Source organism: Beta vulgaris, chromosome 8, assembly GCF_026745355.1.
Source record: "Beta vulgaris subsp. vulgaris cultivar EL10 chromosome 8, EL10.2, whole genome shotgun sequence".
In the NCBI taxonomy this organism is placed as follows: Eukaryota; Viridiplantae; Streptophyta; class Magnoliopsida; order Caryophyllales; family Amaranthaceae; genus Beta; species Beta vulgaris.
In genome coordinates, this window is record NC_079209.1 from 13,738,596 (window position 1) to 13,810,684 (window position 72,089).

The 72,089-nt window shown below is 35.0% G+C and overlaps 2 protein-coding genes across 2 annotated transcripts; one reads left to right on the top strand and one right to left on the bottom strand.

Moving 5' to 3' along the window:
- Positions 1-12,929: 12,929 nt before the first annotated feature.
- On the top strand, positions 12,930-24,772 carry LOC104883026 (nuclear-pore anchor). The gene is made up of 5 exons (XM_010667465.4): positions 12,930-13,494; positions 14,086-14,968; positions 15,872-18,330; positions 18,478-21,240; positions 24,238-24,772. The coding sequence occupies exons 1-4, from the start codon at positions 13,183-13,185 to the stop codon at positions 21,205-21,207; spliced, it is 6,384 nt and encodes a 2,127-aa protein (XP_010665767.2). The 5' UTR covers positions 12,930-13,182; the 3' UTR covers positions 21,208-21,240; positions 24,238-24,772.
- Positions 24,773-30,473: 5,701 nt separating this feature from the next.
- On the bottom strand, positions 30,474-40,899 carry LOC104883027 (WD repeat-containing protein 55). Its single transcript, XM_010667466.4, has 18 exons — positions 40,674-40,899; positions 39,484-39,587; positions 39,076-39,192; positions 36,229-36,377; positions 36,109-36,141; positions 35,952-36,016; positions 35,780-35,867; positions 35,605-35,677; positions 34,632-34,738; positions 33,839-33,881; positions 33,650-33,706; positions 32,800-32,876; positions 32,558-32,606; positions 32,422-32,468; positions 32,216-32,289; positions 31,606-31,661; positions 31,093-31,225; positions 30,474-30,760 (listed from the first exon to the last, which is right to left on the bottom strand). The coding sequence occupies exons 4-18, from the start codon at positions 36,321-36,323 to the stop codon at positions 30,693-30,695; spliced, it is 1,065 nt and encodes a 354-aa protein (XP_010665768.2). The 5' UTR covers positions 36,324-36,377; positions 39,076-39,192; positions 39,484-39,587; positions 40,674-40,899; the 3' UTR covers positions 30,474-30,692.
- Positions 40,900-72,089: the final 31,190 nt, after the last annotated feature.

A 72,089-nucleotide genomic window follows, 5' to 3' on the forward strand; every position in this document is an offset into this window, starting at 1 on the left:
ATTGTAAAATGCATGTTCGCTTAAGCTTAGGCTTAAGGGGGATCCAAGTAATAGTTCGCATAAATATGGAGCTTCCGATGTTATGGATGTACTTATTTAAGAAAGTATTTTGGTGCGGCCTATTACGAGGACAAATAGAAATAGTTAATTGGATGAGATAGACAAGTTCAAATGGAGTCCCTAGGTTTATTGTACATTTTGAATTGACTGTTTTTGGGTACACATAATATGGTAATTGCTTGCAATAATTCACCATCTGGATATGAATTTCACTGGATATTCATTGAAGAATTTAAAGATGTTATTAGTATTGTTATTTTTCTTTTCTTTATATTTCTCTTTCATAATTTTCTGCCTTGACAAATTGCTAAGGGGGATTTGTTGGTGGTAAGTGATTTTTTCGGGGCATGTTATTTCTTGCAAGTTTATTGTAAGTTTAGTGCTGTTTTTTTCTTTAATCATCATAAACGGATTGATATTTCTTTAAATTTTGTTTGTTTTATATTTCAAGTTTAGTGCCGCTCTTTTCACTACAATACTTTTGTTGTTCATTCGTCTTGACAACAATTGGGTAGCATTCCCCTTTGGATACCTTTAACTGGAATTGAGAAAGAGAAAGAAAGTTGAAAGAGAAGAAGAGAGAAAAAAGAGAGGCACATGATATGAGGGGAAAAAAAGAAAAACGAGAAGAAATTAATACTTTGATCAAGATTTCAATATTCAGGCACAATCTTTAACCACATTTATACTACGTGTTGCACCTTTTAAAGGTCGTGTTGCGTACTGCACCAGCTAAAGATTGTGTTGCTCTGTACACTTAGGTCATAGTTCGTGTTTTTCTAGCCATTTAACATTTAGATTTTTGCTTCTTACAATGTCACTAAATTGTAGCATAGAATATGTGAGACAATATTAGTCAATATATAAGGTCTTAGTATTCAAACTTGAGATTTGAGTTTCAGACTTGTAATGACTGTGTTTGTTATTTCTAAGGTATAAAGGAGTTGAGTATGGTGGAAGCTATTGAATGAGGGAGAGAGTCAATTGACAAGTAGAGTTTCATGACAATGCCTATTAATATGTGACTAGTTTTTATGGTCAAGTGATATCTTGAGTTGTTTGATAATATTAGTTTATAGGCCATGATGATGTCTCGGATAATCTAGTAATGCAAGGATGCATTATTTGAGGTTGACATTCTATCTCAAGTAGAAATTCGTAACTTGATTGTTGGACAACGATTTGCACGTTCAGGAGACAAGAGTTTGAGGCATACAATTAACATTATTCTTAATTTTATGAGTAATAAGAGAATCATGATTACCCATAAGACATTTGTTTTTGTAATTGATTATATTATTTTTAAAGTCAAATTTAATGTAGTTAATATCGTAATTGCAAGACAAAAGAGTATATTAATTAGTGTTGGAATATTTCTACAAAATGTAGCTTTGATCTTGTTTGATGGTAAGATTGTGAAATTAAAATCAAGTGGTCAATGGTTCAAAACTTCTAACAACCTTAATTAATAAAGGAGGGCTACGCCTTTTATCATTTTGAGAATATGTTTGTTGCTTAATGATAACACTTAGAACTATTTTATTTGAAAAGAAAAAAGAAAAAAAAATCTTGGTCCCTTTTTTATTTGTGTTCATGCTTTCTTCTTTAACTCTTTTAACGGTTGTATTGAATAGAAAAGTAACGATATCTCTTTTTATGTTAAATATGTAACATGGAAAAGTGAGTAATGCAACACAACTGGCAAGCAGTTAATATATTCTCTCTTAATTTACAAAGTTTTGTGATGGTTACATCACAAATGAAAAAGTGAAACTGGTAACGGTGTTATTTAGCCATGTTATATGGAGGATATGAATATAAAAGAACTATGCTAGATTAATTTCTTCTTCAATTGTTTAAAGAAGTGAAAGTACTCCTTGTGTTTGACATCTTAGCGGAAGTTATTCTACAATGACAATTGACAAATAGTTACAAGTTGTGATAATGAGAAAAATCACTCAAATAGTCTTCATGTCATGCTTCATTAATTTTTCGGTTTTTTCACCAGGTACCCCTGTAGTTTTTCAAAATTCATAGGGTACCCCTGGTTTTAAAAAAATGCACAACGTTCCCTTACTGTTTCAAACAAATGTATGAAATGCCCTTAATGACTAACAGTGTTAAGTTTCCGTTAGTCATATTTACCATTTTGCCATTGTTAACCCCTAACCCTAAATCCTTAACCCTAACCCTAACACCCTAACACCCTACCACCCCCACCACCCCAGTCCCCTCCCCCCCCACCCCCTAACCCCAACCCTAACCCCTCATCTAACACCTCACACCCACCGCAGCCGCTCTGCCCTCCCCTCACCCAGAGCCCCTCTAACCTTCCCCCAACCCGCAACCGCCCTGCCCTCCCCCTCACCGCAAGTCGACCCATGAGTAACTCCTTCTTCTTCATTTCTTTTTCTCTCTCCTTCTTCTTCATTGATTTTTTTTTTCAAAAACTGATTTCGAAAATGGTTTCGAAAATGGTTTTCGAAATTGATTTCAAAATTGGTTTTCGAAAAATGGTTTTCGCAAAAGGTTTTCGAAAATAGTTTCGAAAATGGTTTTCGAAAATGGTTTCGAAAATGGTTTTCGAAAATAGTTTCGAAAATGGTTTTCGAAAATAGTTTCGAAAATGGTTTTCGAAAATGTTTTCGAAAATGATTTTTGAAAATGATTTCGAAATTGATTTTTGAAAATGATTTTCGAAATCAGTTTTAGAGGAGGTGGTGGTGGTTCGGTCTATAGCGCAGGGAGGTGGTGGTGGTTGCTGCTAGGGGAGGGGGGATGCTCCCGGCAGTGGGGGTGGGGGAGGGGAGATGCTGCCGGGGTGGGGGTGGGTGGGGGAGGGGGTATGCTGCCGGGGGTGGGGTGGGGTGGGTTAGGTGGTGGTGGGTTGGGTGGTGGTTGTGGGGTCAGGGTTTCAAGTTATGGGGTTAGGGTTTAGTTAGTTAATTAGGATTTAGTTAGGGTTTAATTAGGGTTAGAAGAGTTAATTAACCCTAATAACTAACAGAAACTTGACACCGTTAGTCATTAAGAGTATTTGGTGCATTTAACTTAAATAATAAGGGTACCTTGTGTATTTTTTTAAAACCAGGGGTACCCCATGAATTTTGAAAAACCATAGGGGTACCTGGTGAAAAAACCCTTAATTTTTGGTACGTGTATGAAAATGATGTAACTAGCTTTGTCGTGAATCATTAGTGTCTTGAGCAATGACTCCTTTCTATAATAAACAACTGAATTCTAGTGGTGCATATATTCATGTTAATATCTCTAGCACGATTGCACACTTTTGTCTAATTTCATTATGAAAAAGGAGTTAAATGCCATAAAAGGGTTCGATATGCATGTAATTGATATGACAAAAACATAATACATTGAATTGGGCCTTTCCAAATAATTGTCACTGCAAATGATATGAACTAACTCATGGGTTAATATAGTAATGGCATGTACAACTTCTATATGTCAAGAATAACTGAGCAACTTCAAAAGAAGACTTTGGAGCTCTTCTACTAGCTCATAAACCATGCATGATTAAGTTCTACACTGTCGTTGTAAGAATAGTGCCTTGAATGATGCCCTGAAGGTGTTTGGTAGAATGCGTGAAAAAGGGATGACATAAGGCTAACTTTGAATACACATATCTCTCAATATATAAATGATTTTGATGTGATTCAAATTTTAGGTGATAGCTTGTTCCAAGAGCTTTCCAACGATAGGTCATATGCCCAATTCCACTGAGAAACGAGAAAGTTATGACTGTTTTACGAAGAACTGACGAAACTGTTTCGTCTCGCGCCCTACTGGGCGGATGTCGCCCGGGTGATTTCAGTCGGGCGCGCAAGCTACTTTGAAAAAGCGAAATCCGGCCCGGTCGGGCGGCTCGACGTTTTGTGCAGAAAACGCATTTTTGACGCGGGAGTATAAATAGGTCATCAACCTAATTGCTTTATATGATGAATTAAGTCTAATTCTCTCTATAATCTGGTTTTCCTCACATAATAAAATATTCTTTCTCTCTTCCCGTGGAAGTAGCCAAATTAGTGAACCATGTAAATCAGCTGTCTGATTTTCATTGTTTTGCATTCATTATTTGTTTCTTTCTCACGTCTATCATAACAAATTGGTATCAAGAGCTTTGTGTTCGATTTGTGTGAGAAAGATGTCTGGGATGAATGTTAAAATTAATAAGTTTACTGGGAGGAATAGTTTTAGTCTATGGCAAATCAAGATGCTGATTTTACTGAAGCAACAGGGGTTGTGGGCGCTGTTGGCAAAGAAGTCAACGGATTCAATCACCGTTGAGATGGAAGTTCTGGAGGAAATTCAACAATTATGTTATGCTTGTCCGACAACATAATTACTGAAGTTGCGGAGCTGGAAACTGTTGCTAGTCTATAGTTGAAGTTAGAGAGTTTATACATCACGAAATCTCTAACCAACAAGTTGCTTTTGAAGCAACGCCTGTTCAGCCTACATATGCAGGAAGGTACGTCTCTAAGGGATCACTTAGATAAACTGAATAATATCTTGCTAGATCTTCGAAAGATTGATGTTAAAGTAGATGATGAGGATGTTGCTTTAATATTGTTAGTATCTTTGCCTATACCATATGAGAATTTTGTGGATTCTTTTATTGTTGGGAAAGATAGTCTGTCGTTAGAAGAAGTAAGATCTGCTCTTCATACTAGAGAGGTCCGGCATTAGGCATCTTGTTCTAGTATAGAGAATCAGGCATCTGGATTAGTAGTTACTGGGGGTAAGGGACAAAAGAAAATTTGGTAAAAAGAAAATGAACTATAAAAATTCAAATTTTAAGGGTTCTAAAACTACTGAGGTCTGTAATTACTGTAAAGAAAAGGGGCATTGGAAAAATGAATGCCCTAAGAAAAAGAAGCAGTACAACAAGAATGAAGGTTCTGCTGCTCTGGCAGAAACTGAAGGTAATTCTGAGGAAGATCTAGCCCCTAGTTGTTAATAACTAGTCACATTGGAGGGATGTGTGGGTTCTTGATTCTGGGGCGTCGTATCATATTAGTCCATGCAGGGAGTGGTTTTCAACTTATGAGCAGATAGATGGGGGCAATGTTTCTATGGCCAACAGTGTTGCCTGCAAAGTAGTTGGAATAGGCTCTATCAGGGTGAGGACTCATGATGGTACATTATGTACCTTGAACGAAGTTAGGCATGTTCCACTGATGACAAAGAATTTGATTTCTTTGAGTCTTCTTGATAGCAAGGGTTTCAGTTTTCAAGGTAAAGGTGGAGTTATGAGTGTCTACAAAGGTTCAAAGGTGGTTATGAAAGGCATTAAAAATGGTACCTTATATATTCTTTAAGGTTCTACCGTGACAGGTTCTGCTGCTGTTGCATCATCTGAGATTCACAAGGAGGAGTTGACCAAGTTGTGGCATATGAGACTTGGGCACATGGGTGAAAGGGGATGCAAATTCTGTCAAAGAGGGATCTTCTATGTGGGCACAAGGTGCATAATCTAGAGTTTTGTGAGCATTGTGTGTTTGGGAAGCTTCATCGCAGCAAGTTCCCAAAGGCAGTTCATACAACAAAAGGGACTCTTGATTATATCCATTCTGACTGTTGGGGACCTTCCCAAGTTGCATCTATTGGAGGTCACAACTATTTTGTGTCGATGATAGATGATTATTTAAGAATGACTTAGGTAATTATGATGAAGCACAAAAGTGAGGCTTTCAAGAACTTCAAGTAGTGGAAGGTTTTAGTGGAAATCAAGTTGAAAGGAAGATCAAAAGGTTGTGTACTGATAATGGTCTGGAATTCTGTTGGTCTGAGTTCGATGAGTTCTGCAAGAATGAAAGGATTGCTCGCCATCATACTGTTAGAAATACGCCACAACAAAATGGAGTTGCAGAACGCATGAATCAGACACTACTGGAGAAAGCAACGTGCATGCTCTCAAATGTTGGGTTAGCTAGGAGATTTTGGGCAGAAGCTGTGAGTACAACTTGTTATTGATCAACCGTGGACCTCACACAGATATTGACTGTAAAAAAACCTTATAAGGTGTGGTCTGGTAAGCCTGCAGATTATTCTCTATTGAGAGTTTTTGGTTTTACTGTTTACTATCATATAAATGAGGGTAAATTAGAACCTAGAGCTAAGAAGGGTGTATTTGTGGGTTTTGGGAGTGGAGTTAAGGGCTATAGAATCTGGTCACCTTATGAGAGTCGTGTTATACTGAGTAGAAGTGTAATATTTGATGAAAATTCTATGCTTAACACTCTAGGGAAGTCTACTGTGGTGTTTGTTGGTAGTGATGTTGATAAACAGGTAGAGCTGCAAGTCATTCATTAGAGAGTGAATCACAACACCAAGGTGGAGAAGATCAACATGGTGCTACTGAAGAGCCTTATGGTCGTCAGTCAACCACATCTAAAGTACATCAACCAAGCATAGCACTTGATAATGCTAGAAGAGTTGGTGTGGGACCTCCAAAGAGGTATGGGTTTGAGGACATGGTTGCCTATGCACTACAGGTTGCTGAGGAGGTGGAGGTGGAAAACCATGAGCCATCCACCTATAAAGAAGTTGTTTCTGGAAGTGAGTCTGCTTAATGGCTTGCTGCAATGGGAGATGAGATGGAGTCTTTGGATAAGAATCAGACTTGGGAGCTAGTCAAACGCCCTAAGGAGAGGAAGATTGTCACATGCAAATGGGTCTTCAAGAAGAAGGGTCTTCACCCTCTTAGGGGGTCAAGTATAAAGCTCGGGTTGTTACAAGAGGGTTCACACAAAGGGAAGGAGTTGATTATCACGAGATTTTCTCACCAGTAGTCAAGCATACTTCCATCAGGGTGCTACTAGCAATAGTTGCACATCAGGATCTTGAACTTGAGCAACTAGATCTGAAAACAGCTTTCCTACATGGGGAGTTGGAAGAGGAGATTTATATGACTCAACCAGATGGGTTCCAAGTTCCTGGAAAAGAAGACTATGTTTGCAGGTTGCAGAAGTCTTTGTATGGACTAGAGCAGTCTCCTAGGCAGTGGTATAAGCGGTTTGACAGCTATATGATTGAGTTAGGCTACAACAGGAGTCTGTATGATCATTGTTGTGTATATCACAACAAGCTGAATGATGAGTCATTTATTTATCTGGTCTTGTATGTAGATGATATGCTCATAGCTGCAAAGACCAAGTCTGATATTCAGAGGTTAAAGGGTTTTCTCAGTGCTGAGTTTGAGATGAAGGACTTGGGTGCCGCAAAAAATATTTTGGGGATGGAGATCTATAGGGAAAGAGGTCAGAAGAAACTTTTCTTGTCATAGAAAGGTTATAGTCAAAAGATTTTTATCAAGGTTTGGCATGACCAGTGGCGGATCTTAACTAACTATTTAACAGGGGCCAAGTTGACAAAAATAAAAGTTTTAATGTAAAATTTTAAATGATGAATAAAAACACTAATACACACCAATATATTAATATACTATTATTAATGGCTACAAAGAGCTTGTAGCTAAAGTAATAAATCAAAATCCCAAAGGTGCAATTTTTAAGAAATTGTTTCGATTTATTTGTTTGACCATTATGAAATGTTCAAGAAAATGATTAATTTTTTAAGAAATTGAAGGTATAGTTCATTAGCAAGTAAATAAATTACCTCAGTTAAAAAAAACTAAATAAATTACCAAATTACTTTTTTAAGTCACAAAAAAAGAGATAAACTTATATTTTATGATAGTTAGGAATGAGTTTGAGGAAATAAGAAGTATTATTATAGTTAAATAAAAAAGAAAGTTTTTTCGAGAAGAAAAATATTAAACGATAGTACAATCAATGGAAGTTCATTTTCTAAATTAGGCAAATTGATATAAGTCAAAGATAAATGGGAAGAAGAAAGAAGTAAAAAAAAGAAAGAAGGAAAAGAAAAAAGAGAAGCATTCAAAATGAAGAAAAATAAAAAAGTCTAAATGTGTTGATGCAAGGTTTGAACTTGCAACCTCTAAGGCTCAAATTTCCTTTTACACCTTGCTTCAAGGCCACTGTGCCACAGTTTGTTTTGTACATATATTACAATTTACTTAATTTATCTTATATATTTATGGGGGGCCAAGCCCCCACCCGCCCCAACCAAAATCCGCCACTGGGCATGACAATAGCTAAGCTTATAAATACACCAAGTGCTTCCAATAATCATTTTTCTGTTGCTTTTGCACCCAAGCCTGCTGAGGAGAAGGAGTAAATGAGTTGAGTTCCTTATGCTAGTGCAGTAGGGAGCTTGTTGTATGCTATGGTTTGCACTAGGCCGGATCTTGCACTTGCAGTTAGTGTTGTTAGTAGGTTCATAGGTGACCCTGGTAAGGAGCACTAGTAGGCATTCAAGAGGATTTTTTGTTACCTTAGAGGTACATTTGATATTGGTCTTATTTATGGGAATGATACTCAGTGTTTAGTCACTGGTTATTCTGATTCTGATTATGCTGGAGATGTTGACAGTAGGAGGTCAATGAATGGTTATGTATTTACTATTGGTGGTTCCGTCGTTAGTTGGAAGGTAACTTTACAGGCTATAGTTACTTTGTCTACTACTGAAGCAGAGTACATGGCGTTGACAACAGCTACTAAAGAGGGTATATGGCTGAAAGTACTAGTTAGTGATCTTGGTTTACATCACGATCAGTCTATTATGTATTGTGACAGTCTGAGTGCAATATGCTTAGCCAAGGATCAAGTCCATCATGAGAGAACTAAGCATATTGATGTGAGATATCATTTCTTGAGGAGTGAGACTAGAATTAAGGTGAAGAAGGTAGGAATTGCTGATAATCCTGCTGATATGTTGACCAAGTCGGTTCCGCAGAGTAAGTTTCAACTTTGTTTAGTCTTACTCAATGTTCGTGATTGTTAGTTGCCCTCTTGGGGCAATTCTAGGGTCCTTAGGGACTAATATGGTCTGATTGTCTTTTGGGACAAGTCTGTTGTAAGGAGATTCTGGCCATTGTGATCAATGCATCTGTTTTCTGGCTTATTGTGAGAGGATTCAAGTCAAGGTGGAGATTTTTAAGAATAGTGCCTTGAATGGTGCCTTGAAGGTGTTTGGTAAAATGCGTGAAAAAGGGATCACATAGGCTTAATTTGAATGCACATATCTCTCGTTATATAATTGGTTTTGATGTGATTCAAATCGGAGGTGATAGCTTGTTCCAAGAGCTTTCCAACGATAGGTCAAATGCCCGATTCTGCTGAGAAACGAGAAAGTTATGACTATTTTACGGATTTCGCCCGACCAGGTCGGGCCGATGTCTCCCGGGTGATTTCAGTCGGGAGCGCAAGCTACTTTGGAAAAGCGAAATCCCGCCCGGTCGGACGGATTTTGCCCGGGCAGGTCGGGTGGTTCGACGTTTTGTCCAGAAAACGCGTTTTTGACGCGGGAGTATAAATAGGTCATCAACCTAATTGTTTTATACGATAAATTAAGCCTAATTCTCTCTATAATATGGTTTTCCTCACATAATAAAATATTCTTTCTCTTTGCCCGTGGACGTAGCCAAATTGGTGAACCATATAAATCTGTTGTCTGATTTTCATTGTTTTGCATTCATTATTTGTTTCTTTCTCACGTTTGTCATAACAGTTGTCTTCTTCAACAAGCCAAAAAAGCATCAAGAACCAAGATAAAGATATAATGGGCATAAGAGGACACCTTGTCAAAGTACGCATGAAGAAATAACAACTCGACAGGCTTCCTAAACATCATATCGAGTATAAAAGAGAATGTCTTATAAATATAAAGCAACGTCCGGGGAAAAATCAATCTTCAAAAGTTAAATATTTCTTTTGGAAGGAGATTTTAAGACAGGGTGTGTCTTGGGATGGAATTGGTGTTTATGAATTTGTGTGAAGGTAAACAAAAAGGCGATTTATGTTATTGTGAGCAATAATGTGTAGAAAAAAATTCAAGGGTGAAAGAAGATTATTGTCAAGCTAGAATGGATCAAGAGCAGTTGTTCCATTTTCTCATACAAGTAATTCTCACTAACCTGATGATTGCGTATAGATTTCTAATAGGTATTATTGAAAATCTTCAATCGATAATGACACTTTTTAGTGAGGGTTGTGTTATTTGTGACTTGAAATCTTGTATGACTCTGAATGCACATATCTCTCAATCTATAAATGGTTTTGATGTCATTCAAATCGGAGGTGATAGGTTGTTCTAATAGATTTCCAACGACAGGTCATATGCCTAATTCCGCTGAGAAACGAGAAAGTTATGGTTATTTTACGAATAATAGACGAAACTAAAATTTCGTCCCATGCCCAACCAGGCAGCAACCAGGCGATGTGTTTTTACAGGTTTATATATTGTTATTGACCCTAAATTTTTATGCGGTCATGAGAGTTTTACTAGGAGATTTTTCTAGGATTTTATTAGGGTTTTCTTATATTATAAAAGAATCCTCTTGGTGTTCATTATTGATACATAACTTTTAACCTCTAGTATTCTTAGGACTCCTTGTATTATTCTCTTTGTTTTTCACTATCATAGTGAAAAAACTTGAATCCCCTGTATTTTGACCGAACCACGTAAATTCTTGTGTTCTCTTATTTGAGAATCTTTATAGTAAACCTGAATATACCATGCTCATGGTACACCCAAGGTTATTTTCGCTAAATGAGCAAAATGGGCAAATGAGCAAATAAGCAAATTAAGCAAATGATCAAATGAGCAAATGAGTAAAATGAGCAGATGAGCAAGTATTTCTACTCATTTAAGAAAATGAGCAAACTTGGTGCAAATGAGCAGTTAGGAAAACGAACTAATTACAGGTGAGCAAAAAAGAAAATGAAGAAAGAGATGAAATGAATAGAAAAAAAAACTAGAGCAAGTTTAAGAGTTGACTAAGCAGCAATAATCATCCAACACAAATTATGTAGATGAGCACATAATCTTCAATCATTCTAAATAAGCATAGATGCTTGACTCACTTGAACATTAGAATTCAAAATTATTGCAAAATACATTTGCTCATTCCTACAATGATAACTCAAAATCAGCACCCATAATTTTGTTCATGTTCTAATCATATTAAACAACCAAAAACATCTGGTTTATGCAATACAAATAATTGAGGGAAAATGAGAAAAACAACAACAACAAAACAAATGAGCAAAAACATAATCAGATCTGGGTCGTGGGTCTTCATCATCGTCGTGGATGGGTTGTGGGTCTCTTCAGTCGCCTCATCATCATCATCTCGAGTCCGCGTCATCATCATCATCTCGAGTCCGCGTCATCATCATCTCATCATTCATCTCGCGAATTTCAGATCTCCATTGTTGTGTTTGGAAGGAGGAGAGAGAGAAGAATTGAAAATCAGATTTTTCTGGTGAGCAAAAATTGAGAAAAATGAGCAAAAAAGAAGAATTGGATTCAGATTTTTGCTTTTTGTCATTTATTGCCCCGAAATTACTAGCGTACAATTAATTACAAAAATGCCCCCGGGTGTACCATGAGCATGGTACACCCGGGTATACCATGAGTGGACTCCTCTTATTTATCTTCTTTATTGCTTTTTTCGTTTATACTATTTAATTGATTTGTTCCGCATTAATCAAATACTACAACACCCTTTCCTAATGGGTTGAATGATTAAGCTACGTAAAATTTAGTGGAAGAGGTGTGATATGATTTTCGTGGCTGTTTTTCGAACTTTTTGTGGTTTTGTTAATGTTGAACGAATTAGCTATGAAACTGGGGGATATTAATCTTATGTCACAGTTAAGAGTATGGTCAAACAAGTCTCGATTGTTTGATTTAGGTTTACTACTCGGAAACCTAGAGTCAGCTTGCGCTCAACTTATGCAAATCATGCACTTTCTTTTTCTCAACATAAACTCTACCTCTTTAGGAGGCTAGGCACCCTTTATTTATAATAGAAGAAACAAGAAAACCTTGCTCTCCAAGACTACTACAAACCACGGTCAAGCGATAGCAATTTTAGGAAAGTTTCCTTTTAATCCAAGCTTAGAATCTAGCTATAACTTTAAGGAAACACTAGCTTAGGCAAAAATGTGCAAATCTTTCCTTAAATATAATAACCCACACGACAGCAAGGACACACCCTCGCACGCTTCACACATCTCATGCTTTAAGGGTACTTTCCTAAATACAACTTTTGACAACTAAGACTCACAAGAACCGAAACAAGCTAGGAATTTCGGACCTTATTGCAACTAGCATACTAAAACAACTCAACTACTTTAACTAACATAACAATTAAGACATCTTTTTGGTTACACGTAAAACCTTCACTTTAAGAGTAAAGTAAAACCATGCAACAACCTAAGAAAGCCAATTAAACATAGAAATGATGCTTGATCTCACATCAAGGTGGGGTTACCTTTATAAAATCAAATGTTTTCGATTTATGAGTTTCTGAAATACTATAGTGTTGAATGAAGCAACCCTCAAGAAGCAAGTTTGACACATTAATCATAAGACTCTTCCTCTTAAATTTATCATTGCATGAGAAATACTCTCATATAGTTGTAACTTGGACACATTTTTAGAGTTTCTCTTTCTAGACACTCTTGACAAACATCTAGAGGTTGAAGACTCTTGTCCTAGATGTATCACATGTAGAGTTGGTGATAAAACAATTATCATATAGGAGGACTCAAAATTATAGTGAGAGGATTGTAATTTCATATTTAGTGAAAAACGTGAAATCAATAACTTAAATATAATTCTCGTACTATAGCTTTATAATTAACTCTATCACAAAAATTACGACTAAATTTACCATATATAAGTACACACATGATCGTATACTTAACCCAACTCGACCTGAGTAGACCGGATCACCACACCACCATATTTGCTTAGGAGAGTAAAGATCTTCCAAGCACTGCGCTCTCTTAAAATAACACAAATAAAATCATCTTTCAAAAATCTCCCCTTCCCAAACCCTCTCACTTATTCCCCCCGCTCTCTCTCTCCCCTCCATTTCCCACAAAACAAACGCCCTGCAAATGTTTGATCCTGGAGAAAACCCTGAACGCAATCTCTAACCGTCTTACCCTCAAACAACAACCTTCTCAAACCCTAATTTTCACATCACGCCCAAATTCCACAGCAATCATGCCGTTATTTCTCTCCGACGACGAATTCGAGCGCATCAAAATCTCCGGCGACGCTTCTGCGGTGGTGGAGAAGGCAGATTCCTACATTCGAGACCTTTTCTCCAATCTCGAAACCGTTAAAGCTGAAGCTGATGCCGCCGCCATTACTGCCGAGCAAACTTGCTCTCTTCTCGAACATAAGTACCTTTCTCTCTCCTCTGAGTTCGCCGCCCTTGAGTCTCGTTGCACTCAGCTTGATTCTAATCTTCAGCAACGAGTTTCGGAACTTGCGCAAGTTCAGTCTGATAAACACCAGCTTCATCTCAAATTCGTAAGTTAAATCATTCATTTCTTTTTGTAATTCTGATTGTTTATGTTTGAATGTTTGTGAGATTTGGTTTGTATTTGTTATTGAATCTAGTTGTTTTCTTTTGCGAAGTTGCTAAGCGTCTTTCATTAGGGTTTGGCAAATGGTTGTAGTTATAGCAAGTTTGAGAAATAGTAGTAGTAAACAGTATTTTAGTGGATATTGAAGCCATAATTTAGGGTTCTATAGTTCAAGAGCGCAGTGGATTTATATTCGAGTGCATATGTTGCTAATGCAGGGCGTGAATTGCAGACATCTTATGAGCAATTGATCTTTTTTTTTATTTTCTGGCAGCGCAAATATGATTATGTTCTGTTAAGTTATCAATGGCTAGGATTTGGATTTTACTTGTACTGAGGATATTTTTATGTTTTCCCGCTTGGATGTATCTCGAAATGGTAACTAGCTACTGAAGGATTCATTTGTAGTTGTACTTTTTGTTTCTTAATATTTTTGTACAGAGAAGGGTTGCTTTGGATTTTATTATGTTATGAGCAGTTGCCATTGGTTGAGGACATTTTCTCATTTTGCTTGATTTTTGCATAATTGATTTAGATTGAAAAAGATGGGGAGATTGAAAGACTGTCAATGGAAGTGAAGGAGCTGAAAAATTCCAAAAGGCAAGTGGTGGAGTTGGTAGGGTTGAAGGATGCTGAGATCAGTGAGAAGAATGCTACAATCAAGAGCTACATTGACAAGATCACCGGATCGGCAGATCGTGTTGCTCAGAGGGAAGCTAGGCTGAGTGAGCTTGAGGCAGAGTTGGTGCGATGTAGGGCTAATTCTGACAAACTGTTGCAGGAGAAAGAGCTTATTCAGAAGCATAACATTTGGCTCAATGATGAATTAACCGCGAAAGTTGAAAGTCTGCTGCAGCAGCGTGGGAGAAGTGCAGAAATGGAGGCTGAATTTTCGATGAAATTGGCTGATATGGAGAAGCAGTACAACGAATGTTCTACTTCCTTGAGTAGGCACAAGGAAAGGGTGAGAGAGCTAGAATCGAAGTTGGAATCTTTGCATCGGGAGTTATGTTCAGCCAGAGATGACGCTTCTGCTTCTGAACAACGATATTCAGCAGAAGTCTCAACAGTTTCTAGACTTGCTGATCTGTACAAGGAGAGTTCTGAGGAGTGGTCCAAAAAGGCCGGGGATTTGGAGGGCGTGATCAAGGCTTTAGAAACTCATTTAAGTCAAGTGGAAAGTGATTACAAAGACAAGCTTGAGAAGGAAAATGTTGCTAGGAAGGAGGCAGAAAAGGTGTCTGCAGAGTTGAAGGAGAAACTTGAAAAATGTGAGGCTGAACTGGAGTCAAGTAGGAGAGCCAATGAGATGGATATTCTTCCATTGAGCAGTTTTACCACCGAATCCTTTATGTATAATGCTAACACAAACGATAATGCTGGAGATAATCTTGCAATTGTACCTCATGTCCCAGCAGGTATCACTCCGTCATTTTCTTATGTTTCATATTGAGATAAATTTGTCTACTAGTCTATCTGCAATTTACTCATTTGATCCAATTCTGGGTCCCTAGTGTGCTGAAAGATTTTGGAAAAGTAAGTACTTAACTTATTTTGTTGCAAAAGTGACCTGGAGCCTATGTTGAAGATATTGCATATAGCTGTTGATTCATGAAGATTTGGGTGTACAACTGTGGGAGTATAAGACCATGACACTATGCCGGTGATTTTGGAAGGAGCAACCTTATCTTAAATTTTTAGAGAAGACGAATTTTGTTTTCACACAGTTCATCTAAGTTGCACTCGTTTCAGTTTATGTGTATACGATCTATTATTAATACTATCATGTAATATGGTATCTGCTTTGAGCCAGAAAGGACTCCACTTTTCTTTATTCCGTGCCCACCCTATCATATTTTGTTCCACATATGAGAACTGTGTTCATCTTAGTTTTTTAAAAGCGCTAGGCGAGTATAGGCGCATTGCAGAACACAGCTGACAAGGGAGGCGAAAGAGAGTTGTCGCAAGGCGCACACTTCCTGCAGCCTTATGAGAGGCGCAAGGCGCATGGCCTGGCCACTCATGGTAAAGACACACAAGATTGATAGATCTGCATACAGTTTGGTTTTTGGTTATTGTCTCCAGTAGCTTCTTAGATAATCTTTTCTGAAGTGATGTGTAGTGAGGACGCTGACATATTATCCAAATTTGAAGTGCTATGACAGTTGTCATTCTTGATTTATTGTTTTTGCATCGGCGATTCTATCTGATTATGTTAATTGTGCATTTCTTGGTGAAGAATTGTCATTCCTCATACTCAGTCTGTTTCATTATGTTGTAGAGTATCCTACATACTGACTGGAATGTTGTTTGCTTAACAGGTATCTCAGGAACAGCACTTGCAGCATCTCTGCTCCGAGAAGGCTGGAGTTTAGCCAAAATGTATGCCAGGTATCAGGAAGCTGCAGATGCATTGCGGCATGAGCAGCTGGGAAGAAAGCAAACACAAGCAATTCTGGAGAGAGTTCTTCTTGAAATAGAGGAAAAGGCTTCTGTTATCTTGGATGAACGAGAAGAACATGAAAGGATGGCTGAAGCTTATGCTTTCATGAATCAGAAGTTGCAACAATCTCTCTCTGAGCAAGCTAATATAGAGAAACTTATCCGCGAACTGAAGGCAGACTTGAAGAAGCGTGAACGTGAGAATAATTATGCCCAAAAGGAGATCAAGGATCTTCAGACTCAGGTTGCCCTCCTTTTAAAAGAATGCCGTGATGTTCAATTGCGTTGTGGACTTAAAAGCCATGATTATATGGGGGAAGATATTGCTGTACCTTTGTCTGAAAGTGATGATGAATCTGGCACTCAGAAGGTTATTTCCGAGAACCTGCTCTCTATCAAGGATATAAAAGGATTGGTTGAGCAAAATGCTAAGCTTCGCAGTTTAGTACGAAGCTTTTCTGATGATATTGAGAATAAGGAACATCAGCTAAAGGAACAATATGAGGAGGAGCTCCAGAAGCACAAGGAGGAGGCTGCCTCAAGAGTTTATGCAGTCCTACAAAGAGCTGAAGAGCAAGGACAAATGATTGAGTCATTGCACTCATCTGTGGCTATGTACAGGAGATTGTACGAGGAGGAACATAGAATGCGCTCTTCCCAATCTCAGTCGACTGAGGCGCTTCCAACAGATGGTAGGAAAGACTTCATGCTGCTTCTAGAAGGCTCCCAGGAAGCCACTAAGAAGGTTCAAGAGCAGACCAGCGAACGTGTGAGATGCCTTGAAGATGAGTTAGCTAGCCGCAAAGCTGAGATCATATCCTTACGTTCTGAGAGAGATAAGTTTGCCTTGGAAGCCAATTTTGCCCAAGAGAAACTTGAGAGGTTTATGAAAGAATATGATCATCAAAGGGAGGAAATGAATGGAGTCTTAGCACGGAATATTGAGTTCTCTCAGCTCATAGTTGACTACCAGAAGAAGCTGCGGGCAAACGCTGAATCTGTGAACGCAGCCGAGGAACTCTCACGAAAGTTGAACATGGAGAGCTCTATTCTGAAACGTGAAAAGGATTTGCTTGTGAATTCTGAGAAAAGAGCTCATGCTGAAGTTCAAGATTTGTCTCAGAGGGTGTATCGGCTCCAAGCTACTTTGGATACCATACAAAGCACAGAGCAAGCTCGGGAGGAAACCAGAGCTGAAGAGAGGAAGAAGCAGGAAGAGTACATAAAGCAGATTGAAAGAGAATGGGCTGAGGCCAAGGAGGAGCTTCAGGAAGAAAGGAACAACGTCCGAACTCTTTCACTTGACCGTGAGCACACTATAAAAGATGCCATGAGACAAGTTGAAAATATGGGTAAAGAATTAGCAGCAGCATTGCAGGCGGTTACAGCTGCTGAGGCCAGGGCTGCTGTGTCTGAGGCAAGATATGCTGATCTTGAAAGGACCATGAAATCTCCGGAAGGTAAGGCTGCTGAGCAGGATGGTGGGGTTAAACCATCTTCAGCAGGCGACATTTTAGGGGATGCAAAGGAAGAGATCGAACGCTTGAAAGCAGAAGCTCAAGCCAGTAAAGATCACATGCTTCAGTATAAGAGCATTGCAGAAGTGAATGAAGCTGCTTTAAAGCAGATGGAGAGTGCTCATGACAATTTTAAGAATGAAGCCGAACAGATGAAGAAGACCCTTGAAGCAGAGATCCAGTCGCTCAGAGACCGGGTTCATGAACTTGATAAGGAATCTAGTTTGAAGATCGAAGAAGCTGCTTCTGCAGCTGCCCAGAAAGATGAAGCTCTTGCATCCGCTTTCACAGAGATTAACAGGTTGAAGGAAGAAACCTCAAATAAAATATCTCAGCTTGGGGCTTTGGAGGTTCAGGTTACTGTTTTGAAAGATGATTTGGAGAGGGAGCACCAACGAGCAGTTGCATCTCAAGGCAATTATGAAAGACAGGTTATTTTGCAATCTGAAACTATCCAGGAGCTTACAAAGACATCACAAGCTTTGGCTTCACTTCAGGAGGAAGCATCTGAACTACGAAAAACAGTTGCTGCTTACCAATCTGAAAATTGTGAGCTCAAGGCTAAGTGGGATGTGGAGAAGTTGGAGATGGAGAAGTCACAGTCTGAAGTTGCGAAGAAGTATGATGAAGTTAATGAACAAAATAAAATTCTGCATTGTCAACTTGAAGCAATGCACATGAAATTGGCTGGAAAAGATGGTGATGTATCTTTTCCAGGTACAAGTGCCGACTCTCAAAGTGATGCTGGCTTGCAGAGTGTGGTTAGCTATCTCCGGCGCTCTAAGGAAATTGCAGAAACTGAGATCTCATTGTTGAAACAGGTTTGCCTGTGACAAATTCTCATCAACCTCTTGTTCAGTTGTTAAAATTCTTGATTGATTTTTTTTGCATCATCAACTCTTGTTTTAAGCATATAGTGGCTAGTCATTTTCATTTCTGAACAATTTATGATTTTCTGGTGGAAATAGGAGAAACTTCGTCTGCAGTCCCAGCTTGAGAGAGCTCTGAAGTCATCTGAGGAAGCAGATGCATCACTTAGTGCAGAGCGTGCAAATTCAAGAAACAAGATGTTCACAGACGATGAGTTTAAGGCCTTGAAACTTCAGGTGAGTGAAATGAACTTGCTGCGGGAGAGCAATATGCAACTTAGAGAGGAGAACAAGTATAACTTTGAGGAGTGCCAGAAAATGCGTGAAGTTGTGCAAAATGCTAAAGTTGAGGCTGAGAATATGCAGAACCTTCTTAGAGAGAGAGAGCTTGAATCTGAAGCCCTCAGGAAAGAGATTGAACTGCAGAGGAATGAGAAGGAGTGTTTGGAGAGGAGAGTTTCCGATTTGGTTGAAAGATCCAAAAACATTGATCTAGAGGACTATAATCGGTTAAGAAGTGAGGTGGAGCAGCTACAGGTCAGTCTTAGGGAAAAGAATGTTGTGATTGAGGAAATGAGAAAGCATGTTTCTCAGAAGGAAGAAGCAGCAGCAAAATTAGAGCAAGATCTTTCACGGAGCAAATTGGAATTGACTGAAAGGGAAAACCGCCTTTCTCAAGTCGAGGCTAGTTTGAAATCAGATACTGATAGGCAAAAGAAGATTGTTGCTCCATTTAAGAGAAAGATTGATATGCTTCTAAGGGAGAAGGAAGCACTTTCCAAAGAGAAAGAATCATTGTTGAAAGAGAAAGACTTGCTGCTGAAAGAGAAGGAGTCTCTAATAAAAGAAAGGGAATCATTGGCAAAAGAAAAGGATTCCCTTACAAAAGAGAAGGAATTGCTATTCAAGGAGAAGGAAGAACTTAGTAAAGAGAAGCAAGCTGTCTTCAAACAGTTGGAAGATCTCCGTCAGGATAAAAAATCCACAGGGGATACCCCTGTTGACCCAGCAATGAGGGAAAAGGAGAAGGAAAAAGATGCCAGGATACAGATCTTGGAGAATACTGTGGGAAGACTGAGAGAAGATAACAAGAAAGAAAAAGATAAGAGGGTGAACATTGAGAAAATCATTGCTGCAAAAGTTAAGAGTGTTGATCAGGAAAGAAAGAAGTTTGAAAATGAACATGTGAAGCATAAGGAGGCCTTGAGGAAGATTTCAGATGAGCTTGAGAAGCTTAAACATGCAAAGGACAGCCTTCCGGAGGGTACGTCTGCTGTTCAGCTTCTGTCTGGAGCTACCTTGGATGATCTGGCCTCAGCTTATGTGTTGGCTATTGAAAATTTTGAAAGAAAAGCCCATTCAGTCTTTAATGATGTCGGGAGCCAGGCTTCTGTGACGAACGCTTTAGCCACAGATGCAACTCCATCTGTGGTTGGTAGCTTGCAGGCATTGCCAGCTGAAGTTCCTAGTATGATATCCTCCATGGCTCCTGCAACTGTTCCACCCACAAAAGTCACTGAACAAACGGAGAAGAGAGTTCTTATGCCTAAATCATCTGTTGAAACACGAAAAACGGGGAGAAAGTTGGTTCGACGAATTTTTAAATCAGAAGAACCTCAACGTGATGTTGAAATGTCAGAGTCAGATGGCAAGAATGTAGGGAAGCTTAGCTTGGCTCAGGAAGTGGCAACACAGTCCACTGTCCCTGTGTCCAATGAACCTCCCATTCGGAAACGCCCTGCTTCTCCATCTCCATCTGAGCTGCAAGAGGAATCCGTTTTGCCTGGAGATTCTAATTCTGATTTGCCTGAACCTGCTCTTAAAAGGTCCAAAGGCTTAGATACGGTTCAAGAGGACGTTCAAGCATCATTTGCTGCTATGGAGAATGTTGAAACTGTTCCAACAGTTGAAGATTTACTGGATGCAGCTGCTGACTTGCCTCAAGGTTTGATTGAGGAAGCTTCTGATTTTGGAAAGGATGATTTTGAAACTTTTCAAGCACTGGGAAAGGAGTCTGGCGAGTCTTATAACACAGATGATGAAAAGCCAGCAGATAAACAGAGAGATAGTGACATGGTTGATGAAGAAAATGTTGGGAAGCCAATTGATGCCGATACAACGTTGGATGAAGTATCTAATTTGCAGGCTGAGCAAGATGCTCAGCAGCAAATGGCAGATGATACTGAAAGAGAAGAAGGGGAAATGCTCCCAGAAGGTTCAGATCTTGATGGTGGAGATGACACAGCTATCATGGAAAGTCAAGATGCATCTGAAGTTCATCTGGAGCATTCAACTGTGGCTTCAATTTCATCACCAGCTCCGAATGATGACGATCCTCTAGCTGCTGTCAATGTAGAGGTCAATGAAACAAATTCTCCTGAAATTCTAACTACTAATGAACAGAGTGAAGAAGGGGAACTTGCTGAAGATGTTGCTGAAGAATCAGATAAATCTACTGATGGCAATGATCAAGTTGTCGGAGATGCTGATCACACTAGTGAAGCTACCTCTGGTGTGGCTGAAGGAAATATGATTTCCATGGAATCTTCAGTTACCAGAGAAGATGGTTCCAATATGATGTCTGGTCAGGCAGCAACACAGCCTTCACATGTCAGAGCAAGCTCAACAACAATAAATTTATTGGAGAGAGCCAAGGAGCGTGCAGCAGCTAGGCTTGGTCGTTCCCCTGCTCCAGCTTCTACTTCCGGTTCTGCTTCTGCTCCTTCTACTGCTGGGAGAAGAGGGCGGGGAGTTGGGCCTACGACACGCAGTCGGGGTGCCCGAGGTACGCGTGGTGGGCGTAGGCAAATGTCTGGTGATCAGAGCTAAAGCTAAAGCAGATTAGTCTACTGTTGGCTGCTTGTAAGTTTTCTCATCCTTTCAGAGTTGATTTGTGTTTTAATTTAGGTTCTTTAGTACTGGATTTCAGATCTTGTTGACAGCTATTAGTTAGGTAGACTAATAGATTTCATGGAGGACGCATGAAACAGCCATGAAGCAACATTTATACAGGGTTGATTTAATTTCGAACAGCTAGTTTATTAGCTTAAAGTTTTCTATGTGTGAAGCACGGGCTTTACTTCCTCTTGTGCGTGGTTGATGCCTCTGGCATGCAAGAGCTACTTTAACTACTTTAGCTGTGGCTGCCAATATATGGTCTGTAAAGGGATATAAATATCGTGCTTGAGTGATGTTAATTGGTTTTATTTGGTCAAGTTCTATCATTTTCTCCCTGCATTATCCTGTTGCTGATATTTTGACTGCTTAGATTTTCGTGCTTTTCTTCTAATGTGCTGTCTGAAATGGAATAATCTGTAGTTTATTTATTTAATTTTTGTGGACTTCCCCTAATTAATACCTACTCAATAGAGATCTTTTTGTGACTTGCAACTTTCAAAAAAAAAAAAGATGTCGTAAATTACTACTCCCTCCATTTCCTTTAGTTCTTCCTACAGGGAATGTGGGGAGAAAACCAGTGCTACTCCGATACCTTCATTTACCTCAAAAACGGGGTATCGTGTCCGACACGGCACTTTACTTGGATACTTCATAAGCTAAAAACTTGACTTTTGCTAAAAAATAGCCGAGTCGGACACGTGGACAGCCGTATCCTAGTAGACACTCAATCCGTGTCTGCTTAACATAGAACTCCACTTTAAGCAATCTCTTTCTTACTTTTTGTAACTTCTCTCTGACTTTCTAGTATTACTCTCTTACTTTTTGGTACATCTCTCTTATTCTATGTTGTCCAAGTAGGGTAATAATCTGTCTTGGTGAGTAAAGGTCTTCATAACGAGCTTATCTGAATAAGCGGCTCTTTTTTCTTTCTCGAACGCACGACACTGTAAAAATATCCCCAGCCCTCCCCTGCCCGAAAGAGCGAGGGTGTCCTGCCTTGCAGTTCACCACCTGCATCTCTTAACCAAGAATTAAAAAAATTGGGGCCCTCTTCTAAAGAAGATGAAAATCATCCCAGGCTTAGAAAGAGTTGACCTTCTAAATTCTAAGAAAATGCCATTTCATATGGCTGACAAAATAGATGGGTAGTTGGGTGTTGATGCGCTCAACGAACAGAACTGCTGCTACCATTTTGGGTGATGCTGAAATGTATAGACAGAGTGGCCCTGAGTGACAACTGCTTGCCCGCGAAGGGATGAGGAATGAAAGGGAGAAGAAGATCGTCAACACAGTTTAGGGAAAGGGCTTTGATCAAGAGCCTTTCTTCAAGAACATTTTGCTTTATTGGTACCTCTTTCCCTATCTTGGAGGAGTGTGCTTTTTTCTGTAAAGAAGAATCCATTGGAAAGAGGTAGCAATGAGAATTGTAATTTCTCTATAGTACAATGGATTTTTTTTCCAAAAAGTCATCAGTTCACTTTTTTCTTTTTTTTAGAAAAAAGAACGTAAGAATGTAATGTTAGCATCACCTCCTATCCCAGGAGGGTGAAGGGGGGGCTTCCGGATGAAAACCATGAAATCTAAGGGTATCCCCATTGGGATAAGCCTCACGGAAAAGGCATCTATAGTAATAATGTGACAGTAATAGTATCAAGTATTGTGTTGTGTAATATTGTAATGCTATAGTAGTAGTAATTGTATTTAGTGAAAACTGACAATGATAGCGGTGATAGTATTATTGTTAAGAGAGTATAGTGGTGAGAGAGTAATATGACATTAACCTGTTTTTTTTCTCACAAATTCGGCATGCTATATATTTTCAATTTTTAGGTTAATGATGGAGGGAGTATTACATGTTGTCGTAATTCATTTTGTAAGGCATGATATGCAATGAGCCACACGAATATTTACGGCCCGTTTGGTAGTTGGTTATAAATGGTGGTAATGGGAATGAATTTGTGTGTAAATTTGTGAGAAATATCATTGTTCATTCCCATGGTAATGCTAATTTATCCTAAAGTGTCCACTTTCATTCTTGAATTTTCATTCCCATCCAATACCACCTTGTAGGTGGTAATAAGTGGTAATGACAATTGCTTCCCCTTGGAGACAAAAACACAAGTTTATAGGTGAGATTGCTTGCCCATGGAGAAAAAATACATCCCCATGGAGATTTTAGGCGTGCTTCCCTAATAAAATTACACTTAAAATTCATTCCCATTACCGCAATTTATTAACGACTACCAAATGGGCCGTTAGTGTCATTGTATCATGCATATAATAATTTTGTCTGTTATACAAGTTGTCCTAGTTAAAAATAAGAATATTTCTAGTATTGTCCTTCTCTTTCCGCTTGTCACCACTTAATTTCAATGTCTATGAAGAGAGTATGGTGTCGATTTGCCTTCTCTTTTCTGCATTTGAATGTGTGCACTATAACCTAAATGCCTTATATTATGAGATGTGGAAGAAGTTTTGATTTGATCTGAGAAATTCGTAAAACATTAGCTATATTGGCTGGTTGTGTGTTTTGCAATATAGTGTATCTGGCAGGTGTGTTCTATGTAGCTCCCAGTTTGTTATGGCAATTATAGAACAATGACGACCTAGATGAGTAGACCCTTAGAAAGTTTGTGCTTAACAGAATGTTCTGGGCTTGAATAAGTAACAATGATACAATGCATGCGCCCCTATGCAAGACTAGCCACATCCCACTCCTGTTTCTTCCTCCTCTGTACTCTGTAATACGTGTGCCTCTAATCATGTTTGTGAACCTCCTTTAGTGTATAGATGATTTTTTGAGTGGAGAAGTTGAGGGTCATGGAGATAGTGGTTTTAATTATATTTTCATGCCTTGTAAATTATGCTGAATGTTTGAAATAGCCACCTTGAAATTAGAGAGTTCATGTTTAGATATCTTGTTATTTTCTGTTTTCCTGAAAAATGTTTTTTTCTTGACAGATGCAAGCTAAAGGAGTTAATGTTATGAAAGAGTGCTGGAGAGGGAAAACTGTAAAGACGAATTTTACATTCCTGAAAGTAGCAAGCTCTATTGCCTCTCAGGACCCGTGATAGGAAGCTGTAGCCTGTACAGGGGTATTCAACGAAGATCCATGCGCGTTTGAACTTGATTCGTGGATCTCATTTTGTGTAGATGTAGTAAGTAGGTAACGAGGATCAGCTACAACTTACAGGAACATCATGAGCCTTTGTGTCCCAATTTCTCCCTGATCCAGCTATGCTTTAACAATATTGTTCACTTTAAGAATTGCTTTTGAGTGGCGAACCAAGCTTAGCATAAGTTTTGTTGCATGATACTGTTGAGTCTTACGAGAAACTTTGGAGAGGGACATAATTTGTGCTATGTTGATTAATTTTAAGGTAAAAGGTTTGGCTAATCAAATAGATTTTGAGGTTAGTAAATTTCAGTGTAAACAATGTTGGTTTATTATTTATTACATGGCTGGTATACAACTTCAATCCAAGATTACTGTTAGTATTGAAATTAGAAAGTGTAGTGAATCTGGATTTTTCTAAAAAATTTAGCACTTAGTTTCGGTTGATTTATTAGCTTTACGTTTTCATATATTTTGTCCCTTGTGCTAAATCAATTGTTTCACTTGCCCTATTATTTTCCTTTTGGATCAATGGGTTGCCCTCATACAAACTACTCTTAGAAATTATCCCTCTCCGTGATTGGAAAACTAAGTCTTGTGTCAGGATTATTTAAAAGAACTATTCTGGTTGGCCGAACGGTATATCTAACTTATTTTACGTAACTTTTGTTTATTATTTTATAATTATGTATCTTAGATTGTATTCTAATCAACTTATTGGAAAATTTGTCGGAAATTGCCTTTTACACGCACTTTTTTTTAAAAAAAACCGAACATGTAACCAATTTTTTGGTTCTGTTTTTGGTGGGAAGCCACTACTTGTTAGAATTTGGTAGTTAACCCAACTTTCTAGGCATTGAATCTTTGAACCTCTTTTTTTTTTTCCTTTCTACTTTCGCTCCTCCTTTCTTCTGTTAGCATTCTCTCCCTTAGATCTCTCGCTTTCCCTATCTATTGGCAGACCTTACCGACACTTTCTTCTAATGGTCGGAGCCTCATCCTCATCACCGCTTGCTAGCGTTGCTGTTGGTCTTGTTTCCGCAATTCGTTGTTCGTGTCATATGAATTTTCTTAATCCTCAATTCACAATCATAATTTTATACTTAAATCTATTTATCAAACAATATCAACAAGGCTTAGCTCACAACTACTCTTTTGCTCGTCCCTTCTCTCTCCTCTACTTTGTCTGTGTTGGAATTTTTTGAAGAGTTCCTGCATTTTTCAATTGTGATTTTTATAGGAAGATGGAAGAAGAAATGGGGTGAAATCTGGAAAATATGGTGCAAGTGATGATCAAAGCTGGATAACTGAAGTCAACTATCGAATTCTGGCAAGTGGTGGCTTCCGACAAAATAATAACCAAAATACGGTGGTTGCAAACTTTTTAGATTTTTTTTCTACTTTCTGTACTATCTACTTAACTATATTTTTTGTACTACCTACTTAACTAAATTGAATGTCCGACTATCAAACCCGCTCTTTGAAGACTTTGCTAACCAAATTAACTTTTAATTTGAAATGGAGGAACTAGGGAGGCAATTATTGGCCAGAGCTTGGATGAAACCCATGTTGAATAGCGGAAGTGCTACCTTTAACAGGATAAGTTTTACTTGGGTTCTAGCATATACCATTGTACCCTTGAGAATTCCGATCCTCTTGGAGGTTTCCAGTACTACTTGAAAGAGTTTTTGAGTATCAATATCAATAGATCCAGTGTTAGTGGAATCGCTCTTAATGGATTATACTTTTAGCTTTTTCTTGATTTCTCTTAGATTTTCTTCACTTGTAAAGGCCTCATTTTTTTTAGTTGGTAAAATAAAACCAACTGAACTAACACCTTGCACAAGTATAACCAGTCAGGTTTGCAAGTCAAATAAATAAAGAAAACGGCCAGATACTACTATAAGACCAATCTCCTAGAGACCATGAAAGCAGAATACAACACCATTCTCATCAACCTGAACTACAAAAGCTTCAACTAGAGGCTTCTTTTATAGGATACCATAACGGCTAACTTGATTTACCATAAGCTTTAAGAAAAAGTAAAACATAAATGGAATGAAATAAAAACATGAGATAATGTGCTTTCTTCCGTATTCTATTAATCTGAATTGATCAGGTGATACCATCTTTTTCTGGCTAAGCAGAAGCAGGAATTAGGAAACATAACAACCTAATGATAAACTCTCATGGATAAGCTAGGGGTAAATTCGAGATCAACAACCGATGACAATAATAGTATCAATATCAATAGATCCAGTGTTAGTGGAATCGCTCCTAATGGATTATACTTTTAGCTTTTTCTTGATTTCTCTTAGATTTTCTTCACTTGTAAAGGCCTCATTTTTTTTAGTTGGTAAAATAAAACAAACTGAACTAACACCTTGCACAAGTATAACCAGTCAGGTTTGCAAGTCAAATAAATAAAGAAAACGGCCAGATACTACTATAAGACCAATCTCCTAGAGACCATGAAAGCAGAATACAACACCATTCTCATCAACCTGAACTACAAAAGCTTCAACTAGAGGCTTCTTTTATAGGACACCATAACGGCTAACTTGATTTACCATAAGCTTTAAGAAAAAGTAAAACATAAATGGAATGAAATAAAAACATGAGATAATGTGCTTTCTTCTGTATTCTATTAATCTGAATTCATCAGGTGATACCATCTTTTTCTGGCTAAGCAGAAGCAGGAATTAGGAAACATAACAACCTAATGATAAACTCTCATGGATAAGCTAGGGGTAAATTCGAGATCAACAACCGATGACAGTAATATATACTCCCTCCGTCCCGAAATACTCTTTAAATTTTCTTTTTTTATGTGTTCCATAATCCTCTTACACTTCTATTTTGAGATATGATCCACTATTATTTTAATCATTTTACTTTTTAACTATTAACCCACATTCTTTCTCCTCCAAATAAAATAATACCACTTATTACTTACTAACTCTAACTATGGCCTACTGTAATACTTCGTATTTTTTAGAGTTATTTTTTATAAATAAGAAAATATAAAGAATATAATCGAAAAAATATTTTCATATTATTTACAAAAAACAATACAGTGTGAGTAAATCTACAATTTTAACTTAATTATGCAACCTACTTAGTATAGCTAATTATTTTATGGTTTGGTTTTATTTGATTTTCGAAATAAATAAAATAAGAAACAAGAAGTTGATTTGGGAACAAGTCCTATTAAACTTAGGTTTACCACCCTATAAAAAAATCAGCAAAAGAAACCCTAACCTTTCTACAGTCGTTTTCCCTCACTCCTCCCTTAAAAGAATTTTCTCTGTCATCCCTTCTTCTCCCTTGACCCCCTTCTCCTCCCTTTTATCGGAGCTTCGTCCGCATAATCGAGTGTTGTATGTGTGTGCAGTGTGCGAGAAGGGGCTTTGCGACGTGAAGTCGAGGGCGAAGTCGTGCGAAGTCGCGCGAAGCGAGTACGGTGTGTCGAGGGAGAGCGTCGAGTGTGTGAGGTGGTGTGTGTGCGAGTGTCGACTGTGCGACTCTGTGTTTGCGTGACGAGCGACGAATCGTCGCTGCTGCTGTGCGAACGCTCGAAGGTGAGCGTCGTGCTTGGTGTGCGCGTGTGTTATGGTCGCGCAAGGTAGGCGACAATGTGGTGCTCGAGGGGGGTGTGTGAAGCGAGGGTGTGTGAGACTCGAGGCGAGGCGACGAGTCGTGTTTGCGATCGTGTGTGTGGCTTGCGAATTGTCGCGCGCGAGGCTCGAGCGGTTGTGCGTCGCTGGTGATTGACGCCGGCGAGATTGTTCGGTATAAAAAAAATAATATAATAATATAAACTTCTCTTTTATTACTTTATATTGTATAATCTGATTTTTTAATTTTAATGTAATTTGATTTAGTTGTAATTTGAATGAATTTGTAAAGACTAGCAACTTATAAATTAAGTAAAGAAAATCAAATTTATAATCATATTGGTAGTTCTTATGGTAATTTTATTATTCAAATTCGATTTTATAAGACTTGGGCATAGTGGGTTAAGTTTTTGTTATTATGAATAAACATATTATAAGCTAACTAAAATCAGATTTGGACATTGTTATTAGTTTTTAAAAGAGGTTAGTTTCAATAGAATTATGAAAAAAAAAGAAGTCAACAAGATTGGTTATTTTTATATTTCGAAACACTAAGTTTTATATAGTTAGTCACGTTGTTTTATGTTAATAATATCAAGGACGTAGCACTAAAATATTTCATAATTCGATAAGGTTTCAATTTCATAAGCGAATAGTTTAAATAGTCAATGAAGATTCTTCATTACAAGGTAAGTACACGAATTAGTTCAGTTGCATATGTTAGTATCATGTTAGGTTATGAATTCTTTCATCGGAACCTAGAATCATGATAGGGAACAATTGTATGATTGAGATTGATGAGATTGTTTGGTAGCATGAAATGGATTGGAAATCTGTATGTATATCCTGATTGTATGACTTGTGAATTGGATTGCATTGTTTTATAAATGCGTAATTTTATCGTATCACAAGCATGAAAAGTATTGGATTGATATCTTTTGATTTATGGTGTAGCAAGGATGTTACAAGATTTTAAAGAATTGAGCAAAATATATCTAAGAAAGAACATTAAATGATTACATATTTAATGTTGTGTGAATGGACAATACAAAGAAATGAATTTGGCAATAAACTTGTAGTTGCACTCCCTACAAGTAATGAACAATGGGGGAGTCCGAGACTTGTTCTACAATCCTACAAAGGCCTACTGTGACGACAATAATGTCCTTATGCATTTTGCTAACTCAAATAGGCGGAAGGTTCTATACGATCTTGGGGCTATGCATACTAAGGTGATAGACTTGGGACGAAACAAAACCGTATTTACATCTCATCTACTAGACCAAGTTGTCTATTAAAGATTAAGTAGCCCGTATGATTCTAGTAAGATGACGGTGCCCATTCGTTGCCAACTAAATTATAAAAATAATAAATGTAATACTATCGTACTATTATATCTAGGAACGATTCTTATTGTTCTGATTATGTTTTGTATATTATCTCAATGTTTTAGTACGTACTCAGCATAGCTAACTGTTTGTTATTTGTATTTGTTTGTTGACCTGTGATGACCTGTGATGAACCATTAATGCTACAATGAGGAGTAGATTAGGTGTACTAGTATTACTACATGAAATTAAGCATACAGAGAATATATTCTAGTCTCTAAACTTTTACACGTCTTGGTTAAACATTATAGAACTATTATGATTTACTTAGTTTGTAATTTGAATGAAAAGGAGTCAATGGTGCTTCCCAAATTGTAGTTAACATTTTATTTCTGCTACAGTTTTCATAATAATGATTTAAGATTAATGTTTCATTTCAATAAGCTTTTGTTTTACCACGACAGTAACACTCCCAGAGAAAATGCTAGTTTAAACGTGTATGGATTTTAAACATGTAAGGATTTTGGAGGTGTTACACCCATATACTACTTTTATTTGAATTTTTTCCTTGGATAATGCAAAATTGGGTTTTAATTCCCAAAATATGCCCAAAAAAACTAAAATTCCCTGCGTACCATCCACGTAGGACGGCACGCGAGATTTTTTTTTTTTAGTAAAACCGCTACTTGCAGTAGCGGTTTACAAGTGCGGAGAAATTTTTTTTTTTTCAACTTAGGTAAAACCGCTACTCGGAGTAGCGGTTTACAAAAAAAAATTTTTTTTTTTTTTTTTTTTTTTTTTTTTTTTTTTTTGTAAACCGCTACTCCGAGTAGCGGTTTATTATGAAAACTGATATATGCTTACCATATTTTGCGCAGGTAAACCGCTACTCAGAGTAGCGGTTTATATTTATAAACCACTACTCAGAGTAGCGATTTATATTTATAAACCGCTACTCCGAGTAGCGATTTATATTTATAACAAAAAGAAAAATAATTTTCTCGCGTGCCGTCCTACGTGGACGGTACGCAGGGAATTTTAATTTTTTTGGGCATATTTTGGGAATTAAAACCCACTTTTGCATTATTTAAGGAAAAAATTCACTTTTATTTACTAGTAACTTCTATCACATCTACTTTTCAATAAAATAACAATTAATAACCAAACAACTTATCGTCTAAAACTACGTGCCTTGATAAGTGTCAAGAGTATGATGGAACGGAGGTAGTAGTAATTAACAAGTGAATATTAAAAAAGCCTAAATAAAATTGCCATTTCATAAATATCCACATGATGGGGACTGATGCGCACCAAAAAATTGCACCCTGCTTGCATTACAGACATTCAGCAACATGTTACAACTCTGCGAAGAAACTGCCAAAAGAGCTGCTAGAAGCTTTCCCATTGTTCTTCGTTTTCGTACCTGGTAGGAAGTTAAAACCGAAAGGACCCACTCTGAGCCATCGCCAATCTAGGTTGCATAAAAAAGTAGATATGGACAAGAACAAAGGAAAACAACATCCAGAAATTGAAGATTACGGTATGCTATGATACATTTACGGTATTTGTAGATAAAGAGCGTAATTTTGTTACTTTAGTTGAGAAATCACTAATTAGACGATTAGCTATCTAACTTTTTTTCTAAGAAAGTGTAAAAAAGAAACATCAGGTCTAGTTTATCAGCAAAGTTGGTTTAGTCCATTGTTTGTTTGTATAACATAATAACATGTTCGTCTTAGTTACATCTACACATACCTCTGGAAGTATTTGAAAGATCAGAATCGACATCCATGCCATCACCATCACTACCACTATCACTGCCAGATGCAGCTGTCTCGTTTCTTGTAACTGTGCTAGAGCCTTGTAATAGCTCATCCATATCCCACAACTATACAAAGTAAAGAACTGAATGATTCAAGAGAAATGGCAGAAAACAGACAAACTGACAATACAAAAACACATAGCAACTGTGTCATGGTTACTGGATATGACGAAACAAAGATTGAACTTTGAAACAAAGCCATGCGGTGTGCAGATGCAATTGGAGTCGATTAAATTAATATTTGACGGACTAATTTTGAAGAACTGCAGTAATTTTTTTCTAAAATGCTAAGCTCTGAATAATAAATTAATAATGCATATGTTCCATCTCATAAACCCTATCAACCCTAACAATTGAAGTCACAAACTTAAACTTCTACCACAGAAAATATTAGATAACATAGCTATGCATGCAAGGCGGACAAGGGAAGAGTTCAAACTTCAAACCTTCAACACGTTATCATGAGATATACTTCCAAGAAGCTTCTTATCATGTGAAAAAGCTACAAGATCAAACAAAAATCACATTGTAATTAAGCTAAAGTTGATTGCTATCGGATGAAGTAACGAAGTCTGGGAAGCAAGGTGTTCATGAGACGGCAAAAAAGAAGCGTAAACTAAAATTAGTCCTAGATCAAGAGTATGTCCTACTTTCAACAGACATTAAAAAATACTACTTCCGTTTCTTAATAAGTGTAACACTTTCCTTATTTGGAATAGTCACAATAAGTACAACCAAGCTCAAAATGGTATAAAAAGTTCAATATTATTACAAATATGCCACCAAAAAAGCAAGAGGGGACCATAACTTTATTGTTTTATCACTTGAGTTACTCTACTTTATTATGTTCCCAACTTTCTCTCTCTACATACCTTGGTATTCCCCACTTTCTCTATGTTCCACTTATTAAGAAACGGAGGAAGTATATAAAAATTCTTCATGGAAAGCGTTCCATGCGGTGAAGTGTTGGGTCAACATAGTCAAGGTTAAAGAAGAAATGGTCTAACAAAAGATAATTGTAAAAGGAATTAGCTTTTGTTAATCTCCGAGGTATACCAAGACGTTCAACTGGATAATCTGAGTGCTCAGCGATTGGTTGAATGATTCTGTTGGGCAATATGCCCACCAAACTGAAATAAAATAGAAGACAATATTAAGGTTTGATGACGTAGTGCAGTAAATTGCAGAAGAGAAAATTCTCATGTCATGTACATAGGTAATAACCTCCGCTCAAGGAGGTCCTAAAAAATCCTGTCATATACCTGATGAGCCCATTACAAGATCCAGTGATCACTCTATCTTCATCATACTAAAGCGAAAAGGACAAGAGGTTAGCATAACGGCAGCTAAATTAGAAGAAAAGTAATAAAAGGGTAGCTTGCATTGTAAAGGACTCACCTTCAAGAGAGCATCAACAGGGTTTGGGCTCAAATCAACAAACCGATCACTGTAAACACATGCACACACAATAAAGAAAGGTAATTTTACCATCTTTTATCGTAAGAGCATATAGAGGTATGCTTGAAGATGAGATACTACAGCAATAACAACCAAAGCCAGGTATAGCTTTTTAAAGGTAGCCATAAGCCCATAACTATGATAATAATTATATCCACACCATCAAGCATGAGAAAGCACACCTGCAATCTTTGAAGAATCCCCATGAGTATAGCAACAAAGTCCCAGTTTGTGTCCCACAGACAACTTTCCTGCCATTCTGAGAGGGAAAGCTCATAGTTGGTTAGCCAAAAAGAAATCAGCAATTGAATGATGCCACATCAAATCGATGTCCTAGTGGCTATGCACAAAGGCAGAAGAATCCACGTGTGCCTTAGTGGTCTAACAATGGCTTTCTCTTAGGTGTGTAGAGGTCTAAGGAAGGTGTTCGAAAAAATAACGCAACATCTATACTTGTAGTTACCACTATTAATTATCTTTACTTATTATTTCAGCAATCATTACTGTGTAAAACTACCTCCAAAAGTCTCTCCCCTAGTCAGCTATATAGTAAGCCACGAAAGTCTTACATTCCAGGTTAGAGTTCACCACACTAAGAGTTGTTTTATGCAAACCCGCACATGGTTAACAGTTAGTACTTTTATTAACTATAGTTCTATATGATATATAAGCTCATGCTAATCAATATAATTAAGCTCAATAAGGTTTCAAGATACAACCACCAAAAAGCTTACAGAAGCAGGAAACTATTAAGCAAATAAGAATCCACCAAAAGAGAGGAAGGAATGACCGAAAGGGAAAAAAAATACTCCTTGGCAATGATCTAATTCATATAGAATTATAGTTAATAAAAGTTTTTAAATATATAAATTCTTAACTTTGTTCAAAGGCAATGATCTAATTCATATGACAATGTCTAAAATCTAATCTAAGTAACAGACGAGTAGATGGTGAATGGTGCAACAAAAGAAGCAATCCGCAAAAGTTTGTCCGGAGAAGTAAGGAACAGGAATCTAGGTTTAATACATATACCTTCATAATAACTACAGAAAGTGGTTCATCCTCACAAAATTCAGATTGTGCTTGGACCTTCAATTTATCAACAGTCAGAGTCAGAGAGGGAATCAAACTCAAGTAAATTCATTTAACAGCGCAGTATAAGTATAAATATCTCAATATAAACATCAATACTTAAACAAGTAAATGAGTCAGCTTAAATACCTTATTACTTCGGACACTGCATACAGACAGAGTCCCATCTCCACTGGAAAACCAAATAAAATTGTCAGAAAATGTATGTATAACCATCTTAGTATTTATACTCACTTAATTAATCCAAAATCTATCAGTAGAATATTGAAGTATGCGATTTTCACCAACTTAGTGTTTATACTCACTTGATTACTGATGCTTTTAACTATTAGATCCCCCACCTGCTTTTTTTAGACAAGTCTTTTGTCATGCAAACTATGTCATACAATAGATCATAATATAAATCACTTTGAACCATCAAGTTAGCTGATTCTTCATAGTGTCACTAGAATGATTGATCCTTCACCCCACGTAGCCAGCAAGGTCTACCCAAGGAACAGAGGTTGGGGAACTTTTATTGCAGTTTGCTACTTTGGGGAGTAGCATCAGGAAAATAGGTATCATAAACAAATGAGAGTAATAAAAAGACAATAAACATCTGATTGCAAGAACTAGTTTACAAGATGACGTAAAGGCAATAGAAGAGGTTGTTGAGGAGCTTTTTGTATGCAAATGCCACATACATGTAAATTTAAGGTGTAATTCTTCAATCTTTTCTACTAGCTCTTCTCAATCATTGCATGCCTTATTTTCCACCAAATTAACTAATTAGCATAGCACGAAAGTACTTATGCAAACTATTCGGTCACAATTAATAAACCCTATTCAATAGCACATCTGCATAATGATACAAGTATCTAAACATTAAACAACAAAACCTCATGCGTCCAACGATGTTAAAGTTGGGGATAAAGTTGATTACCTGGTAGCTAAAAGTCTCATTGAATCTGATGCAAAAGTCAAATCTGATATGTACTCTTCATGAACCTCAAAAGTATTGCAACAGGATTGCTGTCTGGTATCCCATATCTATGCATGAAATAATGATGAAAATAATTATCAATGGGAATATAGGATTAAGCCAAACCAAACTTTTTACTCAAAGATGGTACTTCCAACAACAGTTCCATTCACTGAATCAACAGCAACAAACCATCTCTAAGGAGCAACAAAGAGGTATAGGCTAGTATAAGATTTTGACTCCAAACACCCCCCCCCCGCCCAACCAAGACGCACCCAGTGAGGGAAAAAAGGAGATGTAATCAGAGCTTGGGACTTTACGCTACATATTGAACATTTCCCCTGGCACTTTATCAGAGTCTGGCTTCCCTTAACCTCATTCAATTTCCACAGCCTAAGTTACATAAGTTGGTTATCTAGAATTGGCAACTTCCAAGAGATATAAGACGTTCAGACTTCACACAGGTAATAAGCTACGATTAAAAACATGTCAACATGCTTGAAAAGTATTGAGCGGGAATAGCGGCACGGTTTTAAAAAATGTTCATATTGAATATTTCCCCTCGCAGACACATAATATGTTACACCTTTATGTCTGGTAAATATCTCGCTATTCTGAATAAAAAAAACTTAACCATTTAGAGGATAAAATTTCCCCTTGGCAAAAACCTACACCTCAAGTTAAAGAGAAAACAAGGAAGCAACATATTCTTTTCAAAATAGTAGTTATCCCCTTCAGAAAAAAACAAAAAAAAAAGCTCCCTAAATGCGACATAATAGGCGACAACCTTAATTTTCTTCCTCAATCCCACAAACTTATGTAACGATATCCACCAAATTGCTAACTTAAATCAAATTTGCATTGCAAAAACAATAGACACTAAAAATTGAGAATATACTAAAATAAAAGACAATACAGGAAACTGAGTCTGCACCTTAACACATCCTGCATCATCGCCTGAAGCAATGGTTGCTTCTGTCAAGTTAATTATTCTATTGATTGGAGCTCTGCATTAAGTTCAATTTTCACAATAACAAATTTCAGCAACTTCATTTTCGAGGCAATAGATATAAACTTTAGATTATGATATAAACTCTCACGACACTCACGCGTGAGCATTTTGAAGATGAGCAATTTTAGCTCCAGTTTCAACATCAGTACCAAGAATTGAGCAATCTGGGGACCCTGTCACAATTGCTAGAACACCACAAACAACAAATTAATTCAAGGAACACACATTGCACAATAATCACCATTAAAAGCAGGGAAAGCATTAGTTACCACACCCCTCGTGAATAAACTGCGTAGCTCTACAAGACTCCTTGTGTGCACGAACTTTCACCAAGCTGCATTAGCACCAATTAGAAGCATTCTAATTAACCATTTACAGTGTTCTAAAATCAAATTATACCAACAAGAGTGAAAACATTTTTTTTACCGTTGTGGTTCTGTTTCAGCAGCATAACGATAGCTGCAACATAATTAACCCAGAAAATCAAAAATTAAAGGAACTCTTAAGTACAAATACCACAATAAATAAATGGGAAAAGTTACTTACAGTAGAAGATAACCATTGATTAAACCAGTTGCAACAAGAGAGTCAGATGGGTGGAAATCTATGTCGAACGGGAGGCTCCCTAAATTTATCTCCATTACAACTGAGCAGTATGCAGTAGAGAAAGGGAGCCAAAGAAATCACCTCTAAATCTGCAAAATTTTGGAATTGGGTTTGGTGATTTGTTTAGATGAAAAGCAGCAATTGGGAATTGATGAATGATGAATTAAGAAAGTTGAAAGTTGCAATTGTTTTTTTTTGTGGGGTGGGGTGGGGTGGGGTGGGGTAGGGTGGGGGGGTTAGAGTCTTAGAGACAACTAGGGTTTATAAAGTTCATCTTACTTTCTTTATTATCATACCTAGGCCCTAGGGTGTGTTTTGTTATTTGTGAAAAAAAAATGAGGGTGTGTTTTGTTCAAAACAAATAAATATGTATAACTTTGTTTAATAACAAGTTCACTTAACTTCAAATATGTTCCTAAAAAAAAAAATTCAAATATCTTTTAACACCTTATAAAATACATTTAAATACCTATATTATATAAGTGAAGGGGGGAAAAATAGTGTCCCCTTTACAAAAAGTCCGATATTATCCTTAATGAATTTAAATTGTCATATACTCCCACCGGTCTTTATTAGTTTATCCGTTTCTTTTGCACAAATTATTAAGAGAAACAATATTGTGGGACATAAAAGTAAAGAGAAACTACACCTTATAAAATACATTTAAATACCTATATTATATAAGTGAAGGGGGGAAAAACAGTGTCCCCTTTACAAAAGTCCGATATTATCCTTAATGAATTTAAATTGTCATATACTCCCACCGGTCTTTATTAGTTAATCCGTTTCTTTTGCACAAATTATTAAGAGAAACAATATTGTGGGACATAAAATTAAAGAGAAACTATTATTTTATGTTATGATTGAATATATGTGTGATGGAAAGTCAGTGGTCCAAATCCAAAATACAAAAGAAATGGGTAAACTAATAAGAGACATCCCAAAAAGAAATACGCGAAAACTAATAAAGACTAGAGTTAATATATTAAATAATTTATTCTTCTTTCTACTTGCCATATATATCGAACAAGTTAACAATGAAATTGAATTTAAAGTTTCAATTTCAACTAAATATTAAGTTGAGGAGAATGATATCTTCTTCTTCTTACATTTGTATGAAAAACTCTAATCAAATATTAAATTTACAATATAACTTGATTGACACAATCACAAGAAAAAAAAAATTGAATTTCATATTAATAATTATATTAATAATATTTTAAAACCTAAATGTTGAATATTATCCAGCAATCTCTATTATATAAATTAAACTCTTCCACTTAATTTATATTAAATTACTGAACCTCATACACAAATTCTTACACTTTATTTGAGAAGCTTTGTTGTGTTGTATATTTCCTTTTCTCAATACTATATATTTAATAATGATAAACAAATAACTAAAAAAAAACCAACGAAACATTGATTTAAGAAAAACAATATAAAAAAAATTTAAAACAATTATAAATTTCAGTTCAAATCTAATTTTTTTGTAACATTAATGAATAACTAATTGAGAAAAAAACGTTAATATGCCACACATGCATAGAGTCTTAGAGATTGGTAATCCCTATATTTTATTTTAATTAGTATATAATTGATTATTACCTTTTTGTATAGAATAGCCATAATTATTTCTAGATTTGTAGCTATAAGGCTCTATTCTATTTAGCTTATTTTAACATTAGTTCTAAAAAAATATGATCTTATAAGATAAGATAAGATAAGATACGATAAAATAAAATAAGATGTTAGACACACACAATAAACTATCTTATAATTGTGATAAGATAAGATAAATAAGATTATTAAATAAAAATTTATAAAATAAGACAAAATAAGTTGAATTGTTGTATTCTTTATCTTTCTCTTTCCCCTTAGTCTTTCTTTTGAATGTTGTTTTTCACTCCAAATAAGTGCCTTTTAAGGCTATGCACAATTAGAATTTAAAATTGAAAAATATACTGTAAATATTTAACATATAGTGTGTTGATATTTCAATTGATAAATGTATGAAATAAGGATTTTGAGCTAAGTGGTATGATAAACATAAATATGGAAGGGCAGGAATATAGTACTTGATAAGACACATCACAGGAATATCTTCAGGAACATCTCCCCCCATTCAAAGTGAAGTAATTGGAACACTTTTCATTAGTACAGACCGTCAAGGCTGTAGAACCACTAGACAACAGAAGTAAACTTCTTTACCTAGTTGATGGGTAGGTGGCAATTGGGATACTATGTAATTTCTCATTATATTTTCTAGAGCACAAAATCTATATACAACAATTAACTGATGTCACACAAAATATTATGATGAGTCTTAAATGGTTAAACCAGACATATATGCTTCATTATCCTGTTTGGTTGTCCCATGCAAAATATATCTTTTACTCTCCCATCACATCCATATAGAACTCTTCACTTCCATACACTGCCCTTCCATGGAAGCGTTTCAGAAAGTTAATTTTTTTGAAAATTTCTTCACCAAAAAAGGTGCATGCAATATAAGCGAAAAATGATGGCAATCTTTTTCAAAAAGACACAAAAAAATGGCTCTCAAGAAGTAATTGTAAAGTGGGGTTAGATATTTTAGGAAATTAAAACAGGGTAGTAGCCAACCACCCTACATGTTACTTTGGGGTTTCACAAACTGCGCATCTGCACAGCTAATATAATAGCATGAAAGTAGGGTAAGAAACCAGAAAACATACAGGAGACGAACATCAAGTGTGATAAAAATTTAAAACTGCAATCAATCTTTCGACTCAACTCATGCATTACCTCTTCCTTGAGCTGAAATGATTGCAATTTCGATCTTAAAGCTGCTTTGATGTTAGGTGGCAGTCCCTGATATAGAGCATCCCTTGTGTTTGGTGGTACAGAGTTTGAGCGAGAGACCTGATCATGAAGATATGGTAAGCAAATTATAATATGATTTATGAGCTAGAAAATTTTCTGAAGATCTCAATTGAAGAATTTTTCTTAATGTATGCATATCAAGGATCTGGTAGCTTAGACATATCATCAATAAGGATCAACGATCAATGATGAGGCAAGAATCCAGCAAACTGGTAGGAAGTGTATTCCATGTCTATCGGCAAATGCCTCTGATGCTCATACTTTTGCATATTAACGTGGACCACACACACACCCTTAAGAAAGCAACCAGGAGAAAAGCAGGGAACTCACAAGAGTATCTATTTGAGTGATGATGTTTGCGTAATGCAAGGCCAAGCCTGCTGACCCCAATTTTGGATGATTGTTTGAAGATGTTCTTATTGGCTTATCTCCATCTGCAAGATCCCATCAAATCTCACCATTACTGATAGCCACATGTACAAGTTTTTGACATATACAAATGAATCTAGTGAAAAGCTAGGTCTTTTTTGACACACATTCAAATCTCACTCAAAATAACAAGATCTAGCTTAATTGCTTAGAGTAACACCATGAGGTCCGAACCTAGACAAGGCAAGAAACAAAACCCTAAACAAGGGACACTGCAAATAACTGATCCTCTACAAGTTTGATTAATAGTAACTCACAGTTAATGAAATATAATTTCAAGCAACAACCTGGTCACCCATAGAAATGTAGAATAAGAGACTAATAATAAAGACATAAATAATCACTAGTAAGCCTAGTGCTAGTTACATCCAGAGAGATGTCAATTACGCCTTGGAAATTTGAAGTGACAATTGCCACTCCAAAAAATTTCCAAAAGGTTGGGTTTTCAAAGCAATAAAAGAACTGAATAAGTTCATCTTACTTTCTTTATTATTACACCTAGGCCGTAGACAGTGGCGTATCCAGGATTCCAACCCTATGGGTTCGGAACCGGTAAAAAAAAATTCTAAACCCTTCATAGTCACAATACAATCTACACAATAAAACAAGCAAGAAATTTGAACTCCATGAGTCTAGACAATACAAAGTTCAATCCACAATCCACAATCCACAATCCACAATCCACAATCCACAACCCACAACCCACAACCCACAACCCACAATCCACAATCCACATTCATTCATTGAACATTATTCAACATTCACATATCACAATCCAAAGTCCACAATCCACATTCATTCATTCAACATTTAAATCTAAAATTCATAAAGCAACAAATTCATTTTATGAGTAATTGAATATTGAGTAAGTGAGTCTAAGTAATACTAACAAGTAACAACTCCACATAACCACATTCCACAATCCACAATTCCACATTCATTCATTCAAGTATTCAACAATCAATATTAAAATGATTAACAAAATTACATAACTACAATTAGTCAATTACATATTTTAATCATCTAATGTCTAAAAGACTCAAATCTGAAATAGTAAAATTCATATTTAAAATTGAAGAATTGGGCTTTACCTTTCAAACGGTTGGATAGATGGTTAGATGCGCAGAGCCTCGCCGAAAATCTTGCTGGTTCGCCGTCGTGGTCGCCGGTGGGGAAGTAGACGGTGGCCGACTGGCCGTGGGCCGTCGCTGGTCAGACCGTTGCTAGGGAGTTACGAGTTAGGGTTTTGGCTTTGGGGGAAAAATATTGGCTGGGTTCGTTTAGTTGTTGGGGGAGAAATGAGAATGGGAGGCTTAAAATTTAGATTAAAAAAAAGAGAAGGTTTAAAAAAAGAGCTTCAAGTACCGCGGCCCGCGTGCACTTCTCTAGAACTGAACTTCTAATCCTCGTCCCATAATTACTTAAAATCGCCCAAAAAATATTAAAATTACATTTGTAACCTTTCCTTTTTTTCACTGAATCTTCACCACCATTCCCTTACTACAAAGCTACTGCCACCACCATCCCCCCACAGCAGCCCCCTCTCCCACCTCAAATTTCAGATCCAACCTTTTTCTCACCTCTCACCTTCCCCGGCCTTTCTCTCAACTTCGCCGGCCTTTTTCTCACCCTCACCTCTCACTTCGTCGGCCTTTCTCTCACCCTCACCTCTCACTTCGCCGGCCTTTCTCTCACCTCCCGCCGTTCTTTCCATCGCCAACCATGGCCAGAACTATCACCTCCTAGCCTCTCTCACCTCCTGCCCCCTTTCTCTCATCTCGTGCGCGCCTTTCTGTGACCTCCTGCCGGCGCCTTTCTCTCACCACCATAGCCATATTTTCGAAGCACACCATGGCCAGATAAAACTGACGAAAATCTCGAAAAAAATTTGACCATGGGGGTGAACGTCTCGCCTGGACGATCGCCCCATGGCCCAAACGTCGGGCCGGGACGTTCGGGCCATGGATGGGACGTCCAGGCTGGACGTTCGCCCCATGACCCGAACGTCCACGCCCGACGTTTGGGCCATGGGGCGATCGTCCAGGCGAGATGTTTGCCCCCATGGTCAATTTTTTTCGATATTTATCACTAGGTTGGTGTTGATGCAGGTGGCGGGTGGTGGGAGGTAGGGGTGTTCATAAAAAACCAAAACCGAAATACCGTACCGAAATACCGAAAAAACGGTCTAAATGGGTGGTTACCGTACCGACAAAAAAAAGTTTGAACGGTACGGTTACCGAACCGGAAAAATTAGCGGTTAAACGGTACGGTTACGGTTATGATTTTCGAGTAAACGGTTAACCGAAATACCGAAATCTTTTTTTTTTTCTCTATTTAATTGTTGTGAAACATTTTCAAACAATTACATTAATTCTAAAATTTGTTGCTAAGTTACAAAAATTAGAGGAAGTATGTAATTATTTAGAAACTCTAGTACTAATATAAACACTGTAATTAGGAAATGAAGTGAATTCTTAGTGTTTATGTTTCAATTGTTTATATTGTATTATCCACTTTATAATACATTTTATATTAGAGTATATATAATATTAAAATATATGCATAAAAAATTGAAAATATATATGTACATTAAGTAAAACATAATAGTATAACTTAAACAACGGTTAATGGTTAACCGAAAAACCGTACCGAAAAAACGGTTACCGTTTAGGCGGTAACCGGTTTAAACGGTTACGGTTCGCAAAAAGAGTGTACCGAAACTTTCGGTTACCGAACCGAAATATTGTTTCGGGGCGGTTAACCACCCATGAACACAGTGGGAGGTGGTGGTGGGGTGGGAGGTGGCGGGAGGTGGTAAGGGGTGGTGGTGGGTGTGAAAAAAGGAGAGGGTAAAACAGTCTAATAAAATAATCTCGGGGCGCTTTTAAGTGATTTCGGGGCGATGTTTAACAATCCTCCTGTAGAAATACAAAATCACTGGGACACAAGCTCCTTTGATGTTTTACTTTGCACGCATATAGTATATATCTAATATATAAAATATTTTTAATTTAAAAAAAAAAACTGGGCAAATTTTTCCAAAAATCACTGGGTTCACCTGAACCCAGTAAACCCATAGTAAATCCGCCCCTGCCGTAGAGTGTGTTTTGTTGTTTATGAAAAAAAAATGAGGGTGTGTTTTGTTCAAACAAATAAATACGTATAACTTTGTTTACCAATAAGTTCACTTAACTTCAAATATGTTCCTAAAAAAAAAACACTTCAAATATGTTATAACACCTTGTAAAATAAATTTAAATACCTATATTATACTTTAAGTGAATGAGAGAGGAAGATGGTGTCCCCTTTACAAAAAGTCTGATATTACCCTTAATGAATTTAAATTATCATATATACTCCCTCTATTTTTTTTTATCTTTCTCACTTTCCTGTGCACATCTCCAATACATATCTTTCAACTTAAATGTCTTTTATTATATATTAGTAAAAATTATAACAATTGAATATTAATAACGTACTAATTGAGACGAATTAAACAAGACCCTACATGCTTATATTTTTTCGTATAAATTCAAAAAAATTGAGAAGATTCTCTCTAAGTATGAACAGTATCAAGATTCTAAATGAGAACGATAAAAAGAAATAAGAGAAAGTATTATATAATTTTTTCTTCTTCCTACTTGTCATATATATCGAACAAGTTAACAATGGAATTGAATTTCAAGTTTCAACTAAATACTAGTATTAGGACCCGTGCATGATGCACGGGAGTATTAATTGCTTGATAGCATAACTAATGATCAATAAAAATAATCAAAATAACGTAACATATTTAACTAATCATATATGAAGGCATCAAATCGTTATTTACAGAAATGATTTTGTAACGCAATCTATATGTTTGAAAACACTTCCTTGTAAACTACGTTTGTTGTACTTGTACGCACTCCGTGTTCTTTGTCAAAAGGAAGTATCTCCAGACCTTTTTTGCTCGTAACTCTGGAAACAACAACATAAAATTGGCCGTGGCTAAAAACATGTCTCGGGAGATACAGGCCTACATGAGACAAAGATTGTCCTTGACTTTTATTTATAGTCATAGCAAAACAAAACCATTAAAGGAAATTGACGTCTCTGAAATCTGATAGGAAACTTGGTGGAGTCCGACGGCGTCAATGTCATTCTTGGGAAAAACTTTTGCACCCACATTACTTCCGGAAATAACAGTAGCTTCAATAACACGATTACCTAAATGATTGACGACTAACCTCGTGCCATTACATAATCCAGATGTTTGATCAATATTACGTAGAAGCATAACGGGCGCACCAACCTTTAATCGTATGCTATGATTTGGGAGACCAGAGCATTTAATTGTATTGAGAAAATTCAGTGGAGTATATTTCGTGGACTCCAAAGTTTCCTTCCTCTTTGCTTATAGCATCCGAACTCAAATAGACTCTCTCTTCTCCTGGAATAGTAGATAGAACATTATCATTTACTATCTCCACTATCTCATTTGTTGGGGCCAAAATAGTTCTTTCTTGGAAATATTTAGGCTTCCCAAATAATGCTCCTGTAGGTCTGGATACGTGCTTTCAACAATTGCTGAAATCGGATCGACCCCGGGATCTATAAGGATATCTTTTGCAATCTCGATGACGGCTTCACCATCATTAGGACCGCCAGCATTTCTATCTCCTACGCTTAGTATCCACTCTGAGAATTCTCGCAATTCATCAACAGAAGATTTCGAGGAATCTGATTGTAATCTCATATTGCGAGTAAGTCTTAGGACCTTACACGAATCCCATAATTAAGACGAATTAACGGTGGCGAACACGATATCCTGCCTACTTCCCTTTGGTACAACTGGTAATATCTGCCTGAGATCACCACCTACTACTATCACTTTACCTCCAAATGGTCGATGCAAGTTATCCCTATCAACAGACCTCATTATGTTCCCTCAAACTTCTATCAAGTGCTTCAAAATAATACTTATGCATCATTGGAGCTTCATCCCAAATGATAAGTTTTGTCTTAATGAGAAGAGCAGTTAATTCTGACCCAGGGTGAATTCCGCGCAAGTAGAATTTTCATTTACATTCAAAGGGATACCAAATCTAGAATGAGCTGTTCTTCCACGTGGAAGGAGGAGAGAAACAATTCCACTCGAAGCTACTGGCAATACAATTTCGCCCTTCTTTCTTATTGCAGCACATAATGTTTTCCAAACATATGTTTTACCCGTCCCTCCATAGCCGTAAACGAAAAATACACCTCCTTCTTCACTCGAGACGGCATCCAATACTTCTCGATAAATCATCGACTGCTCATCAGTTAAACCTTTATACAATTTGTCGTGTTCCAAGGTCATTTCCTCAATGTCATATGAAAGCTCATCTGCTATAAGCTTGTTTTGTCCTTCAAAAATGATTAGTTCATCTGGAAACGGCATTTCACTGAATCTACGCAAGCTGCTACCATTACTTTGGAGCATGGTTTCAATCTCAGCCAATGCAAAAGATTCGATTTGATCATCGGTTAAATGCAGGTCTGTGAAACATATAAAAAAACAGTAACCTATATTAAGAATGCAAATTGCTAAAAAGTATGGTTTTTGACTCAAAAATCTTTTCGTAGTTATTTACCTTTATTTTTTTGAAGACAATGCTGCTTGTAAAGTATGTCATCAGATAATAACTGCCATGTCTTATGCCAAACTTCCTCCGGCTTCGACATGCTACCAGATAATAGTAACATAGAGAACAAATGTCTTAGATAATACCCTGATTCTCTAAAACTTGCTTCTGTTATTGCATCGACATATTCCTTATCATCAAGTAAACCCCTTGCGTAGCAAGCTTCCTTGAATGTAGGATACACTAAACCATCAACCGTTCTAATGTCTTCGTAGCATGTCGCGCCTTTTACACAATTCAATAAAGTTCTAAGATAGAACTTCTCTCCAGATCCTGGTGAGACATGGTAGATTCGTCTTATTGTGAAACCTTTAACTTTTGGTGTCCACTCTCTCTGTGCCTGTTTCCAAACAAATTTTGTAGGGAACTCCACATAAGTAAGTTCCCTAGCTTGTTCATATTTTTGGTTACATTGCATCCAAGATAGGAATTTCGTATTGTCAATATGAGGTCTGTCTAGTACAGATTCCACATCCGCATGGTCATTAAACAAAACGGTTTGTTCTCCTAGTAGATGAAAACTTAATCTTTCAACAGCAGGGGTTCGATAATGTATGCTGAATCCAAAAATCCTCTAAATTGCTTCACACGCCAAAATATATCGGCAATCATAATACATCTTTATCTCATCTATTTCTTTAGCTTCACCTTCTTTCTGTTTATCTTGATAAGCCGCAGCTGTAACCCTATCATATCCCTTGTTTACATATTTTGAACAAATATTTAATTGATCTAGATTGGTTACACCATTCAACGTTTATGTGTCCTTGATATTTACGAAGCAATTCAGCATTATACGGAACAACATACCGATTATCAAGGTGAACCCCACTCTTCTCAACTATAGATCCATTATCTCTTCGTCTGTACACTGGATATCCTTCATCATCTACCCTAGTTGCATCATTGAACCTCTTGGGAAAATGCTTACTGCATTGCTTGTCAATCATACACGGAGCATTTGTATTTGCTGACCCACATGGACCGTGCATCATGTACTCGCTTACTGCTTGATATGTTCTGGATCTTCACATTTATCGGGCAACTCAGCACAAATAATCTTATCAATATCTGAAGCAACAGGGTATTTGTCTCCCTGATGCATGAACAACAAAATATGAGCGTGCGGCAAATCACGCTTTTGGAATTGAACTGTATAAACCACTGAAAATAAGCAGACAACAAAATAAGTTTTGATATTCAAATTAAATACAATTATAACGATAACAATCCAATTTAAAATAACATTTAATAATAATAATAATAATAATAATAATAATATAATAATAATAATAATAATATAATAATAATAATAAATAAATAATAATAATAATAATAATAATAATAATAATAATAATAATAATAATAATAATAATAATAATAATAATAATAATAATAATAATAATAATAATAATAATAATAATAATAATAATAATAAGGACGATGTCTAACATACCAGCCCTAACCCTGCCAAATATTTTGCGATCTTTCAGATCCTTCACCAGCTGGTCTAGTTTCATCTTAAAAACTCGACATATGATTTGGCCTATTCTCTGGCCTTAGGCCTCTTTTTTTTACAAATCTAGTAATCTTTGGCCACTTAGGATTACACGTAAATGTTATGAATAAATCTGGATAACCATACCATCTACAAATAGCCATCGCATCTTGATAGTTTTCTCTCATATAACTATGTCCTCCTGTGAAGGAAGCTGGCAATACTATACGACTTCCAGTTGAAGATCCCTCTGTTTCACCTCTTTCGACAGCACCTCTTAAATTCTTGACATTCGCGGCTCTCAAGCTCGTTGGTTGTGTCTAAGAAAAGACAACCTTTCAGCTTCAATCATTGTGTAAGCATCTACTGAGAATTGTTGTAACAACCTCCGAGATAATAGTATTATTGCCGCCTCCAGAGCTCGGTCTTGTATTCTGTATGCAAAAAACTCACGCATTGTGAGTTTAAACCTCTTTCCTGTTGAACCGTCTGATTGAGTCTTATCTCTATGCATAATATCTGTTCTGAATCCATCTTCTCCGTATGGAAATAATAGTGGATATTGCATAGCGAGGTAAGAAGGATGAAGTTCGGAAATTTGTTGTAGCTTTCCACCCTTCGTTCGGCACTATCAATATCTCCTACGATAAGTGCAGCTACTTCTGATGTTGTTGGCAAATTGTAAGTTCTTCCATCAGACTCTCTTTCGCCGATAAGTTTTAATTTCAAATTCTCACACGTGTTAGATGCAAACCTATCCCTAGCCATTCTAAAATTATGAGCTAAAGGGTTATTATGATCTAATATATCTTGTAATTGTGCGACTAAGCGATCTTCAAACTTGTCTGGGTTTGACGTACTGGTAAGACATAATGAATAATAAGTTAGGATTTGAAAAGGAATATGTAAATTAAACAATTAAGTTACAATGATACTTGATGATTTACTATGGTGTACCTTGCAGTTGTTTTCCTGTTCTTTATTTCATCCTCAGTATCATATATGTAAAGTTGAGAAAACTTTGGTCGTGCACCATCAGCAGGCAATAAAGTACCTATTAAGTGATGATTTTGACCACCAATTTTGTAATTGTATGGACCTCGACCTTTAGTTGTAGGTGCAATAATCCTTCCACCCATTGATGTAAACGAATACATCATATTATATCCTCTTATATTCTCAAGAAAGTGGTTGCTTCTATTATGTTTCTTCTTCAATAGATCATAAATAATTTGAGGTGGATGTTTTAGCAGAGGTAACTGAACCTTCCCTTGCATGCAACACAACGAAAACTTTGGCTTGATGTTTTTGGTTTTCTTGTTGACTCTCTCATCAAACCACATTTCCGCACCACAAAACTCACAGACATATGTTGGATCTCCTAAATCTGAGTAGCTCTCTCTGAAAAAACAAAATCAATAATAAATATGCGATATAAACATAAATAAGAAGAAAACACAATAAATTATAATAATAAGTACGATGTTTCGCATGATTTGCAATAGTTATTAAAAATTATATGCCAACCTGTAACGATATCCATATAATTGACGTCGTTGTCACTATCGTCTTCCGTACCACACTCATCTTGAACGATAGTATTTGATTGGTCATGAGAACTTGATTCAATATTTTCATCTTTATATAACAATCATAAAAAATAATACATTTTAGATATGATGTGAAAAAGTACTTCAAATATTACATACTTATATTAAATAAGTAAATAATAAATTAACATCATTTATAATTCTCTGCGTAACTGATTTAAGGATATTTGAACTTCGAACCACATGTCTCTTAGATCTAATATTACTATGAGATTATGCCAATTCCAACATGTCTCCAGATCCCAAAGAGCTACCTATTAATTATTGCGTTTTAGTTAATATAAATGAATAAATCGATGTAATTATCGAATACAACCACTTCATTGAAAAGTACAGATGATACATATTGATTAAGATAACAAGAGCATTCGAACAAGTAAACAAGAACAAAGAAAGAGAACATAAAATGTTTGTATCAAACCGGTTCAATTAGATTGAACAACCACCACTTTCACTAACCCAATTACCACCAATCAAAGACTAAGCTATAACAATAAGCTTCTAGCTTGAGTCTACTTTGTGATTCAATCACTAAATCAACGTTTAAGTGAAAGAACTAAGCAAAGATTTGAGAATGGTCTAAACTGACCGGATAGAGCACTTAGCACACAGCTTAGTGTTTTTAGCATAAAAGCTTCAATTTTCATTCAAATGACTTAATTCCAAAAGAGTACAAAGCTAACATATTTGTTTACATTGTGTCCAAAAATCAGCTGATTTGGACAACAATAGCTACGCCAACTAAGCTAATAAATTACAAGAAACAAATATTACAACCATTCCAGCACACCTCCTACAAACTAGCTTAGCCACCCTATTGGAAGTTGTAAAACAGAAAAACTACCAATGGAATATTAAAGTAAACATATTAACTATAACTCCCCAAAAGCTTGAGCCATTTGCAGTAGAAATCATTGCTGCCCAAAAGCTTCAAAAAGAAGCCTGCTGGGACGCTGGAGCTGGGCAGGATGCATTCCTTGCCTTGAAGTCTTCTTCTCTCATTGGATATGGCTTCCCTTGCCCATGTGATCTTAATATGGGTTTCTGCTCTTCCCTAAGTCTTCAATTCAGCTGGATGTGGCATCAAAAGGCAGCAAAAACTCCTTCCTAAGCTTGCTTAGAACCGGATTACAATGAAGCTAAACTAGCTTAACTCTTAAACATGATTAACTTAGCTTAAGCATGTAATTAGGGTACTTAATCACTCACTTACTAAACTTGATTACCAATACATAATGATGATTAAGATGTCATTAGTATTAGTTAATCTTGCTTAAGTAGAGATTAACAAATGATTAACCTAATTAAGGTGCTTAAGGAATTTTAGGACAAACCGAGCTAGTTAGGCTTAGAAATTGAACTTCCTTCACCATGTTCTTCTTATGATCATGTAGAAGAAGACCTTGGTTGCTTAAGCTAGATGCTGCTGCATCATTCTCCTCAGGTTCGAAAAGGTCTTCTTGTAACTCAGATTCATCTGCAAGATATGGAGCTAAATCACCAACATTGAATGTAGTTGAGATGTTTCCCATTTCATCTGGCAATTCTATCTTGTATGCATTGTTGTTTGATCTTCTCTAGCACTTTGAAAGGACCATCACTTCGTGGCATTAGCTTGTTCTTCCTCCTTGTAGGAAATCTCTCTTTCCTTAGATGTAACCACACTAGATCACCTGGCTTGTAAAGAACTTCCTTCCTATGCTTATTTGCTCGAACTTTGTATGCTTCATTCACCTTCTCTATTCTGGTTCGAATTTGTTGATGGAGTTGCTTCATTTTCTTTGCTTTCACTTCAGCTTCTTTGCTACTATGTGCTTCAATAGGAAATGGAAGTAAATCAATAGGACTTAAAGGATTAATCCCATAATTTACCTCAAATGGTGAGTGTTTAGTAGCATAAGTTGGTGATCTATTGTAAGCAAACTCAGCATGAGCTAGCTTTAGATCCCAATCCTTTTGAGACTTGTTCACAAGTGTCCTTAGCAGCATAGTTAAGTCCTGTTGGTCACTTCAGTCTGGCCATCAGTTTGAGGATGAGCAGTAGTAAAACAGCAACTTAGTACCTAAAAGCTTCCACAAGTTCTTCCAGAAATAGCTAAGAAACTTTACATCTTTATCAGAAACAATAGACTTAGGACTCCATGAAGTCTAATTATTTCTTTAAAGAACAAATCAGCAACATGAATAGCATCATCAGTTTTATTACAAGGAATGAAATGAGCCATTTTAGAGAATCTATCTACCACCACCATGATTGCATCTTTTTGCCTTTGAGTTCTAGGTAGAGCAACAATGAAATCCATGCTCACATCTTCCCAAGGTTGAACTGGAACATGTAAAGGCATGTAAAGTCCTTGGTGAAAGGAACTTTTAGCCTTTTGACATATAGAACATCGAGCTAGAATAACATGAACATCTCCTGCAAGTTTCGGCCAATAGAAATGTTCCTGCAATACATCAACAGTTTTGTTAATGCCAAAGTGTCCTGCTAGTCCTCCTCCATGAACCTCCTTGATTAGCAAATCCCTTAATAAACATTTAGGGATGCATAGCTTGTTGTTTCGAAAAAGAAAGCCATCTTGCAATGAATAAGCTCCATGAGATCCTTCTTTGCATGCTTCTAACAATAAAGAGAAATCTGGATCATCATAATACAATTCTTTAAGATGACTAAAGCCAAGTACACGAGCCTCCATGAGAGAAAGCATAGAATGCCTCCTTGATAAAGCATCTGCAACAATGTTAGAAACTCCAGTTTTATATTTTGAAACAAAATCAAAGGACTGAAGGAATTCCACCCATTTTGCATGTCTTGGACTGAGCTTATGTTGTCCATTTATGTACTTCAAGGCTTGATGGTCTGAGTGTAGTAAAAATTGATCGGGTCTGAGATAATGAGTCCAATGAGTCAAGGCACGAACAATATCATAGAACTCCTTATCATAAGTGCTGTAGTTGAGTCTAGATTGATTGAGCTTCTCACTGAAATAGGCTATGGGACGCCCTCCTTGTTGCAAAACAGCTCCAATGCCTACGCCACTAGCATCACACTCTACTTCAAACACCTTCTTGAAATCAGGTAAGGCTAGAACAGGAGCCTTACTAAGCATACTCTTCAACTGCTCAAATGCTTCTTGTGCTGCAGGAGTCCAAATAAAGGACCCTTTCTTGATGCATTCAGTCAATGGCGCTAATATGGTGCTAAAGTTCTTGATAAATCTCCTGTAAAATGAAGCTAAACCATGGAAACTTTGAACCTCAGTGATAGATTTAGGAACTGGCCATGACTTGATTGCTTCCACCTTAGATTCATCCATAGAAATGCCATTAGATGACACTATGAATCCAAGAAATGTCACACTTGAAGTAAAGAACTCACACTTCTCCACCTTTGCATACATCTTCTTTGGCATGAAGAACTCTTCTTAAAACAAGGCTTAAATGATCACCTTGAGTCACCTCTCCAACCTCCAAAGCTTCCTCACTTTCGGCCTCCTCTTCGAACTCCTCTTCTTTGTTTTCTTCAAGTTCAAGTGATTCTTCAATGTTTTTTATGTCAAGTAGAGTCATTACCCTCTTGTTTGGGCATTGAGCTTGATAATGACCATAACCATGACACTTAAAGCACTTCACATCAGATTTTTTTGAGGTTTCATCCACTACTTTCTTCCCTTTATCTAACACCTTCGAACCATCACCTTTAGGAGTGTAAGGAGATGTGTATGGTGTTTTAACATTAGAACCACCCTTAGGATAGGTAGTTCCTCTCACAAAAGGTTTCTTCTTCTTCTCCTTGATGTGTTTTTCAACTTTTAAAGCAAACTTAAAGAGTTCATCTAAGGTAGAATAAGGTTGTAACTCCACCTTCCTCCTAATCTCCTTTTCTAATCCTCCTAGAAAACGTGCCATAGTTTCATCATCAATTTCTCAAACTCATGTATGTAATGTTCTACTACTTTATGATCTTGAGACAATTCAGCAAGTTTATTATACAAATCAAGAGTATAAGTGGAAGGTAAGAACTTCTCTTTCATTTTTTTCTTAAGTTTACTCCAACTCTTAATCTTAGGCTTTTGTTTTCTACTCCTAGCTAAAACAACATTCTCCCACCAAAGGGATGCATACCCCTTTAGCTTAGCTACAACAACCTTGAAAGCCTTTGAATCATCATACTCCTTAAGCTCAAAGATCCTATCACACCTTGAAACCCACTCCAAGTAAACATCTGGACTAAGGTTTCCATCAAACTCAGGAACTTCTAACTTTATGTCTCTAAAATCATTTGTTTTTCGTGGCTTTCTCCTAGTCCTTGAAGACTCAGAGACAACCTCTTCATCACTCTCATAAGCTACCCCTTCATCCTCCACATTTTCTCTCCTTAAAGGTCCTCTAAACCCCTCTCTAACAACAGTCATCAAATTAGCCATTTGTTCACTCAAAGTGGCTATTTGATTCTCCACTCCTACTAACCTTGCTTCATTGAAGTTCATGCCCCTTCTCAACTGATTTTCTTCACCTCCACTCATGATTGATTCAACCTCAATGAAAGTTAGGCTAGAAAGAAGAAAAGAAGTGTGTTTGGCTTAGAATTAGGTTCGATTTTGGGGGGATTGTGTTTGGGTTTTGTATGTGTGTTTAATGTGTTTAAGGGATGAATTAGAATGCTCTTAACCAACCTACATCTCTGATACCAAATGATACATATTGATTAAGATAACAAGAGCATTCGAACAAGTAAACAAGAGCAAAGAAAGAGAACATAAAATGTTTGTATCAAACCGGTTCAATTAGATTGAACAACCACCACTTTCACTAACCCAATTACCACCAATCAAAGACTAAGCTATAACAATAAGCTTCTAGCTTGAGTCTACTTTGTGATTCAATCACTAAATCAACGTTTAAGTGAAAGAACTAAGCAAAGATTTGAGAATGGTCTAAACTGATCGGATAGAGCACTTAGCACACAGCTTAGTGTTTTTAGCATAAAAGCTTCAATTTTCATTCAAATGACTTAATTCCAAAAAGAGTACAAAGCTAACATATTTGTTTACATTGTGTCCAAAAATCAGCTGATTTGGACAACAATAGCTACGCCAACTAAGCTAATAAATTACAAGAAACAAATATTACAACCATTCCAGTACACCTCCTACAAACTAGCTTAGCCACCCTATTGGAAGTTGTAAAACAGAAAAACTACCAATGGAATATTAAAGTAAACATATTAAACTATAACTCCCCAAAAGCTTGAGCCATTTGCAGTAGAAATCATTGCTGCCCAAAAGCTTCAAAAAGAAGCCTGCTGGGACGCTGGAGCTGGGCAGGATGCATTCCTTGCCTTGAAGCTTCTTCTCTCATTGGATATGGCTTCCCTTGCCCATGTGATCTTAATATGGGTTTCTACTCTTCCCTAAGTCTTCAATTCAGCTGGATGTGGCATCAAAAGGCAGCAAAAACTCCTTCCTAAGCTTGCTTAGAACCGGATTACAATGAAGCTAAACTAGCTTAACTCTTAAACATGATTAACTTAGCTTAAGCATGTAATTAGGCTACTTAATCACTCACTTACTAAACTTGATTACCAATACATAATGATGATTAAGGTGTCATTAGTATTAGTTAATCTTGCTTAAGTAGAGATTAACAAATGATTAACCTAATTAAGGTGCTTAAGGAAGGTTTTAGGACAAACCGAGCTAGTTAGGCTTAGAAATTGAACTTCCTTCACCATGTTCTTCTTATGATCATGTAGAAGAAGACCTTGGTTGCTTAAGCTAGATGCTCCTGCATCAACAGAATGCATACCTTGAGCTCTTTTTTCTAACATAATAAGCTTTCTGTTACATCTGGCAATATCAGAAGGAGATTGTGTGGCTAAAGTAAATGTCAAATAAATATCATCATGAGATTTTGCATATTAATTTTATTTAATCGTTTAATATAAATAATAATAATTAAATATCGGAATGTATGTAAAGCGTATAACGTTATTAACAATGCTGGTAGGATTATTGTTAGTAATAGCTGTGTTTAGCGGTGCCTCAAAAGACGACTTAGAAGATGATGATTGCAAATCTATAAAAATAAAAATTTGTATATTAATTATCTTAATATCAACATTAAAATTTAATTACCATATAAAGGGAATTTATCATATATTTACCTATACGCCCCAATGGAGTAGTACAAATAATACTTGAATCATTAAATATTGTGCTTATTGACGGTAAATTAACAACGGATCCATCTGAATATAATACGAAAAGATAAAATAAGTTTATATTTAACGTACGATAATATTTCGTAGAATAATAGCCTCTATAGTACACATCTATACCGTTCAATGAACGACAAAAAACATTGGAATAAAATACGGATTGCTGCGTCGCTATATTGGCCGAAACTTTTTCACATCTTTGTAATAATATTAGCTTTCTTTTTTGCCTTGCACATCGTTGTTCAATTTGTTTTGATACAACTTGATTTAGAGATCTTGAGGATACTGCAAACAAACAAAAACAATACAATACAAAAAGTGAAGTTATATAACGACAATATAATTGCCAAATGAAAACCAAAACAAACGATAATGTGTGATTATACTAATTAATTAAATTTAGATAATAATATTTTATTATGACTATATCTTAAGTACTAATAGTATCACAAATAAATTAATATTGAGAGGGTTAAAGATAATATGTTTACATATAAAGTCTTCTTAAAATTCATGTTTTTTGACATTAAAATAGACTGCTTTCATGAAATTAACCTATATATTATTTGTTTTCTATTAAAAACATATAATAACATTAGTAACATACCATTTGACTATGTACAAAATATCAAATTATAAGCCAACATGTAGTGATTCTATTTCGGTCAAGACAACATTTATAAGCAACCTTTGTTATTATATTTGTGATGATTCACATGCATTCCTCATTTACTTCATTTCATTTCTCAAACTCATGACACAACTTCTTTTATTCTCTATCTCTCTAACTTCTCTCTAGAATTCTTCACAAATCTCTTCATCTACTCCTCCAAAAATTTCCAAAAAAAATTATTCATTTCTCACGATTTTGTCCTACAAAATTTTCATTCTCAAAATCAAATACACAAATTCAACATCAAACATGAGAACACAAAAAAAAAATCAGATTTATTTGGTTCGAAATATCTCGGTAGAAAATAATATGGAAATGCTACATATTTCCATTTTTTCAAAGTTTTAATTCGGGAATTTCTCAAATGTTGATTAGTTATGGATGAATTACTTGCAAAATATAGTTGCATGTCTCATCTCAAACATATTCAAGATGGAAAGTAAAGATTTTTGGTAAGTTTTAACATTCTTTTTTTCGTTTTTGTTTATATGGTATATGTTATGTGGATATGTAGTTTTATATTTTTTTGCTTTTGCTTATAAAAATATGAATAAATACAATAATGAATATTCGAAATTTGATTTGCATGTAAAATTATGATGAATAATGGGTGAATTTAAGCTAAATAAGTTTAATAGTAAGTGACAAAAACATATTTCGTTATTAAATTTTTTTCTTCCGATAATAGTATAATGATGAATCTATAATTAAATTTTTTTAATTATAATTATTCATATTACTGGTTATTAATACAAATATGATTGAGTAGTTAGATTGCATGTTAATGTTTTTGAAAATTAAATTTTTACCTTCATTATAATGAAAGTAAGAAACAAATATTTTTGGTAATTTTAACATGTTTTTTTTTCGTTTATGTAGATATAGTTTGTATGATATTTATATGCAGTTTTTGATTTTATTGAGAGATCTTAAAAAGATATGAATAACTACAAAAAATATTGTTAATTGATTTGCATGTAAAAATTTGGTGAATTATGGGTCAATTTAAGATACATAAGTTTAATAGAAAGTGAACAAAGACTTTGCATATACAATTTTTTTTCGTACGAACATATAATTATACATGATGAATTTATAATTACATAATTTTTTCATTATAATTATTAATATTATTGGTTATTATTATAAATGTGATTGAGTATTTAGATTGCATGTTAATATTTCTTTAAAATTAAAATGTTATCTTCAACATAATGAAAATAAGAAATAAAGTCCTAATATTTTTTTTAATTATAATTTAAATTTAAAACAGTGTACTATTGAATAATAATATGATTTTATTGGTTTTAAAATTATAGATCTTGGTGGAATATCAACAATAAGTTGGTATATTTTATATTCGGTTCACTTGAATTGAATTTTAGGTAAAATTTTATATTTAATATTTTTTATTTCTGTCCATAAAATATATTATTTAACCAAGGTTGATTATAATATTTATTTATACGAATTTTGCAATTATGTAGTTAAAATTAAAAACTGGGTTGCATGTCAGTATGTTGCAAAGGAGATTTAGTAGACTTCAAGAAAATACATTGTAAGGTATTAATTTCTTTATTTTTGTATTTTTGTGACAATATGTATACTTTCTTTAGTAAATAAAAATTGGAAAAATTAAATATGCACAATATAATCTTACATAAACATATTGTTTGAAGAAACAAATATTAGTGCAATACAAATAAAATCTAGATTTTTATTAATCAAATTTATGTGTGTGTTTTGTAATTAGATTAACTTTAATTTTCAAATGCAAGCTTAAATTATTTGAATCAATTGTTAAGGATATGTATTAAAATGTGATTCCATACGACTAAACGAATATATGAAGAAAAATTAATTTTTTTATTTACAGTAAATTGATAAAAATGTTGTTTCTATTAGTTTTCAAACTAACGATAAATAAAACAAAATAAATATGACATCTATTATTACTATAACATATTGTATGTCATCTATAATTACAAATAGAGTAGTATAAAAAAATAACATAATTCATGAGTTTTTAACTATTTTAATAATAATGATATATGCAATAGAAATACCATTAGATATGTCGCATAAAGGAGTTCTTCGAGTAATACAACTTATGTGACTTCTTTGAGAATGAAAATGTAGTTCTTGTTCTTGACTAACATTATCTGCAAAAAATCAAAAAAATGTTATATTTCACATAACCACAAATATTAAATGATATATTGAACAAATATGTATAGACAAATACAATGAACAATACATACCATGTAACATGTTATGATTTTTGTTACGCTTTTCATGTAATATATATTTCCTGTTTTCCCTTGCTAATTTGTACTTCTCTCTTTGCGTATTGCCCCTTACATATGATTGGTGAATATGGATTTTCATTTGATTGCACTTGTGTTTCAAAGCTTGTCACAACTATTATTTTAACATTATCAAATATGTCACAACTATACACATTCGAAAATGATGAAATTTAAGTTATAAAATAATGATAATATATTACCATTTGAAATATCGCTTAAATGAGAGCGTTGACTTGTAAAATCCTCTTCTATTCTTGGCGACAAAGTATGGGATTGGATTTCGAGTAAGTCTGCTAATCAAACTATAATTTAGTAGAAGGAATACTTGTATAAATAATAAAGTACATATTGCCATGGAATAAAATACATATACATTGATAGTGTTTGCTATTTCTGAAAGTTAACAACTTCATCAATTGTAATTAATAGTCTTAAATATAATGTTTTATTAAATAATAATATTATTTTTTGTTTTGTTATTTTCATGTGGATATGCATTCGAATAACATGAGTATAATCAAACACTTTATAACACATCGCACAAGATATATGAAGAATTTAGGTGAGAATCCTAATACTTATATATTAGACTATTTATATATTATTTTTCTTTGCTTTAAAAAATGATTACTAAACCGTTTATAATTAGTTTTTATAAGAAATATTTGATATTCCATCAATATCGTGAAATGTTAAATGTAATAATTAGTTACTATAATTTGTTTATAGTTTAATGTAATTTAATAATTAGTTATATTGTATTTATTGGGAAGAAGATGGAATATCATATATTCATATATAAAACCTAACTATAAACGGTTAGATGAATACATACATGTATGATATGCATGTCGTTTTGAACCCCTTCCCTTCTTAACATGACGATATTGTTTTGATGCACTTGGATCATCATTTTCATTATTCATTTTGAATTGGTGGATGAATTGAAATATTAAAAATGAATAATCATACTCTATCTTAACATATTATTTGAATGAATATTATAAACTATGAGAATTCATAGACATACATAATATATATTATGTAATAGGAATACATATCTATGTATAGTTGGCAAATATTTCAATCCTGATTTTAGCCTTAATTTTAGTTATCAAATATTACAACTAGCTACAATTAGGTTAAATTATTATGTAATATAATAGAAGGTTTACAACCTTAATATATTTTTTTTATTTGTCAACATTAGAATCATAATGGATATTATAAGATAATATTACCTTAATTAATTTGACATTATTCCTCTTAATACACACCATTTACAATTTATTAAATAGATAATACTACTAACGTATATATATATATTAAGGTTGAAATAAATGAAATTAGTCCTCAATATATTATATTAGTCGACTTTAAACATTATTTTATGATTAGTTCAAAGTTATATTGAAATAAGGGGTGAGAGGATATAACGTAAACTATGTAAAAACGTTTAAAATAACAAACATACTTCCGGTATAATAAATTTTGGAGACACAAATTATTAATGTATTAAATCATTATATTAGAATTACAAACATATAATTATACTTAATACATAAATGATAAAAAGAACATAAGTTCTCGATTACAATCGCAAGAATCACATACTATTCTATGATCATCTGAAACTTCGTAGTAGCATTCATGATCTTCAAAAAGATTTCTATCCAGCTTACATGCTTGTTCTCTATCACATAAATAAAATCCTGATTCAATAGACATCTTATTTTCTATTCATACTCCCGAAAAATTAGAACGAATTTTCTCCTACATTCTACAATCTTTTTCAAATCCATTTTCATTAACGTACTTGGTATCATTTTGAAACCAAGTTCCTTGTAACTCGCTTCTTGACTACAAAGATATATAATTCCCAACAAATAAGTTGCCACTAAATATCCTTCATTTGATGCTTTCTCGAAAAATGCAATACCATCTTCTATCATCGATTCAGTAAAAAAGTATGCCTATAAAAAAAACATATAGATATATGAATAAACCAATATAAAATATACTTTCCAAAAAAAATCAAATAACATATATTTTATAATGTGAATGTGAAGGCCTATCAATTTATAAATATTTTGAAGAAATTATTGTAAAAAAATTACCATTCCAACTCGAACAATAGCCTCAACGTTGTTGCACTCTAAACATCGTGTAAATAAGAAATCAATCTTATCAATGTAATCCCCAGATACGCTTAGCAAGCTTTCTATTGATAACTTTTGTAGAACTTTGTCATCTTCACAAATAATATTGAGTGTCTGGCAACTATATCAAAAGAATGATTATCTATAGACATTATTTATAAATAATTTAAAAGCATATGAATAATTAGTTGAACATGGTTCGTACCTTACTTTGCACCTAAATAAATCTCTGAAAGAATTAGCTCCAACACGTGAAATAATATCAACAACAATTTCTGTGGGAAGGCGTTCTATTATACATATATTTTCAGACTTCATACTAAGAATTAGTTTATACTATTTGGCTTTATAAAATTTTAAATCATATAAGTTGTATAAATAACTTATTTTTAAGTACAACACATTTAGGAATCGAGAAGACATTATATATATATATATATATATATATATATATATATATATATATATATATATATAATATATATAATATTATATATGTTGCTTTTTACGAAATCTTAATTAAACGTATATTACACGATATTTTATGCAATAAATACATTGTCATAAGATTTGATTTTGTGAATCTTGATTTTTCCTATATAAAATATATCCTAACATATGTGAAATTAAAAAAATGTGCAATTATACTTATGTTAACTAAATATATGACTTATTCGAAATCAATTTGAAAAAGGCAATTTGTAATTGACAGATGTTTTTTACATTTACTTACTTGTTTTGGAAAAGAAAAAATCGGATACTAATCAAATCAAATATTAAACTATTTTAATAATTTTTTACTAACTAATAAATTTAATTGAAAGTTACGTTATTATTGATGAGACAATATGGAGACAATGCGTAAACAATATAATAATAAACTTTATTAAAAAATACATATCTAAATATTATTATGACATAAATGATAGAAAGAAGCAAAGTTCTCGATTACATTTGCAAGCATTACATAGTATGATGAGTTCATATGAAACTTCATAGTTGTAATTATCACCTTCCCAAAGGTTCCTTTTCACCTCACATTTTATATTGTTATAGCATACAAATAAATCCGATTGAATAGTAATTTTATTTTCTATCCATATTGTAGAAAAATGATAGCAAATTTTCTTCCGACATTGGACAATCCCTTCCAATTCCATCTTAATTAGTGTATCTGGTATCATTTTAAAACCAACTTCCTTAGAATTCAGATCTTCACTGCATAGATTTATTAGGCCCAGTAAATAGGTTGCAACTAAATAACCTTCATTAGATGCTTTTTTAAAATTTGCAATACCCTCTTTAATCTTCATTTGAGTAAAATATTGTACCTGGAAGAATTAATAAAATATTAATTATCAACATAATGTATACAAATAATTTAATTGATGTATATAATTAATTTACCAAAAAACAGTTACCATTCGAACTCGTACAATAGCCTCAAGATTGTTACACTCCAAAAATCGTGTAAACAAATCATCAATCTTATCAATGTAATCCCACGATAAGTTTAGCAAGCTTTCAATAGATAGTTTTTGTAAAACTTTTTCATCGTAACAAATATCATTAAGTGTCTTGCAACTACATTTAGAAATAAAGAATAATAATTATATAGATGTTATATATATGTAATTTACGAAAATCTCAATCAATTGCTAAACATATAACGTACCTTATCTTGCACCTAAACAAATCAGCAATAGAAATAGCTGTAAGACGTGAAATTATGTCTATAATAATTTCTTGGGGAAGACATTTTAGTAGACATTTTTTGCTAACTTACGCTTCATAATAATAATGAGTTTATTGTACACCTAAAGTAACTAATGCGTAAGGAGTAATCAGAATAAGAAGTAATATGAAGACCATCGAACTCTTTTAGGACCTGAATTAGATTACATGTCTTATTGCTAACTCATCGCGTAAGGACATGCAAACCCATACAGTGATACTTATGTCTATATTATGAGTAATCAGAATTAGATTGGTTAACTTATATAGAGTTTATTGTACACATGACTATATTACGCATATAGATGTTAATCATGTAGGGCTACTAAAGAGTATGGGTTCGCTCAGTCTTATTGCTAACTTACGCTTCATTATAGATTAAGTATCATTGTAACTTTAATTGTTTAATATAGTGCAAAAAAAGTAAATTAAAGTGCAAGGTCAGATTTACAATTTATTTTCTTTGACCATAAAATTGGGAAAAACATTTGGATTAATTTTTCAGTTATGATCATAAGCTTTCTTTTTTCACTATGAGGTTGAATTTGGATTTCTTCGTTGCTTTTCAATTATTTTTTTCCTGATTTCGTATCTGTAAAAACAACTTATTAATAAGAAAACGAAATATTAAAATTGCCTCATACACAGGGGCGGACCCATGAAGGGTCCTGGGTGGCACAGAAACCCCCCCCCCAAAAAAAAAAAAAATTTAAGAAAATTATTTTCTGCTGTGAAACGTAAAGATCATATTAAAAGCAAATTCGCTGCCTTTAGTTTTCATTAGAGAGTACTTGCTCTACTGATACTTAGTGTTCGATTCTTCTTCAAAACATATGTAGCTTTCATTTTTCTTCTTTTGGTTTTCTATCTACTATTTCCAACGTTTTTTCTTTTTATTTGTTCTTCTATCTGTTTTCTCAAATGTCCAAGCTCACTATTTCACATGCTAACAAACCCAATTCTAACAATCTTCTAGAAGATGAAACAAATTAATTAACCACATCATTATATACAACATCAAATATATCTTTTCTTCTTTCCTTTTTTCTCATGTTTGCTTTTCTACCCATTTCTTTTACATACTTAAAGTCTAAAAATTTATTTGTTCTTATGTCCAACTCCAAGTCTCTAACTGTCTAACAATTGAATTTTCAATACAACAATTGTTTCATTCGCTCATAATAAAGCGACAATTTGACGAAGTGGATTTTCATAGACTAAATTTAACCAAGTAAAAAATATCATTATGTAAGAAAATGAGCTTTTTAATCTCTAGAACCCCTTTTATTGCAATAATAAGTGATTAAGGGTCAAACTTGTGTGTTTAGGATCTTTAAGTCAATTTCTCCCATAAAAAAAGTTATAGAACAACATATATTAAAAATATTGATATAGTACAAAAATAGAATATGATGAAAGTATTTTTCAATACCTGACATGAACAAAAGTATAAAGTTTGCGCTATTATCTAATTTGAAACTCTATTCTCATTGTTTGTATGTGCCATGAAATTATTGGTCGATTTCTTTATGATACTCATTATATATTTATAGATAGTTTGATTGGGACCCCCCAACATAAATCAAATCTAGATCCGCCTCTGCTCATACATTGTTTGTAGTTGACGAATTATATAGTATAATATAATTATAATGTGTGCAAATATTGAATGTATGTTAGAATATATTTAGCATATATTCTATACTGTTGTACATATCCTAGTTTAGCTAGTCAATATTTGCTTTCCATGATTCTTGCAAATCAGTAAGCTATTTTAGTTAGTGTTACGTTACCTTTTGTATAGCAATCTGCCAGCTAATTAATAGCCTAGCTTTAAGCTTGTATCCTGCATATTTTGTATGATGATGGAATACAACACTCACGGAATTGACTTCCTTCAATGTATCATGTGTAATTGCGTTGGAACCTTAATAAAAGTGAAGAATTCGAAGTAATATGATTGTTTGAGTCTAGAATAACCTTCAAATTGCATAAAGAACAACCAAAATGTATCAAATCATTAATCGAATTTGAATATAAATATGACAAAAGAATAAAAAGAAATGAATTATTATTATTCAAGAGGGATAAGGATTACATTTGATGAATTAACAAACAATAAAATACATAAAGAAATGATAACAAAATAAAAAACGGAATTTACAGGATGAACTAAAAAATAATTAATTAAAAAAAGTCTATTCCTATTATTCAAATACTAAAATATTATACAAATAGATCGATGATACTTTCATAAAAATACTCAAAACCTCGATTGTGATGTTTTATGATGATGATGATTATGAAACTTTCTTCCATCGCGTTTGGAGAATTCATCCATTATTTTTCGAATTCGGATAAATAAACGCATGTAACAATCTTCATTCATTCGAAATTAGTAAAATCGTTCCAATATTATTGAATGATTTCATTGAATGGAGCCATGTTTTCGTTTTGAGAGAGAAAGATTAAGAATGAGAAAGGCTGGTTTCAACTTTAGCGGGCCATTTTTTTTGATGGATTTTCGGTTTCTATTATGTTTGGAGGAGAACATAATATTGATGTAGAAGTAGGGGAAGAAGTTGACATAAATATGCAAAATGAAAGTCTGAAATTGAGTTGGGATGTTTGAAGAGAAAACGACACTATTTATACTAAAAAATCTTCCGTTTTTTTTTAAAAAATTTACGTTATCTAGGTAATTATCGTTGATTGACAATCAGAATAACTATTGATTGATTGATTGGTAATATAATTTCGGATAGTATCAATTTAAATTAACTGATTGATTGACAATTACCATTAAGCGAGGGAATAATTAAGATTGATTGATAATTTAAATTACTTCCCGTATTTAGTTGATTAGTAAAATATTCGTATAAACCCAATATGGCAATTAAAAATTTTGGATATACACCAATATTAATTTGAATTTTGAATTACGAAATTGTACCCATAATCAACGTCAATCAAATTAATATATGAATGGAATATCCTTGATTTCCGGAAATCTCTTATGAGATCATGATATTAATTGCCTAATTTAAAAAATGAATCAATCAATTTCCGAATTCCTTTGCATTTTTCATTAATTTTTCGGCCAAAAAAAAAAATGCGTTGCCACGTGGACACTCTCATTGAGCATTTAATTGTGAGGAGCTCTAGAATTGCTCGGTTAATGTGAGCTTGACACATCAGCTTTTGTCTTCTGCTTTAGATAATAGTATAGATTAAGTTAAAGAGAATGATTTCCTCTTCTCACGTATGTGTAAAAGACGTTGATCTAATATTAAATTGACAATATAACTTGATTAACACACTAAAGAAGAAAAAAAATAAAAAATTGAATTTCATATTAATAATTGTACTGATAATATTTTAAAACCTAAATGTTGATTATTCTTCGACAATCTCTATTATATAAATCAAACTCTTCCACTTAATTAATATTCAATGATTGAACCTCATACACGAATTCTTACACTTTATTTGAGCACAAGCTTTCTTTGGTTTCATATTTCCTTCTCTCAATACTATATATTAAATAATGATAAACAAATAACTAAAAAAACAAAAGAAACATTGATATAAGAAAATTAATATTGAAAAAATTTAAAATAATTATAAATGTATGTTCGAATCAATTTTTTTGTAACTATGATGAATAACTAATTGAGAAAAATACGTTAATATGACACGCACGCATAAAATCTTAGCGACAACTAGGGTTTATAAAGTTCATGTTACTTTCTTTATTATTACACCTAGGCCCTAGGGTGTGTTTTGTTCAAAACAAATTAATATGTATAACTTTGTTTACTAAGTTCATCACTTAACTTCAAATATGTTCCTAAAAAAAAACTGCAAATATATTTTAGCACCTTATAAAATAAATTTAAATACCTATATTATACTATAAGTGAAGGGAGGAGGAAAATGGTGTCCCCTTTACAAAAAGTCTGATATTACCCTTAATGAATTTAAATTATCATATATATTATAGAATTATGTCTTCTTCCTACTTGTCATATATATCGAACAAGTTAACAATGGAATTGAATTTGAAGTTTCAACTAAATATTAAGTTAAGGAGAATGATTTCCTCTTCTTACATATGTGTGAAAAGCTATGATCAAATATTAAATTGACAATAATATAACTTTATTAACAAAATTAGAAGAAAAAAATTAAAAATTGAATTTCATATTAATAATTATTCTGATAATATTTTAAAACCTAATGTTGATTTTCTTCGACAATCTCTATTATATATACCAAACTCTTCAACTTAATTAATATTCAACGATTGAACCTGATACACAAACTCAAACACTTTATTTGAACACAAGTTTTCTTCTGCTTTATATTTCCCTCTCAATATAATATATTGAATAATGGTGAACAAATAGCTAAAAAGAACCAAAAAACATTGATTTAAGAAAAATAATATTAAAAAAATTAAAAATAATTGTAAATGTCTGTTCAAATCAATTTTTTTGTAATACTAATGAATAACTAATTGAGAAAATAAACATTAGTATGACACGTACGCATAGCGTGCAAAAAATGTTAGTGTTCACATAAGTATAGGATAATTGAGCGCGCTTTTTATTAAACATGATAGGACTTTACAAATCTTAATTTTACCTTATGTTTCCACCTCATTAGACCTGATATCAAACCTTATTAGACAGATTGGACATTGACATGGCGACATATATTGAACATAGTCTCTTTCTACAGTGGGAATTCAACCAATTCCAAACCTCTTCATAGCACAATACAAAACAACCCAAAATCTGACTTTGTTATAAAACTCCATTTATTCTCCTTAAATACGACCTCTATAATTTAGTCCATAATTAGTTAATCTATATCCAATAATCCCCATACTACTAACAATAATCATTACTCCTTTTTCTAGCTTCGTGTGAGTTTATGAGTTAAATCAATTCATCTCTAGTGTCCAGTCAAACAACCTTCCTCATTAACCATGGGTAACTCCAAACAAATTACACCAACCCTTTAAACAACTCCTTAGAGTTATATTCCACAACTTCAAAAAACAATTCTAGTAATAATTAGAACATTAACATATATAAGATTATCAAGTTAACTTATTATTATAAGGCTTTGGGTTCAAAATCACATATATTATTAATCTCGATGAACTAACTCACTAACCAATTACTTAGTGATTGACTATTAGTTATATCTCAACGTCTTTCATTAACAAGAAACTATAAATCATAATAGACCATCAAACTCCATTAAACCAAGTTCATAACTTACAATAAAAATAGCCTTCCAGGTTACAACTAAAACCAACTAAGACAATTTAACATTGAGACTACTCTAACTTGATAACATATAACATATCATCTATTTTAGGACTTCTAATAACTACTTAGTCTTACTCTATCATGTAGGTTTCTAAAACCAATCAATTAACACTTCAAATAATCATCCAACACACCACCATGAATTTGGGATTTCGATACACAACGAACAATAAGTTGAGCAGCATTAACAACATCTCACAACAAGTAACAGCATTCGACGATCCAATCATCAATAATCATCCAAAATTGGAAACCATAAAAATTAGAACAAGGGAAAGAGAAAAGGGGTTAATTACGACACCAGCACAAGAGGAGGGAGAACACCACAGCAGCCGCACACACGGTGGCCGCACCAACAGCACCGCAACAACATAGCTGCCTCACGCAGCAGAGAACAGAGAGAGAAAGCAGAGAGCAGTGCTGCTAGCTTGCGGTGGCAGAAGATGAAGCTCCGGCGAGCTGAAGGGGGGGGCGGGCGAAGCAACAGGCGAACGAGAGAGGGGTTAGGCAGTGGCGGAGCCAGGATTCTCAAAGTGGGGGACAAAATCCGAGCGTCAAGCATTCGGAAAAAAGATTTAGAAAAAAAACAGTACAACACAATTAAACATCATATACTAATTCTTCTCCCTCCTCCTCTAATGGTACATTACTAGTGCAATAAGGAGATTCATTTTGAGGTGTTTCACTATGAGCGAGTGAAGATATTTCTTGGGATTTCATTATTTTAAAGATAACTTGTCGAAGATCAGGTTGTTTTTCCTTTAGCCTTGGACTTGTTAGAATTAGGTGAATGTGAATCACTTTGACATTTCCTATTAAATTGATAAACATTAATCTATTACATATCAAAGTATTCAAACCAAACTATCCAATATTTCAATTATAAATCAACTCATATTTACAATTTCCTAATTTGAAATTCGAAATTGCAAACTGTAAGTGCAAGAGACACTCAAGAGGAGGGGTGAATTGAGTGTTTGTCCGAATGTTGCAACTTTTTCGATTATTGTAAGAACTGTAAAGAAACAGTTCTCTAGCAGCGGAAATAAAAACAATCAATAAACAACACAAGGATTTAACGAGGTTCGACTTCAAATAAGTCTACGTCCTCCACTCACTCACTCTTTTATTAATCAACTCAGAATAACAAAAGAATTACACTCTATCACTTATGCACCTATGCACAAGATGATTTCCCAACTTCCACCTCTGGAAGTTCGACTCAACCACCAACTATGATGGTTCAAATGAAATTGATCCCTGATCAACTTCCCCAGCAACCTGAACTCACAGGATGCTCAAATACAACAAGTTTTTCTCTCACTAGCAAAAAAACCTCAAATGCTTAGAATGAGAGTAGTTTAATATCTGTGTGGTATTAGGGTTTATGCTAGGTTCGAATACTTAAGAGAGAATACTTTTGCTGAGAGAATACTCCAAGATTATCGTGCAAAAGCTTAATGTTTGTATGTTAGCAAAACCCCTTAAATAAGCCTTTGGTAAGTCAATATTACATGATATTATGTGAGTATACTTTCCTCGGAAGTATGAAAAATAATTCCAAGGAAAATATACTCAGTATAATATCATATAACACACTTACCATATTTAAGATATCTTGCTCACATATCAAACCATGCATCCGTGTATTTTGAAAATCAATTTTACTCGGAAAGAGAACTTTCCTAAAATACGAATGCATGAAGTAAATCTTAGAGGACTGGTTCAGATTTGTTCCCAGATTGTTCCAATCAACCAAGTTTTACTTGTAGTTGTGTATGACAAGTATCCGATGTTTCTTGTCATCCACAACTACCTCATCTCTCTAGTTTCAAACCTTTATAGTGCATTAAAACCTTTATACCACTTACATTGCATCTAAGACCTAAAAGCTACAACTTTATCTTGGTCTTCATGCAATTCTTCAAGACTTGGCTTCACTAGCTTCATCTTTCTATCCATTGAACTCGTACTTTGGCACCTACACATGTAAACAGAAACATGCATGCAATATTTAAGTTCAATGTGGTTTGTCATCATTCAAAACTCAAAATAGGGAACATAACAAATTCCCCTTTTTGATGAACAAACCCTGAAGTTCCCCCTGCAAATAATATCATTAGTTTTGGGAATTTTTTCAAACAAATTGAATTCTTAAGATAAGAACTCATAGCACTGGTCTCGTACTGTTCCTGCAGATTAAGCATCATTTACAGGTACACCAGTTCACAACTAACTGACAGCAATTTAAGAAAGAGTTTCTAAGTACCATAGGCAAATACTGATTAGACTCAGAGCTCTTAGACTTAAACATGCATCCGCAAGAAGAACATCAGTAGTGTTCAGACTTATTTCTAAGTCATTAGGGTGAAAAACATAAAGTGCTTTGAATACACTCAAATCCAAACCACTTCTGGTCTGTCACCACTAACAAGGCACTCAGCCTTGTTCTAGTTGCTACAACACACACAAGTTATAGCACCAGATCCACTTCCCCCTAAGATTAGGTGGAAAAGATCACAGAACACTAAACCTGCTTCCCCCTTTTGGCATCATCAAAATAAATCAAGGGTACAATCAAAGGAACAGAAAATAAGCAGTAGAAAACTACTAATTCAAGCCAAATAGGCAGCTCAAACAACATTCTAGGGATGCTGATGCTACCAAAGTTCCTGCAGAGTATCAAAAGCTACTTGTCCTAATTAAGAGTGATTACAGACCAGTAGTAGACCAAATTACAGAAGATCAATTATTTTTGATTGGAAGGGGGTAACCAGAGAGAAAGTTTAAGAAAAGAGGGTTAGTAGCAAAAGATGTAAGAAGAAAAGAAATAAATCAATCAGCTCCAGAGTCATTTTCAGTCCCATCATCTTCTTCCTCTCAAGGTTCTCTGAAGCATTCTCATTTCTTCCTCCTCCTCTTCTTCTTGCCTCCTCCCTCTTGCCTCCTCTTCTTCATCATCTTCATCACCAGCAGCATGAGATGACTCATCCTTTTCCTCAGAATTCTCTCTACCCTGAATACCAGCCTTATCAAGGCGAACCTCAACTCTCTTGTAAGAATCCTGAAGAGCAGTGCAAAGCTGAGTAACACTATTCAGCATAGTCTGCATCATCTGATTCTGGTCACTCAACTGCTTCACCAAGGCATGAGTAGCCTGAACTGATTTCGTACTGGTCCCTTCACCAATAGCATCACCCTTTGCTGCACTTTTCATTTTCAGAGCACCACCTGCATATGACATGCCCTTCTGACCTATAATCTAATTCGTAAGGTGAGACACGGTGCCATAGTCTCCCACCATACGAATTTTCCAATGAGTGAACACTAAGGTCAGCCATCCTCCATAGGGCAGTGCATGCTTGGCCTTTTCCACACAGCAGATCATGTGACCCCAGATCATAGCAGGGAGATTGACTGGAATATGTTCCATAGACAGTAAATAAGAACACTATCCATCAACCGAACACTCATGCGCCCTTGTGCTCTGGGAAACACAATCTTTGAGGCTATGGTATTAAAGATCCTCATGATTGGCTCCCTTAGATGGCCAATGGTGTACCCCTGCTTAGGGTTAGGAGGACCAATGAACAACCTGGTTTTTTTCTTGGACTTTTAACTGGGCCAGTTCTCCCTTGAGTATCATCCAGTCCCTTGTGGGGACTTTGAGAATTTCAGCCAAACTCTTCTCAGATAAATTAATGGGAGTGCCCTTAACAAAAGCAAAGTAGGACCCATCATCCTTAGTATGCAGGTGCTCATAACATTCCTCAACCAAAGGCATAAACACATCAAGTTGTTTGGCAAATAACACAGACCATTTCTGAAAATCTAGAGCTTCCTTAACCTCATGCAAGAATTTCTGATTAACCCAACTCTTTGCAACAGAAAACCCAACCAATATAGACCTATCCCTCAAATCATACAAAGGCGCAGGGGTAATAGCCTTACTTTTCTTGGGTTTAGAACCCTCAGCAGCAGCAGTAGCAGGCACCTTCCTCTTTTTGTCAGCAGGGAACCGGTCTGATTCTGGTTCCTGCTCCATGATCTCCTTGCCTTTGGAAGATTCAGCACTCTTCCTAGCAACCGTCTTTATCCTAGGGCCCTTGCTGGCAACAGCCTTAACACCCTCCTTCTTAGAAACTTCCCCCTCAACATCAGTATCTTCCTTATTCTTTAATTTCTCCACTGGTTGGGTGAGATTGTAGGGTAGAGATTTTGGACTTGGTGGTTTTGACTGGCGGTTTTGAGGGAATGGGTTTGGTAACCGTCTTCTCAACAGACTTAACCGCTTTTGATGGCGGTTTCTTGGCGGCAACCTTCTTTGCCTTTTCAACTACAACATCCTCCTTCTCAACTTCTTCTTCCTCCAACTCCTGATTTTCCGGTTCCGACTCACCCACCGGCTCCGATTCCTTTTCAGTTTTTGACTCCTCTATCTTCTCCGACTCCTCTGGCTTAGACTCCTCAACCGGTTTTGGAGAAGGATTCCTTGGATTTTGGTGTGACAGGCTTTTTGGGAGTGGTGGTTTTTGTAATTGTGGGAGTATCGGTTTTGGCGTTTTTAGCGGTTGATTTTGAAGTAACCAAAAGCGGTGGTAGATTTTGTGGTGATTTTTGGTGTTGTTGATTTTGAAGTGGTGGATTTTGCAGTGGCTGGCTTCTTTGAAGACCTCCGTATCAGAGGTACTTCTTCCTCTTCTTCAATCTCTTCTTCTACAACCGGATCAACCACTTCCTTTGCTTGCTTTGTTTCAATTTCAGGAGATTCTTCAACCTCCTTTTCGACCAACCTTGAACTCCTTCTTTTTGACATGATGAGACTGAATTTACTCTGTTGTGAGCACTTGAGAACAAGAAAAGAAAACTTGAACAATTTGTGTTTCAAGAATTCGAGAAAGAAAGGAGTAGAAGAAAGTAGGTTTTGATCGAAAGAGAGTACACAACTAAAGAAAACAAAATCTGGAAAATATGTGATCAAAGATAATGAGAGAGAACTAAGGAAAGTATGATCACATGCAAGAATATATATAAGAAGGTAAGGAAAAAAATCAAACGGATATATCCGTTCTTCGCAAACTGCAGTTGCCTTAATTACAACCGTCACTTCATTTATTTTCCTAATTTGAAATTTGAAAAATAAACCAAGTGTTCAGAGAATAATCGCCTTAAGAGTCTGGCTCCCAAGTGGTATGCAACTGGTCTGTGCCAACTTACCTTTTTTAAGACTTATGCTTAAGTATCCAAGTACTAAGATGATCAGTTTAGCATCACATAAGAACTTTGTAAGCCCTAA

What these genes read in the sequence shown, in the direction of transcription:
- LOC104883026 (XM_010667465.4), top strand. Translation starts at nt 13,183, where the DNA reads ATGCCGTTATTTCTCTCCGACGACGAATTCGAGCGCATCAAAATCTCC. An exon ending in ACCAGCTTCATCTCAAATTC is followed by an intron (nt 13,495 to 14,085) that starts GTAAGTTAAATC and finishes TAATTGATTTAG; the next exon opens with ATTGAAAAAGATGGGGAGAT. An exon ending in AGATCTCATTGTTGAAACAG is followed by an intron (nt 18,331 to 18,477) that starts GTTTGCCTGTGA and finishes TGGTGGAAATAG; the next exon opens with GAGAAACTTCGTCTGCAGTC.
- LOC104883027 (XM_010667466.4), bottom strand. Translation starts at nt 36,323, where the DNA reads ATGGAGATAAATTTAGGGAGCCTCCCGTTCGACATAGATTTCCACCCA. An exon ending in ATCAATGGTTATCTTCTACT is followed by an intron (nt 36,142 to 36,228) that starts GTAAGTAACTTT and finishes ATTATGTTGCAG; the next exon opens with CTATCGTTATGCTGCTGAAA. An exon ending in ATGAGACTTTTAGCTACCAG is followed by an intron (nt 33,882 to 34,631) that starts GTAATCAACTTT and finishes TTGGTTTTCCAG; the next exon opens with TGGAGATGGGACTCTGTCTG.